Raw genomic sequence first — 72,089 nt, forward strand, 5'->3', positions numbered from 1 at the left:
CTAAATTTCTTCTAATAACAATTTTCTAGGTATCTTAGTGGATCATTACTAATTTTTAGCTGAAATGTGTGTGTTGTCATGAGTGAAAGATTAAACGACTGAGGAAACAAAGGTTCAATCTTCCAAGCATAATGATTTATTAAACAATGCATGCTAATTGCCCAACAAACCAGGACCAGACTTTCTCAAGTTTAGGCTTGGACCTCAAGCAGGGAGACAGATTTTTATACATTAAAAACAATCACAGGGGCAGCTAGGTGACTCAATGGATAGAGAGTCAAGCCTAAAGATGAGGGGTCTTGGGTTCAAATTTGACCTCAGACACATCCTAGCTGTGATCCTGGGCAATCCACTTACCTTTAACTGCCTAGCTTTTACCACTCTTCTGCCTTATATTTAGTATTGATTCTAAGATAGAAGGTAAAGGGTTTTTAAACCTATTAATCAAATAAGGCAAGTTGATTAAAAGGAAATAATTTTAGCTCATCTGATTTCTTATTGGATGAAAGATTAGGGACTATCCAAGTTGGTAGGGTGGGGAGTGAACAAGTACAATTCCCTGAATTCAGATAAAGTAGTATCCCACTCCTCCCAAGTGCCTATAAACAGCCAAAGGAACATGAAAACAATAACTGATTGATCAACGTGGGGCCAGTTTTCAGATAGGGCTGCTTGAGATGTACAATTGTGAGAAAATTACTTGCATTAGTCTTCAGATCGACGGTGTTTCTGGTCAGCACAACCTAGGTCAAGGGTCCCTAAACAAAGGTACAGGTGGCTCGGTTTCCCAGCCACGCAGGACTAGGTTCAAACAATGCAATAAGGTTTTCTCCCAGTACCTACAACTGAATAAACTTTTCTCAAGAGACAGAATTTGGACTAGATCCATAATTAATGGAAAAGGAACTAATCTAGCTCCAAAACTGGATTGCAAAATGGAATCAGTGTGGCTCACTTATATCCCACAATTAACCTCTTGCTGTCCTAATCCACTCAGTTCCCTCAGAGTGTGTGTATGCAGGTGTAGTTTGGTATATTTTGTACATCTAAAAATGTGAAATCATTGATTTCTGTCAGGTGAAGTCCAGTCAAGTCAAGCATTTATTCAATGCCTACCATGTGTCAGATATTGAACTAAGTTTGACGGGATGCAAAGAAAAGCAAAATTAGTCCCTGTCCTCAAGAAGCTCACATTCTAATGGGGGAGGAGAGAGAGAGAGAGAGAGAGAGAGAGAGAGAGAGAGAGAGAGAGAGAGAGAGAGAAGAGAAATTGGGCATCATCTCAGAAGGAAGCTATTAGCAGTTGGAGATGGGGTGAAGTAAAGGAATTAGAAATGCTTTTGCAAACATTTGGATTTGAGCTAAATCTCAAAGGAAGGCAAGGAAGAAACAAGGGAAGGAGAATGTTTCTGAAATGAGGACAGCCAATAGAGGCAGGGAGTTGGGAAATGGGGTGCCATGTTCAACATACATGAGTAAGTCTGGTAACTCTAGAGGATGTGGAAGGCAGTAAAGTATAAAAAAGACTGAAAGGGGCCAGTCTGGGAAGTCATTTATTTATAAAAGCCATACAGATGAAAGGGAAGCCACTAGAGTTTATTGAGTAGTGAGGAAGAGTGGAATATGGAAGATTATTTTGACAACTGAGTGGAAGATGAATTAGAATTAGACTTTTGAGGTAAGGAGATCAACCAGAAGTCTGTTCGGCTCATTCAGTTATGAAGTGATGATGTACCTTTTAGAAGCTATTGTCAGAGGAAAAAAGGGGATGCATAGGAGAGATACTTCAGAGGTAGAAATGACAGAACTTGGCAACAGATTGAAATGTTAGCTATTTATAAATTATATGTGAAAGAAAAACTACATAATTTGTGTGTAAGAAATTGGCATTTTAAACAGAAAAAAATATTTGTATCTTAGAATCTGACAAGATCACTTATTTTTATAATTTATACAATATTGAAATTAATTGTTCTTTGAATATTTGATAGAATTCACTAGTAAAACTATCTGATCCTGAGGTTATATTCTTCTGGAGTTCATTCATGACGTTTCAATTATTTTTTCTGAACTGAATTCCATATTTCTTGTCCTGCTAATCTGGCCATTTTGTGTTTTTACAAATATTCATACATTTCATTTATCAGGGCTGTTGGCATATAATTGAGGAAGATAGTTTCTAATAATTTCCTTCATTTGCTGTGAATTGGCCTTTTAGATCTCTGAGAGTAGCAAGTTAGTTTTTCTCTGCTGTGTTTTAAAACAGGACCTGTTTTTTGTTCCATTTTTGTTCATCTCTTTTTTAATGTTCATAGTTTCCATTTTGTTTAGTTTGGGTTTTTTGACTTGTCTCTTTTCTATTTTTAAGTTGCAATGTCCAATTCATCTATTTGTTCTTCCTCTTTTTTGTTGATAAATGCATTTAAAAATCTGAATTTTCTTTTAAGGATTGCTTTGGCTGCATCTCAAGAGTTTTGGTATCTTATCTCAGTGTTGTCATTTTCTTGCTGAAATTATCAGTGTTTGAATATGTAAAAATTCTAGCAAGACTTAGACTTAGAAGGGGCTAATTTTATATAGACGCTCAGAGTTGTATTTCTTCCTGTCCTCTTCCCATCTGTCTCCTGTGATATGGGAGAGACAAATACTAACAGAGCAGGCAACTACTTGGGAATAGTCTAGGACCTTAAAGTAAGGAGAAGCCTGCGTTTGAATCCTGTCTCAGACACTTACTCCCTCTGTGACCCTAGAGAAGTCATAGAGGTTAAATAATTTCTATATACCTCAGTTTCCCCATCCATAAAATAGGGATAATAAGAGCAACTACCACTCAGTGTTATTGTGAGGATTAAATGAATATATGTAAAGTGCTTTGTAAACCTTCGAGTACATTATAAATGCTACTATAGTATTATAAAATATAATTATTTTTGAAAACACAGGTTCTCTATCAGGTGGTCTGAACACTAAGGAAAAATATAAACACAGAAGAACTAGAGGTACTCACCAACTTTCCCTATCTTACTTCAAATGGGTAAGACTAACACCTGTTTTCTGAGTGCTTTTATTCTGTTAAAGACTGCATCTGACTGTACTAAATATTTCTCGTTAGCACCTGTGATTGCCCTTGTGTCCCCCCCCCTTTTTTTTTCCACAGCATGAAGGCCTGGGCAAGTTCTGAGAGCCACATAAGAAAATGACCTTTCCCAATCCCCAGTCCATTGTTAAGAGTTTTGTCTAACTGGGTATAAAATTATGAGCTCTTCACATGCTTCATCACTACATTTCCAAGGGCAGAATTACTAATCTTGGGCCTTTAAGTCTGTCTCATCAGATCATGATCCTAATCCAGTTGATCCCCAGATCTACATATGATTTGTACTTTGACCCATCATTTCTTTGAATTTCTTCAAAGGTCCTTTATTGATTATACATATTATTTTGTGGTCAGCACAGGGTATATTTATTATCTCTGCTTTTTTGCGTTTGCATATGTCCTAAGTCATGGTCAATTTTTGTAAAGGTTTCATTCATACCCAAGAAGTATGTATATTCATGTCTATTTCCATTCAGCAATCACCAATGATCTCTCATATTTAACTTTCACAAATTCTATTCAAGTGATTAATTTCTTTCTTGTTTATGGTTTGGTTAGATTTATCTATGAAAGGAGAACATCAAAATCTCCAACTAGTTTGGTTTTGCTGTTATAATTTGATTAACTTTTCCCTTATTTAGATGCTGGGTTTGGTACATATATATTAATATTAAATACTGATATAAATTATCTATGGTGCTTTTAAACAAAATATAACTTTTCTGTATATCTCCTTTATCCAAATCTATTTTTGCTATTTCCATGTCTGAAATCATGAATGTTACCCTTCCTTTTTTTTTAGTTCCCTTGAAACATAATAAATTTTGCTCCAGATCCTCATCTTTTTTTTTTTTTAAACCCTTACCTTCTGTCTTGGACTATGTATTGACTCCAAGGCAGAAGAGTGGTAAAGGCTAGGCAATGGGGGTGAAGTGACTTGCCCAAGGTCACACAGCTGAGAAGTATCTGAGGCCAGATTTGAACCTAGGACCTCCCATCTCTAAGCCTGACTCTCAATCCACTGAGATATCCAGCTGTCCCCTGCAGACCCTCATCTTAATTCTCTATGAATCGTTCTATTTCAAGTGTGTTTTTTTTAAACAACCTATTACTGGATTCTCCTTTTTAATGCAATCTGTTATCCCCCAATGTGTAACTGAGTTTATCTCATTCTCATTACAACAAAGATTGTATGTTATGTATTTCCCCCTCTTATACTTTTTCTGCTCTTTTCTTTGCAAAAAGGATTGGGAGAGAAGGAATCTGATCAGCATTTGTAATCTGTAATTTAATTGGTCACGTCTTATTTCTTTCTTTACCCTGCCCAGACACTGATCTTTGGATGTTACCCTTTTCCTCTTTTAAATGTCCCCTTTATGCTTAACACTTGAAAAAGACATTTATTTTATTAGTGACTATTATTTCCCCAACTGTATCCTCCCTTTTAATCTCCACTTTTTTTTTAACCCCTTCCCTTTATTTTATGGTGTTTTTTTTTAATGTATTTCAAAACCAAACTCATGGTCTTCTCTGGGTGTCTCTCTCCTCCTTTGCCTCATTCACATGAGTGAAGTTTTAAAACATAGAAGTAATTCTCCATAGACAAAGGATATGAATAGTCTGTTCTCAAAAGAAGGAAGGCAAATTATCATTATGAAAAATGGCTTCTAATCACTAATAAGACATTCAAATTAAAACAACTCCAAGGACCTACCTTATCCCAGTCAGTGGCAAAGATAGTGGGGGGAGGGGGCAAGGAAGATGACAATTGTTGGAGGGATTGTGAAAGGACAGACATGTTGATGCACTCTTGGTAAAGCTATGAAGTGGTCCAAAAATTCTGGAAAGCCAATCATTTGGAATGATACCCTTAAAGTCATTAATCTGTGAAAACTAATGGTGTCAAACTCAAATAGAAATGAGAAGCCACTAAACTTCATATGAGGAACTACATACTGACTTAGTTTTAAAATATATTATGTTTTATTATATTTTTATTAATTTTGTTAAATATTTCCTAAATACATTTTAATCTGGTTTGGGACATATTAAAACACAGAGTGTTATAGATCACATGCAGCTTGCTGGCCACCTGTTTGATACCTTTGATGTACAGCATTTTCATTTAGCAATTATCACATCTAGACTTGTATACCAAAAAGATTACAGAAAGTTAGGGAAGGACTCACATATTTAAGAATGAGAAAGAACTGGAACTAGTGAGTATATATATCATTTGGAGAGTGGTTGAGCAAGCCATGGTATGGAAATATAGTAGAATATTATTTTACCCTAAGAAATTACTAAATGAATGGATACAGAGAAACCGGGAAAGACATATATGAATTGGTGCAAAACAAGATAAACAATTTATACAATGACTATAGTATTATGAAGAAAAACAATTTAATTATGAGTTCTGATCAATGCAGTGACCAACCAAGTCTCCATAGGACTGATAATAAGGGATGTTAACCACTCCCTAACAGAGAGATGATAAATTAGTTATAGAATAAGATAGAGATTTTCAGATATGATCAATGTGTGAATTTGTCTTGCTAAACTCTGCTTATTTATAACAAGAAGTGAGTTTTAAAAAGTTAGGGAAAAAGGGGGCAACTGGGTAGCTGAGAATTTAATTCACTGCTGGTTTTTTTTTTTTAAGCACTAACACTAGCTTCCCTTTCCTCTCAAATCTCTTCCCTAACTTCTTTTTTTTTAACCCTTACCTTCCGTCTTGGAATCAATACTGTGTATTGGTTCCAAGGCAGAAGAGTGGTAAGGGCTAGGCAATGGGGGTTAAGTGACTTGCCCAGGGTCACACAGCTGGGAAATATCTGAGGCCAGCTTTGAACCTAGGACCTCCCATCTCTAGGCCTGGCTCTCAATCCACTGAGCTACCCAGCTGCCCCCAAGAATTTAATTTTTAACAGACACAGGAGACCACAAAATCTTGCATACCCTTTGACCTAGCAATATCACTACTTGGTCTGTACCCCAAAGAGAGATTGAAGATAAGGGAAAAGGACCTAACTATACCAAAATATTTTTAGCAGTTCTGTAATATCAAAGAATTGGAAACTGAGGAGTTGCCCTTTACTTGGGGAACGGCTAAACAAGTTGTGGTAGATGGTTGTAATGGAATACTATTGTGCCATAAAGGAACGATGAACAGGGTGAGATTAGAAAAATCTGGAAAGACATATGAACCGATGCAAAGTGAGCAGAACAAGCACAACATATACAGCAATAGAAATATTATATGATGATCAACTGTGAAGCATTACTAGCAAAGTAAGTTTCCGAGATAGCCACAAGGGACTCATAATGAAAATGATATCCATAGCCAAAGGAAGAGCTGTTGGGAGTCTGAGTGCAGATCAAAACATGCCATCTTCTACTTTATTTCCTTCATGAGATTTTTATTGTATGTGTGATATGTCCCTTCTCTTACAACAATATGGAAATATGTATTGCATGAAAATATGAGTATAACCTATATCAGGCTACTTACTACTTGGGTGGGAAGGGAGGGTAGGAAAGGAGAAAATCTGAATTCTGAAATGCCAGAAAGTTCTGAGGGAAAGAAGTAAGGCAGTTTCCAAAGTAACATGTTAATGAAATACTTTTAGAAAATAGCATGATAGTTCTGATTTTATATATGTTTAACTCCATTTCCACCCAAATCTATTCTAGGGGATAGCCCTGTGATGCTACATTTAAAAAGGGATGATTTTGTTAATGTTAAATATGCTATCAGGACTATAAGGCAGGTAACAAAGAAAGAGTTTGAGATAGATATGGCTCAGACTTTCAGTTTATAGACAGATGATGTGTTATAAGCCCCTGGGGAAGCACCTCCCCTTTCCATTCCTTCCACCCAGACACATCTCTTGACTTCCACTGCCTCCATAACAGACTGCTAAGAGCAGACATCCTGGTGCAATAATTCTCTTTAACTGAGCTTTTTCTCTCTTCCTAAATGAAGATTTCATTTATGTGAAAAAAAATTTTGGTAGGGAGAGTTTTTTCCTAATTTTATGTCTTCTCTGATTACTATTTACTGCTTATTTTGAGAAAGAGATTTGCTGGTCTTGAGTGTAACTAACATTTGGTGAGGAGCTAAGATGATGATAGTAAGGTGTTATCCTCCTTTTCAAAGTGATTAAGCAAAGTGCATTTTATTCTGGGTTTAATGCAGTCCTAGTCTACAGATAGTTGATGTGTGGTAGATACAGGTTGTTCCAAAAATCTTTGTTAAGTTTTAAGTTTTAGTAGCTTAAAATGGCTTAAAACTGTACCTAGACTTTTGGGACACTATAAAATTCTAGCCTGATACTCCCTTTGGAGAGATGAAGACTTGCTTTCCCTGCTAGTGGGTTTGTCAAAATGCTGTTTCCATTCTCTGCAAAAGAAGCTGTATGTTTATTTGGTTACATGTTTTGGAGTTTTGGTTTATAAGATTATTCACTCATCAAAATGAACAATATGGAAATGTTTTGCATGATAATACATGTACAACCCAGACTGGATTGCTTGCCAGATCCAGGAAGGGGGTTAGGGGGTGGGGAGAAGGAAAGGAGACAATTTGGATCACATTATTTTAAAAAACTTATGTGGAAATTTATTATTACATGTAATTGGTAAAAAAAAAAGTTGCAGCCATTTTTGGAGATGCAGTGGGCTATCATATCCTATATCCCGTATCTTTATATACCACATTTGGGCCAGATATATATTATGTAACTACCACATTCATTTTACATATATAATCCTCTTATTTAAAAAAGTATTTCTTTGCATAACCTTGAGATAACTGGTTGGCTGAGGCAAGAGGCTAAGGCAATTTGCCCTCTTTTCAATATTGGCCATTGCCATTTATGGACTAGCTTCATTTCTAGGGAAGTCTTTTTCTAATTAGGGAATTTGGCTCTTCCTTCTTGTACTCATTTTCACTTATGGCTCACAAGCCTTGGACTTTCCACAAAAGAGGAAAAATGAAAGGGGTGCTCTGTATAATATGAATCAAATATGGAACAGGCATTTTATTTCTACACACAAAGAGGAATGTTAAACATAAAGAACCTGTGTGCCTTAACAGAATTTATAGGATTCAGTTACAGTTTATAACTATGGTTACAATGGGATGTGAGATTTAACATTTAAGTCTTATCACAACATAAAGTAGTCTTGCAAACTTCTCAATAATTTAACCCAGTTATTGTCAATAATGAATCCCATGGTCTCATTAACTAAATCTATACCATATATAATTATATGTAAAATATATTAATTGGTTCCAGACCCATGGAAACATGCAATGAAAATATTTTCTAAATTACTTTTTGATCTATTTGTTAATTAATGTAAAAGCAAAGGATAAGAAAAACATTTATAATTCCAGCTTATTACCAAGTAATAGTTATGGAAAGCAACATTTAAAACATGAAAAAATAAAAATATTACCGAATATCATACCTAAATATAAGCCTATATTGACAATATGATGAAAACATTATTAAAAGATTTACTGTTGTTTAAAATATTTGAGCAGTGTAGATCAAACTGTCCTCTATCTTTAAATCTTCACCTATACATAGGAAGATGCAGTGATCTTTATCCACATTTTGGCAAATTTGTATGCTCACCTTCTCACACATACAACAAACTAGGTATAATTGGACAACTGTGAACAGTATCTAAAATCAGTAATGCTTTAAATATGAAATTCCTGAACCTATAGTATCTTTCAACAGATGGGCTAAAATAACCTGCAAACTAGTCTTTGAAAGCAGCTTTGGTCACTCAGGCTTTCTTATTTGACAGCCAGAGAACTGGAAGCATTCACTGGCTGTAGTTTCTCAAAGCATGAAGATTTTGAGACTCATAATTAAGCATTGGTTATAATTTAAATTCTCCTTCTGCAACATATCCCAATAAAAATATTGGGTGATCCATTGGTATTTCAAATCCAGGTTTTTCTTTGTTAGAAATCTAAGTTCTAGAAGGCAAATTTTCACAAAATAAGTGTTTTATCCACATTAAAAATTTGTTAATTGGTATATCGCCATTGATCAAAATATTTAGCTTGCACATCTTAATCTGTACTGGCCACTTCTCCAGTAATTTTAATGCATGCAACTGAACTCATTTTAAAGCAGTCAAACCAACCAGTGCTTGCAGCAAGAGGTTTCTCACTATACATTTCATTTCCAGTTCCTTTCGCTGCCTTAAATAAACTTGAAGCTTTTATTTGAATGGATGCTTTTTGCTTGTGGTCTTCAATCTCTACAGCTAAAAGATACTCCATTTCTATTGATGTAAAAGTTCTGTTCCTTGTAGCTGTTTGCAAACCACAAAAAGCTGATGCAGCTTTGCCTTTTTCTTTTCTTTTTTCCTTTTTCTTTTCTTTTCTTTTTTTTTTTTTGCTGCCTGTTGTGTTTTACAATGTTCCCCACCATAGATTCAGGCATCCAGATATCTTGCCCTATTTTAAAGTTACTATGACCATGTTCATGTTCAATTACATCAAAATTTTGTTCTAATGTAATAGCGAGCCTTTTCCTTTTTGGGCTGGTGTTGTTTCCATCTGAAACATTCTTCCTTTTGTCCTTTTTCTCAAGGTATTTTAAAAAATTAACACAACTGTTGGTAATATGGTACACAGTAGCACATAACATCTATACGCAATGATAGGAAAGTGCAAACTAGCTCACACTTGTCATAGTAATTGAATTTTGGTTTTCATTAAATGAGACCTGGTACTATTTTAGCATTTGCATTAATCATGGATCTAGATATTTACATTCACCTCAGCTTGGGCTTGTGGGTAGTGGCCTTCCCCAGTGCAGAAGCTTTCCCTATGGAGGTGGGGGTGGGGAGGTCAATGCTACAGCTAACTCCCAGACCTGTAGAACTTTCAAATTTGCAAAGTCCTCAGGATGCATCTGTCCCATTTATCTTTGGATGCTCAACATTAGGAAGAAAAAAACATCAAAGAGGCAATGGCAGCCAGAGATGGGGGGATTGCTTGCAGTAAAAGGTTCTTCATTATCCACTTCATTTCTAGTTTCTTTCACTGCCTTAAATAAACTTGAAGCTTTTGTCTGAATGGCTGCTCTTTGCTTGTGGTCTTTAATCTCTCCATCTCAAGGAAACCAAACTCTTTACTATGAGTTTCATACAGAATAAACAGCAACCAGACAGCCAAGAAGGAATTGAGGAAATGAAGATACTTTACAAAGGGGATATTTTCTTCAAAGATGTAATAAGAACAAATGTAAAAACATTTCTCCAAACATCTTGGGTCATAATCTCCACTACATTTCAGTGGAGTGGGAACGGGCAAGAAAAGAAATGGAAATTAGGCTCAAAACTGAGCTCAGTCCCTACATAGCATTGATCTCACCAAGTTCCCATTCAAAGGAGGCAGCATTGCAAGATGAGTACTTTTGCTGGGCTGAAATCATGGAAGTTGCTCCTTGTTTGTACGGGCATTGCTGCTGACCTGGCTGCAAAAGTCAGCCTGGATTCTTACTCACAGACTCCCTGTGGCTTGCTCTCCTGGAGTTTGAAGCTCTTGAGGTTGTAGATTTCATTTCCTGAAACTAGAATGGAAAAAAAATGAATGAAAAGTTTGATAAGGCCCCATTTTGGGAGGGCCATGTGGTCTGAGAGAGGGAAGGAGGCCTTAAGGCCTTCCTTCTTAGTATATAGTCTCACTGGATGCCAAGTGAAGGAAACACATCATTCTCCAGATTCAATTGTAACCAAAAGACATCTGTATCTGATCAAGGTTCATTTTAAGATGCTAACAATTCTGGCTATGCAGTCAATAGAAAAAGGCCACTCTTAACCACATGGCAGGCCAACCAGAACCAATTACAGAAGGTTCATACAACCTCCAGTCAATCCAAGGCATTTCTCTCAGATGTCATCACAGTGTTCCCAGAAACTTCTCTCTGTGTCCTTCATTCCAGGACATCTTAGCAGGCTGATGAGGTCTATATATGTACTGTATCACATTAAAAAAATTATTTTAAAAAGAGATCATCACCGACTCTGAATAGAACTTTTTTCTTTCCATGGATTTTACCATCATCTTTGTACACATGATTCATGAAATAGCTATGGGATGCAGTATAATGAGTTCTGTACTTAGAATCAGGAAGACTTGAGTCTTCACATTGTCTCTTCCTTGAGTTTCAGTCTGCATCACCAATTGCCTGTTGGACATTTCAAACTGTATGTCCCCGATATAGCTTAAACACAGTATGTCCAAAACTCAGTTCATTATCAATCCTCAAAACTTCCCCTCTTCAAATATGCCATGTTCATATCCTCAATTTTATCTTTTCACTCTTCCTTACCCCACATATAGTTAATATCTAAATTGTGCCATTCCTTTTGCTATTACATCTCTTCTATCCAGCCTATATTCTCTACTCACATAACTACCAACTTACTAAGAGGCAGCTAAAGTGGTGCTATAAATAGAGGACTGGACTTTGAATTAGGGAGATGTGAATAATTATTCCTCAGATACTTAGCTTTATGATCCTGGGTAAGCCTGAGCATCTATTTACCCATCTGTAATTTTAGAGGGTTGTGATAAAATTTGGAAAGTGTTTTGCAACCCTTAAAAACACTATATAAATGCTATCTGTTATTCAGGTCCTCATCACTTTTATCTAGGTTACAAGGTCCTAATTGTCTGTCCTCAAGTCTCTCCCTACTTCCTGTCAGATCATATATATACTGTTATGTTTTGTTTTCTTTAAACCCATACCTTCTGTCTTAGTATCAATTCTAAGATAGAAGTGATAGGCAACCGGGATTAAATGACTTGTCCAGAGTTGCACAGCTAGGAAGTATCTGAGATTAAATCTGAACCCAGGTCCTTCAGACTCCAGGCCTGGTTCTCTAACCACCAAGCCACCTAGTTGCCCTACTGCCAAAATGATTTCAAGAGGATTTGACCTCACTGCTACCTCACTCAGTCCACCTGGGTAAGCTTCCTATTGCCTGTAGGTTAAACTATGAACTCTCTTGTTTAGCTTTTAAAGCCCTACTAATCCCAATTCATCTTTCCAGCTCAACTGGATATTAATCCCCAGTGTGATCTACTCAAGCTCCTCACACATGAAACTCTCCCATCTTCAGGTCTTTACACTAAGTAGCTGCCACCCATGCCTTGAATTTATTCCCTCAACTTCACTCCAGTCCCATTCTTCCTTGCAGCTATTAGAACAACCTGTGCATTAAACCTTTCCCCGATTCCCCCAAACTTGTAGTGCTATCTTTCTACCTTGTATTTAACTACTTGTTTATAGTTTTATTCACTTTATATTTATACTGCATATAACTATATATACTCACATATAGAAGCACATATGTATGTGCATATATGCATGTTGTGCACATCTGTGCAAATATATGCACATATATGTGCTTGTTGTCTTCCTTGTTAGAATGTCCGCTCTCGAGTAGGTATCATTTTTTCATTCCTCATTCTTCTATTATCAGCACCCATCTTAGTGCCTGGCATATAGTGGGCAATTTTAAAAAACGCTCGTTGGTGTCGGTTGATGGACTGGATGATAAGGTCATTAGTCTAACTGTGTGGGGCTTATTAAAGGAAAAAAAGAGGGAGTTGAGACACCAACGTAGGAGGCTTTTTAGAGGAATTGTTCCCTGAAAAGGTGGATTCAAGGAAAGTTTGTTGGCAGGGATATTAATACTCTCCGAAGGGAGAGGGGAGAAATTTTTGTTGAAAAGAGAGTTCTTCGTATTAAAAATAAATAAATAAAAAGGCTGGGTCTCATTTTGTAGAAAAGTAAACTGAGGCCCGGGGAAACGGGAGAGCAGTGACCAAAACAGAAAGGCCTCACATTTCTCTCAGTTTTCTTTCTCCCGGCAACCTCCGCGACTTAAATAGTGCCCCACCTCTTGCTGGGCCGTTGTCTTAGTAACCCAATCCGGGTGCCGGCGCCTCTCCCGGAAGTTGCCACCATTCATTCTCATTATTGGACATGGGGCTTTGGGGGCGGGATTTGAGGGGCAGGCTCGGTAGAGGGTGCCGCGGCCATGGCCATGGCGGCGCCGCTCACACTGCACCTGCTGCTGGCTCTGCTCTTGGGGTCGAGCGGCCCGAGCAGAGCAGAGCCGGAGAGGGACAGCCTGCGGGAGGAATTGGTCCTTACTCCGCTCCCCTCCGGAGACGTGTCGGCTACCTTCCAGTTTCGCACACGTTGGGACTCGGAGCTGCAGCATGAAGGAGGTGAGGGAGAGGGCCGTCGAGTGCGACTGGCCTCTTCGCTTCTGGTTTACAGTAGGGGCGGGGCTTGTGGGGGCTCGGTCATCGTTGGGATGGCGTGGGGGCGGGGCCTCGGAGCTTTTGGGGCCCGGGCCTCTGACTGTTTCTGGGAGAACTGGGGATCTTAGCCCCAGAAGGTGTAGGAGTTTGGGGACTAGAGTAAGGGGAACACTTGGTGTAGGATACGTGGCCTCATCTTGATGGGGAAGAAGAGAAGGAAGATGTAGGGAGTCGGTAAAGAGTCTTCTCAGGATGGAAAGTGGGGGTGGGAACCAGGTGAGATTTGGGGGGCAATATTTGAAACAATAGGAAGGATTCTTCTTGGGGTGGGTTTTGAATAAGATCTGAGCTCTGGGCCGGCTTTTGTTTGAGGTTATGAGGTTGGTGTATGTTCACAGATCACCAGTCATAAATGGGGAGTGAGGGTCAGAAGGAAGAGAGTATGTACTTGACCTACCTTTTCCCCTAAATGACAGTCCTCTCTTATGGGCCCATGTCTTCTTTTTGAAGATTGACTTGGGAGCATAGGAGAGAAGGCTGAGTCAGTCCTATCTTCCTCCACGGCCTCACCACTCATCTCTCCCTCCCAGTTTCTCATTACAGGCTTTTCCCCAAGTCTTTGGGGCAGCTGATCTCCAAGTACTCTGTGCAGGAGCTACACCTGTCACTCACACAGGGCTTCTGGAGGACTCGTTTCTGGGGCCAGCCCTTTCTGCAGGCCCCAGCTGGGGCTGAGCTCTGGGTTTGGTTCCAAGATTCAGTTGTGGAGTAAGTGCCTGTCTTTTACCAGCTACTAGGTATGAAGGAAGGGAGACAGTGCAGGATTCCTGGAAGTACCTTCACTCTGCTTTGTAAGGAATTGTGTCTGGTGCTTATGGGGGCTAGCAGAGATAGGTAAGGCTGTCCAGCCCAGCTGGCAGGTATGCAATGTTAGAAGATGAGCCTCAGACTCATATGGCCTCAGATTGAGATCAGTCTTTTCCAGTTTTATTTTCTCAAAATATTCCATGGAGAGTTGGGACTCCTCTGGGAAGGGTCTGGAGTAGCATTCTGTCAGCTATCAGAAAGATTACTGTTTTGGGATTAATTAATCTTCATTGTCATACTCTAGAGAATGATTGTACTTATCTTTTAAGATAGAGGTGTTAAAATGGGCCCAAGCAATTCATAAAGCTTGTAAATGCCCTGGAACTAGATTCAAATGTAATTGGAAAATATTTAACAAAATAAATCAAAATATAATACAAGTTAGATAATGTTAATATGTGGTTTTCTAAGTCCTTTTCTATTTGAGTCTAATACCACTGCTTCAAGAGTTTAGGGATAGATGGTAGATAGATAACAGATGGTAAAACTCTGAAGCCCAAAGCATGTGAACAGAAAGCTTGAACCTCTAATTTTAAACTTCAAAATCTACTGAATCTTGCTTTCCCTGGCTGTCTTTCTCTCCCAACTTCTAACTCTTATTATTTTCTCTCTCCAGGTTTCTTTTTTTCTACTCTTTTCTGCCTTTTGCCTTAAACCCTTAACTAGCCTTTCTAAATTATCTCCATTCTCTGCTATAGTTTCTTCATCTGTAAAGTACAAGGGATAGATGAGATGCTCTCTAAGGTCCCTTTCAGCTCTAGATCCTGGGATCCTAAATCATTTAGGCTCTGGGATTCTTAATTTCTTCCTCTATAAAATAAAGATATACTTGTAGCATGTATCTCACAGAGTTATTGTGAAGAAAATCCTTTATAAACTAAAAAAAATGCCATTTAAATTTGAGTTGTTATTCTTGGTAATAATAATGTATGACTTCCTGATGTTCAAGAGAGAATGTAAAGAGCCTGACCTAAGTGGGGGGAGGCTTTTGAGAATGGGTGGGAATTATAGGGGAAGTGGGAAGAATAGAGAGATTGGGTTGTGGGACATTGTTCTCTTTTTGCCTTGGTGACAAGCCTTATTTTTTGGGAGGGATTGGTTTTTTATTTTGCCACATTCTTCCCTAATTTCACTCTGGGAGTCAGGTCTGTGTGTAAGACATACAGAAGCAATCCCAGGACTAAATTAGAGTATTTCCTCCTTTTTTTCTGTCCAGTGTTGATAAATCCTGGAAGGAACTCAGTAACATCCTCTCGGGAATCTTCTGCGCCTCTCTCAACTTCATTGACTCCACCAATACTGTCATTCCTACTGCTTCCTTTAAACCCTTGGGGCTGGCCAATGGTGAGATAGTCCCAGATTCCCTGATTGTGATATTGTAGAAAGCAGTAGATTTGGAGTCAGAGGATGTGACTTCACATCTAATTCAGTTATTTGACTTCCTTTGTCCTTGGACAAGTTACTGTTTCAAGACCACAGTTGCCTCATCTGTGAAATGTGAGCATCATACTAGGTGACTTTATGAAGCCTCTTTCAAATCCAAATTTTGAAGCTAGAAGGAACCTTAAAGAGTATTTATTTAGTTCGGGGGCAGCTGGGTAGCTCAGTGGACTGAGAGCCAGGCCCAGAGATGGGAGGTCCTGGGTTTAAATCTGGATGCAGATACTTCCTAGCTATGTGACCCTGAGCAAATTACTTATTCCCCCTCCCCCCATTACTTATCCCTTACCACTCTTCTGCCTTAGAACTAATACACAGTATTGATTCTAAGATGGAAGGTCAGGGTTTAAAAACAAAACAAAAAGAGATAGTTCAACTTAACTGTCCAGTGATCATCATCGCAGTTAAGTGACAAAGTCAAGACTCTCAGGAGTGGATTGGAAAGAGTACTAGATTTTGTCCTTGGAGATCTGGGCTCATATTTGGTCTCATGCTTACTGTGTGAATATGGGCAAGTCATTTAGCCTCTTTTGCCTTCAGTTTGCTCATCTGTAAAAATGAGGATTAATACCTGTAGTACTTACTTTTAGGATTATTGTGACAATTAGATATGATAATGTGTGTAAAGTGCTTATCTACACACATACACATCTATTAAAGCACACATACACACATATAGGCATACACAAATATATATTTATCCCTCATGGAAGGGACAAAATAGCAGTTCAGAGAGTGAATAACAAAGGTTTCTGGTTCCACTGTTAGTTTGAACCCCAGAAGATGGAGGAGAGAGAATATATTCTTCCCTTCTAGAGCCAGAATGATTTTCTGGTTTCTAGTATTCCTAGTATTACCTAGCAAGGACTGTAAGAGGAAGAGTTAAGTCACCATTGTCTTCCTCCTGTGACTTGAAATGGGGCCTAATGAAAATTTTATAGTGCTAAGACTTCACATAACTCTTTATTTTGTACCTTTCAAATACATTTATTTTATAACGCGATGTATTATAATTAGTTGTGTTGATGACTTATCCCACTGCAGAACTTTAAACTCCCTTGAAGGAAAGGGCTATATCTTATCTAAAACTTTATTTTTTCCCTAGTGCTGAGTATAATGCTGTGCACACAGTAGGCAATTAATATTTGAGATGATGAAAAGCAGTGGGAGCAGTACATGGGTGGAGGGGTAAGCCCCATTATCTAGGGTTTGACTTGGTTTGGGGGTAAGTAGAGACTGGCCGACCCTGGGCTCTGATTCTCCCTCTTGCAGGTACCAACCATCATTTCCTTCGCTATGCTGTCCTTCCTCGAGAGGTGGTGTGCACTGAGAACCTCACTCCGTGGAAGAAGCTCTTGCCTTGTAGTTCCAAGGTGAGATTTGCAATTTGGAGTCAACTATTCGGTTTCATTCTCCAACTCTCACCCTTACCAAGAGTCTGGGGAAAGTGGGGAGCACTGCTTCATTCTGGGATGGTAGCAAACTTGTGGAGAGACTTTCCAAATCACCAGGTTGCACCAGAAGGTGTTTTCCTTGTGAATGCTAAGCCTTCTCTTTTTTTGCTCCCCAGGCAGGTCTCTCTGTGCTTCTAAAGGCTGAACGCTTGTTCCATACCAGCTATCACTCCCAGGCAGTGCATATCCGCCCTGTGTGCCGGGTAAGACACCAGTGGTGGAATGAGCCCTGCTGTGCACTGGTAACGTGAGACAGTTTAGGTACTGGTCACTTCTCTTAAAGGGAGAAGCCCTGACCAACCAGACCTGAGCCAGAAAGGTAGAGAGATTAGAATGTTGGATTTGGAATGAGAACTTTAGATTCAAATCCTGCTTCAGACTCTTTGACCATGCACAGATCAATCTCTGGGCTACAATGTCCATATCTATAAAATGAGGGGATTGGATTTGAGGACCTCAAAGATCCCTTCCAGCTCTAAAACTATAATCTTGTGATTTGACAGAGGCCTAGAAACAGATTGGGTGGGGATAGGAAATGCTAATCACTGCTGCCAGTCTCACATCTGGCCCTGCTGCTAGGTTCGTTGTGGCTCTAATATTCTGTGATTTTAGGATTCCCACTGTACCAGTATCTCCTGGGAGCTGAGGCAGACCCTCACAGTTGTGTTCGATGCCTATACCACAGGCCAGGGGAAGAAAGGTAATCTGCCTTGACTTCCACCCCATCCCCCTTGCATGGCCCCATCCATATACTTAGCCAGCCTTTCTTTACTTGTTTCTACAGACTGGTCTCTGTTCCGGATGTTTTCCCGAACCATCACTGAGGCCTGTCCTTTGGCTTCACAAAGTCATGTCTATGTTGATATCTCCAAAAATAGTCAGGTAATAGCTCAAGCTCACATCTCTGTAATACTTTAAGCATATTTTCCTTATAGCAATCCTTTGAAATAGGGAGTAGGTTTGGAGTTACTGTTGGTTTGCCTACCTTTATTCTTTGACCCTAGGACAATGTGACTCTTGAGGTGAGCCCACCACCAACATCCACATACCAGGCAGTTGTGCTGGGAGACCGGAGGACCTATGCTGTCTATGACCTGCTTAACCCTGCCACATTCAGTGGCTCCCGAAGCCTCAACTTGCAGCTCAGGTGGAAGCAGCAACAAGATAGTGGTGAGGGGCGTGGTGACTCCTACTCATGGGAATCTGGGAAAGATATAGAGACCTCTGAAGCTGGTAGGAAGGGATGATAATAACTCATATTTCTATAACTGAGACTTAAGCCACATCATCCTAATAGACTTTGTAAGTAGTTCACATCTCTTAATGAAGCCTGGAAGCTTAAGTGACTAAGAGTAAGAGCTGACATTTCAACCCTTCTCTTGACATTGCTCATCAGGCCTCCTTTTTATGTCATTTTATTTTGTTTTTATGTATCATCTCATCGAGAAGTCTTATTTTTGTGTCTATTATGTCAGCTTCTTTCTAGGACCAAGACCTCCTTATGGGGTAGGCAGGGCATGGGTTATTGTTCCTCTTTGTAGGTCCTCAGAAAGGTTAAGTAACCATCCAAGCAGGAGATGGGGCCAAGGCTAAAATCTAAAACCTCATGGCACTAATCCCAAGGCTTTTTGAATGTACTCTTGGGCTTTGGAACCCCAAGCTGGATTGGTTGGAAGATACCTCAGAAATCATCCACTCCAACTGCCTCATTTTAAAAAAATCCTTAATCTTCTATCTTAAAATCTATACTAAGTATTAATTCTGATGTAGAAGAGCTGTTATAGCTAGGCATTTGGGGTTAAGTGACTTACCCAGTGTCACACAGCTAGGAAATGTCAGAGGCTATCTGTTTCTATCTGCTGATCCACCTAGCTGCCGCTCAACTTCCTTATATTGCAGATGAAGAAACTGTACCTCAGACCAGGGAAATGATTTGCCTATGGTCATACAGCAAGTTAGTTACAGAGCTAGGATTAGAACCCAGATCTTGTGATCCTGAATTTTGAATTCATTGCACTGCAATCATCCTTTGGTGAATGTTGAGTTAGAAAATGTGAGAAGTGAGGCATCTAGGTGGCTTAGTGGATAGAAAGCCAGACTCAGAGACAGGAGGTCCTGTGTTCAAATTTGGCCTCAGATACTTCAGAGCTGTATGGCACTGGGCAAGTCACTTAGCCCCGCTTATCTAGCCCTTACTGTTCTTTTGCCTGGGAACCAATACACAGATTGTAAGATGGAAGATAAGGTTTAAAAAAAAAGAAAGAAAATATGAGAAGCAGTGATTTTCCCCATTTTGACCTAGGCCTTGCTTGATCAGTTGTTCACTATGACCCCATTGCTTCTCCATTCTTCCCACAGGGGGTCATCTGGTTCCATTTCTGCATGCCCAGCGATATGTGAGTGGGTATGGGCTGCAGACAGGGGAACTGAGCACCATACTTCATAATACACACCCATACCGAGCTTTTCCTGTTTTGCTGCTGGAGATTGTACCCTGGTACTTACGACTCTACATTCATACTCTGACCATCACCACGAAGGGCAAGGAGAACAAGCCAAGTAAGGACCCTGGCTAGCCCCGACTGCCCTTCTTGTCTAACAGTAACTCTGCCACTCCTGGCTCCTGACAACCCTCTCTTTTCAGCAGTCCTTTCATGGAACCTCAAAGCTTTGAGGGTCTTTAGCTAGTTTAACTTCTCTCCCATGGGAGAGTCATTTTGGTGGTGGCCCTAAGAAGAATCCACCTTTTGCTGGAATGCTTCCAGGGATAGAGAATTTACTATTTCAGGAAGCAACCCTTTCTAATCTTGGAAAGTTTTAATTCCACAGAAATAACCTTCCTGATCTCTGAAAATATTGTTCTATCTGCCCAAACTGCTTCAGTCTCTGGCCCTACCACCTAAAAACATGACCTTAAGACAAGAGATGAGGATGACCACTACAGAGGTTGGTATAAGCCCCCAGTTCAGGGTGAGGGAAGTTGATGATTCTCTCTTGCTCCAGGTTATATTCACTACCAGCCTGCACAGGACCGATTACGCCCCCATCTGTTGGAGATGCTTATTCAGCTGCCAGCCAATTCTGTTACCAAGGTCTCCATCCAGTTTGAACGTGCTTTGCTCAAGTGGACTGAGTATACACCTGACCCAAATCATGGTTTCTATGTTAGGTATGTTGGGAAACTTCTTGTTTTCTGTCCATGTCTTCTTTCTTGAGCTTTACTCCAGACCCCGTCTCTTTGAAGTTTGCCCCACAAGGTAATAATAGGTCAGCCATGTTTTGTTTGTATGCAGCCCATCTGTCCTGAGTGCCCTGGTGCCCAACTTGGTGGGAACCAAACCAACCAACTGGGAAGAGAGCCCACTTTTCAGCACAATGTGAGTGTCAAAACTTTATACCCTGGGGGGGGGAGGCAGCTCTGTCCTAACTCCCTCCCTTAGTACTTTTCTGCTTCCCAAGAATGTGATATCTAGACAACTTGAGCCCATATTTGAGATTACTTTTCTGCTCAGCATGTGTACATATAGCTCCCTTGGCCCTTAACTGGAATCCTTTGGAGGCACAAACCTTGGTGTAACCTCATATAATTCTGCTGTTGGGGCAGATGGAATAAGTAGCAACAGCAGGGATTTGGAGTGCTGTTGGGAAGGAGCCTGGGTAAGATACTGAACCACAACCACAACAGACCCAAAGTAGAGCTGCTGAAATCTTGATTAGACCCATATGGTATCTTGTGGATTTAGAATCAGAAGCCCTAGTTCAGGTGTTGGTCCTGCCTTTTACAGATCATCTGACCAGGGGCAAGTCACAACCCAAGCAAATCATTTCTAAAATGGGAAGGATTTTGTTTGGACTATTTCCCTGATGGATTGTTGTAAGGGACAAAGAGACATAGAATCAGAGCTGGAAAGAACCTTAGAAGTCATCTAGATTACAATCTCATTAGATCAGATGATATTTATATCTACAGTACTTTGTAACTCATTAATTGTTATAAATATTTCAGTTTTTTAAAATTATCATTAAAGACTCATAGGATATCGGAGCCTGAAGAGAACTTAGAGAAGAGAACATATGATGTTAGGCCTGTATGAGACTTCCAGAACATAGGCTATCTAGCGTCTAGTTTGTTAAATTGAATTACATTGAATGTTGGAGCTGAAAGGGTCCCTTGGCTCATGGCATTTGAGAGTTTGGAGAAGCCTGAAAGACTTCCTAGTCCAGACTTCTCTTTTTTTTACAGCTTAGGAAACTGGGGCCCAGAAAAACTATTAATTGACAAAGCTGATATTCTACACTGAGCTTGGAGATTTGGGCTAGAGCTCTTGGCACTGCCCCATGTAGTTTTGCCATTTGTCTCATGTCATGTTTACAGTATGTCGAATTCCTCAAGGTTAGCACCTGCCTCAAGACCAAAGCACAGACTCCAATTATGGCATTTTCCATAGGTGCTTGCAAGTGCTTTTTGGTTTATGACTTCTTGGAAATCATGAGGTTGTTGGTTAGAGTGGTCCACATAATAATAAAAGCATTTGGGGATCATTAAAGTGATGGTTTTCAGGGCAACTAGTTGACTCAGGATAGAGAGCCAGTTTTGGAGACAGGAGGAAGTCCTGGGTTCAGATTTGGCCTCAGATAACTTCCTAGCTGTGTGACACAGGGAAAGTCACTTAACCCCCCCTTGCCTAGCCCTTACCACCCTTCTGCCTTAGAACCAATACAAATATTGGTTCTAAGAAGCTAACAGTTGTTTTTTTTTTTAATCATGTTTTTTCCAAATAGTTTTTCACTGACCAAAGTCATTTTGTCAGGCTTTGGATGGCAATGAGTAGGTAGCCTGGTGCAGAGATCCCTGACTTTGAGATCAGGAGAGCTGTATTCATGCCTCTGCTTTGGCCCTTCCCTTGCTGAGTGAGCATGTTTCCTGATCTGTAAAGTGAGGATTGTGGTACTTGGTGGTAAGATGAAGTTGTGAGCAAAGCATTTTCCAAATTGAAAGTTTCACAGAGCATGCTCTTATTAGTGTGAAGCTGAGGAAAGGAGTGAAGACTAGTATTCTGAGCTCTCATGCTAACTAGACTCCTTCCTCTTTGTTTCCTTCCCTGGCAGGTTTCCCATCTCTGATAGCTCCAGTCATTTTGTGCGATTATACACTGAGCCGCTGCTGGTGAACCTGCCTACACCAGACTTTAGCATGCCCTACAACGTCATCTGCCTCACCTGCACCGTCGTGGCTGTTTGTTATGGCTCCTTTTACAATCTTCTGACCCGCACTTTCCACCTGGAGGAGCCCAAGCGGAGTAGGCTTGTCAGGTGGTTGGCCAACATTATCCGCAGAATCAGAGGTGTTCCTCCTCTGTGACTGGTCCTGCCCTTCTTGCTTGGTCAAGATGTTACCCTCTTCCATAGATCAGCGCCTGCTTGATCTCTCAGACCCTCATGTGGTGATCTCTGACTCTCCATCACCTGCCTAACCCACTAGGAGTCTAGAGTCACAGGAAGGTCCAGGTGTCCCCAGGATTGGTCAAAGGAATAGTGGGTGGAGCAGGACTGAGCTTTCCTGATCACATGAGATGGGTGGAGCCTGTTTGCTGCTGAGCAGCTGATGTGGAATAAAGTGTGGCTGCCAATCTAGTTCAGTGTGATCTTGTTTCTGGGGCCACGGGTGCCTTTGTGGGAGGCATGGCTTTTTGTTAGGCATGGCTGTAGTTGGACCTTAGATGAGTCATTTCCCTTCTCTGGGTTTCAACTCCGTGAAAAGGGGGTTGGACTAGGTGGTCTCTGAGGTCCCTTCTCAGTTCTTAAGTGCCAGGTCATTAGAATTGGGGGTTGGAATTTCACTTAAAATACGGTAGAGCCCCATGCAGGGTTAACAATAACTGAAGAGGCTATAAAGTCACTGTCATTTTCTTTTCTTAGATTTGAACAAAGGATTAACAATCATAAATCATAGAATTTTAGGGCTTTAAGTAATACTAGAAAGTCTCTAGTCTCTCATTTTATAGAGGAGGAATTGACTAATTAAGGACTTGGGGTGAGGTCCTAGAGAGTGTTGGTGACTTATCAGGGACTAGAATTCTAGCTTCCTGCCTTCAACTAGGCTTCTTTCCCTTATTGCATACTTCTTGTCTCTGGGCTTCTCCTCCAGGAGATAGTTTTACTGTCTTCAGAGGGGAAGAAGTAGGAGAAGACAGCACTGTCTGTGGCCTGACTCCTTGGAGAATGAGGTTCCAAGTATAATAGCTTCATTGTTGAAGTTGCTAGAAGTACTTTATTATTGCCAGTTTGGGGAGGTGGGACCCTCCATGGTGGTGTCAGGGCTGTGACATCTCTGCTTCCTACTGTGCCAGGCTTGCTCCCTGGTTTATATTTTTGCCTTGGTCTCTGCAATGGAATAATCATCAGGTTGTACACTGCAGCTCAGGTTGAAAATATCACTGGGCCCCTTCCTGAGTGCCCTGACACTCACTGCTGGGGCTGGGGAGAGGGGACTGCTAATCAGCCCCTCAGTTAGTACATCTCATAATCCTACCCTTTAATGGGATAGGGAAATAAATCCTACTTGTCCTTCCATGGGGCTAGCTATTACCCAGAGTATCTTAAGTCCCCATTGGTTCAGTGATGGATCAGGAGTGTTAGACTAAGCAGTCTACAAGTGTCTTGCTGTGTTTCTGCTAGCCTTTTCACCATCACCATCCTCACTCACCAGCACCATCACTTTCATCATTATCTCCATCACTAACTGCTGGTGCTACAGTATTTGCATGCCCTCAAGCAAGAGATTTTCTTTTCAAAGTTGCTTTTGTTGCCTTTACAGCCACCATAAATAAAAGGTATGCAGTTGTTCAATCTTGAGTCGTAAAAATATCTGATGGATCTTAGCTTTGCAGGGTCTTCTTTCAGGGTATAGTCCCCACAAATCAGAGGTTCCTGAGGAGAAGGGAGGAATTGAAGTGAGAGGAAAGATCTTCACTCAGTTGATAAGCATTTATTAAACTCCTACTGTGTGCCAGGCACTACGCTAAGTTCTGGGAATACAAAGAGGCAAAAGACAGTTCCTGTCCTTGTAGAAAGCTAACGGGGAGACAACAAGCAATTTCTGGATGCCTTTAGAATTCTTTTCTGGATAAATAGGAAATAACAGGGAAGGCACTAGAATTATGAAGGATTATGAAGGAAGGCTTCTTGGAGGGGGGACTTGAAGCTGGGTCTTAAAGGAAGCCAGAAGATGGAGTTGAGTAGGTTAAGTGTTCCTCACATACAGGACAGCAAGAGAGAATGCCAGAAGTTGAGGGATGGAGTAGCATCACTGGATTGAATAGTACATGGAAGGTTGTAAGGTGTAAGAACACTGAGGACGTGAATGGAGTGGGCAGAGGGAGGGAAGGGAAGGGACTAGGTTATGAAGGGCTTTGAACAATAAATAGGATTCTGTATTTGATCATGGAGGTAATAGGGAGCCATTGATGGCAGGATATAAATATAGGGGTGAGGTAATCAAGCCTGTGCTTTTAGGAAAATCACTTTGGAGGCCAAATGAAGATTGCACTGGAATTAGGAGACTTGAGGCAGGCTACTGCAGTAACTAGGTGTGAGGTGATGAGAGCTTGCACCAGAGTGGCAATAGTGTCAGAAGAGAGAGGTGATGGAGAGATGATGCAAAGGTGAAACTGGCAGACCTTGGCAGTGGCTTTGGGAAATGAGGCAGCTGGGTGGGGGGTGGGAGGGACAGTGAAGTGTCCAGGATGGCAGCTAGGTTGTGAGCCTGAGGGTTTGGGAAGATGGTGATGTCCCTCAAAGTAACCAGGGACATGTATAAAAGGTGCACTCTAGGGCTGTGGCTTGGAGAGGGGGTTGTTTGTTTTGGGAGTGGGACTTCATTGACTCAGCCTGGAAAGCTTTCCCCAGGGCTTCCTCTCCCAAGGCATGAGAATTTCTCTCCTCCTTTGACCCTTTTTGGGGGATCAAAAGAAAACTGATGGATCAACATTGTGAGCAGGGCCTAGAATTATAGAGCTAGAAGAGGTCTTGGCCATTATTGAGTCTAATTTTATAGGAAAAGTGACACATTCAAGGTAGGACAATCAATTAGTGATAAACTAATCATACCTAGGGCTTTGTTTGGATTCTGAATCCAGGATTATTTCTTCTACTCTGGGAATTGGCTATACACCTTACTCCTGCTTTCTGGCAGACTGCAGGAACTCTGAGCTGGAAGGGTGTTGGAGGAAACCCAGTAAGGGACTTTTAAGTGATCAATCAACTGACATTTCTCATGCTGTCTCCCCCCAGGAGACTCTGACCTCCTCCAGAGCATAGTAGGTGTTAATAAATGCTAGGAAGTGTCCACCTAGCTTTCTCCAATAATATAGTTTTATGAGTAAGTCTCAGTCAAGTTGTTGAGGATTCTTTTACCCAATATAGGATTTCCCCTTTTTTAGAATATAAGCTCCTTGGGGGCAGCTAAGTAGCTCAGTGGATTACAGCCAGGCCTAGAGACAGGAGGTTCTGAGGCCTTCTAACTGGATGTAACCTCACCCTTACTGTTCCTCTGTCTTGGAACCCATACTTAAGTATCAATTTTAAGACAGAAGATAAGAGTTAAAAAAATAGAATATAAGCTCCTTGAAGACAGGGATTGTCTCACTTTTGTATCTGTATACACAGAACCTAGTAAGTGCTAAATAAATTCTTTTTCATTTATTCTCTCTTTTTTTAAACCCCTGCCTTGGAATCTTGGAATCAATATTCAATATTGCTTCTAAGGCAGAAGAGTGGTAAGGGATAGATAATGGGGATTAAGTGACTTGCTCAGGGTCACTCAGCTAAGAAATGTCTGAGGCCCGATTTGAACCCAGGACCTCCCATCTTAATGTTTGGCTCTCAATCCACTGACCACCAAGCTGCCCACTATTTATTCGTTCTTAATTAACATCTCATTTCTAGAATACTTTAAGGTTTATAAAACATTTTCAGAAAAATTCTAATATGTATAGTATAAAGATTATGATTTTCATTTTATAAATGAGGAAACAGTGTAAAAGAAGTGATAGTACTCCTTCATCTTGTCATTATCACTCCCTGAGCAACTGAGGCAACCTGGCATAGTAGAGAGGGCACGGTCCTAGAAATCAGGAGACCTAGGATTTGCCACTTTCACTTGCTGTGCAACTTTGGACAAGTCATATTTTTTTCCAGATCCCACTCTCCTTTTTCTGAAAAAAAAAATGTGTGCCCCTCACCTGTGATCCCAAGGCATTCTCATTCTCTTTGTGAATGGTGTGTATATTTGTGAGGGGAGTGTGTCCCATATTTATTTGGGAGAATGTTATATTGGGATTTTTCTTAGGTCATTTCATTAAATCCCTTTTCTAGTCATTCTCTGGCTGGCTAGAGAGAAAAATAAACACATTGGTAGAGACTCAAGAGCTATTTTTAAAAAATTGAGATGGCTCGGGGTTCTTTCAGCTTTACAAAATGCCCTAGAGAAGGGTTGGAAGTGGGAAAGAAGAGATAGATTCCCTAATTTTGATTTGGGCTGGGGAGAAATGGTGATGGGAATCAGGGAGAGGAGTATGGGTATGAGGAGCTATTAGAAGAGCAAATTGCTCCAATTCCCTGAGCCCATTTGACCCACTAGGGCATCCCTAAGTCCTGAGCAGCTGTGAAATCCAGGCCTAGGCCCAAACATTTGCAGACTCACTTGATTCTTTGCAGTTGTCCTGACACATTTTCCGTGTGAGAAAGTTGTTTCTGTTGCCTCTGCAGCCTTTGTAATCAAAAGGCTCACAAGACCTTGCAGTTGAGTTGTAGAAGAATTGGATTTTAGCCTCTTGGTAATTGCCATTGCATGAATCTATATTCAAAGGCAAGTTGCAGTAGCTGGGGATACCTTGGAGGGAAGGGGAACAATAATGATCATTACAACTCACCCTACATTTTCATGACCAAACACACAGCACAACATCATTTAGGTTTTGCTACATGATCAAAGATCTCCGCCCAGGCACAGAGTTGGAGAAGGTTTTGTTGTAGCTTGGGAGTACTTTGCTTGGCTCATATTACCTCAAGGTGGTGGCTATGATTAAAAAGCTATGAGACTCTCCTCGTTATATTGATCCAGTACTTAGCACAGTGCCTGGCACCTAGTAGGCATTTAACAATGTTTATTGATTGATATTAGGGAAAGGTTCTTGGCCCTGAAGAGTCCAGAAGCTGGTAGCAGGAATCTGAGACAGTGTGCCCAGGATTTACTAGCAGACCAACATGCTCAGTTGAGATGCCACATCCTGTAGGGACATCAGTGGCAGCCATATAATGACATTGGCAGAAGACTCTGATGGCTCTACAATGTCAGAGATATGATTTACCCCCTTCGCTCCTGGCCACATGTGTTTCATGAATGTGTGCTCCTCACTTGTTGATCCTTAGGCATTCTCATTTTCTTTACTAATGGTGTGTATATTTATTGGGGGGGGGCATGACCCGTGGTCTTTTTACTTGGGAAAATGTTATATTGAGATTTTTCTTATGTTATTACATTAAATTCATTTGTTAGACTCTCTGGATGACTAGAGGAAAAAGAAAACACATTGGTTGGGGGCTCATGAGCTATTTATTTTTAATTATTATTTTTATTAACATTTTTATTATTTATATTTTTATAATTGATTTTAATAAATTAGTAATTATTTAAATTTTTTTATCTTAATAAAAATGTCCACATAAATTTTTTATGAGCTACTTAAAAAATAGATGAGTACTCACAGAGCACTTTGAGCTATTCTGGGCTCACCATGTGTGAGAGGGGAGTGCCTCAGGTACTACCTTCACAACACATCTACTTGGGGCATATAAATGTTATAATTCTCATTTTACCAATGAGGAACTATGGCAGAGGACAAGATGTTATCTGGGGCTGACAGCTTAGTAGATGCATTGTGGTAGTGAGATGAGACTTTAGATTCACACTGGTCCTGTTTGAGTCAAGAGGGGCTTTTCTATACTTAAGGAGTAAGGAGACCAGATCTTCAGCTGGAGCCTCCAGCATAGGGGTGGTAGCTTTGTGCAGAGTGAAGACCACTGGGCTGGAATCAGGAGGTTCAGGTTCTAATACAAGCTCCACCAGGCAAATCACTTTCACCAGAATTTCAATAGCTTCCAAGGCTATTTCCCCTGTTTTGAAGTCATCTAGTTCAAGCATTGTATGTATACTCTAATAATCTTAGTACTTTGGTATCTTATTCATTTATTATTATTTATTAATTTCTATCTTATTCTTATTTGTCCAGTCCCCTCTTGCTCTTTTCACTCTCCAAGGTTAGATAAGGTAGAAAGTAACTGTACCATCAGATAATGGCATAGGGAAAAGAAGGTATCTCCTATCAAACTGTATGTACCATCTGATTCAGCAATGCAACAATTTGGTCTATATCCCAAAGAGATTAAAAAGGAAAGAAAGAAAAAAGAGAGAGAGACAAAGAAAGGAAGGAAGGAAGGAAGGAAGGAAGGAAGGAAGGAAGGAAGGAAGGAAGGAAGGAAGGAAGAAAAAGAACCAATATGTACAAAAAATATTCATTGAACCTCTTTTTATGGTGGCAAAGAAATGGAAATTGAGGGAATGCCCATCAGTTGGAGATTGACATGGTGGTCACAAGACCATCAGGCCTGATTTTATAATGCTCTCACTTCAAAAAGGAGATTGGGTGCTTAGTATGTTTCTAGCTTCCCCCTGCCACATTTTCTGATTTACCTTTTAGAGCCAAGCAGGGGCCACTGAGCACAAAGAATGAGAGAAGGCTGATGAGCTTCATGGTGCTTTGGGCAGAAACTGAATGTAATAGAACACAGGGTGGGTATCTTTACCCCTCTCTTCTCCACCAATACTATACCACTTCTGGGGCTCTAATATGAGGACAAGAAGAGAATGTGACTGGTAGGGGCAGGACCAAGAGTCCCTAGCACTCTGTGTCCATGACTCCAGGTTCCTGTCCCATAAGAAAGTGCTACTGGGACTGTATATGGGTTCCATGTCCAGGAAGCTCTAAAGATCCCACACACAAGCTGCCATAGGCTTGGAGACTGTCTGAATTCCTTCCCTGGGGCTAAAACCTTGGTCATGGATGATTCAGCAGCCACTTACGACCCTTTTGCATTTTTGGTCATAAATGTTGACCGTATTTTCAAGACCAGGGAAGGATGGCACCAGGAGAATGAGTAGAGAAGGGCAATAGAGTGTTGGAATGGAAGAGCTGGAAGAGGGCTTAGGGCATTGATGGTCAGAGCCAAAAGAAACTTCACAAAAGAAAAATATAGACTGATGATGATAGCTTAGTTCAACTCTATTATTTTACAGTTGGGGAAACAATCTTGGAGAAAAGAAGTGACTTGATTCTCTGATAAATGCCTCATCTCTCAAACATAGAGAGAACTGGGTCAAATTTATAAGAATACAAACCATTCCTCAATTCATAGATGGTCAAAAGATATGAACAGGCAGTTTCCAAATAAAGTAACATAGTAATAAAGTAATCAGAGCTATCTATAGTCATATAAAAATAATTAAAACTACTCTGGTGAACTGATCCAACCAGTCCCCTGGAGAGGAATTTGGAACTATACCAAATGACCCAGCAATACAACTACTAGGTTTTATCCCAAAGAGATTAAAAAAAAGAAAAGAAAAACTAGAAGTTCAAAAATAATTATAGCAGCTCTTTTTGTATTGGCAAAGAACTGGAAATTGAGGAGATGGCCATCAACTGGGGAGTAACATGGTGGTCTCAAAACCATCAAGCCTAATCTTATAATACTCTAGGCAAGTCACTTGAAAAAAAAATCTATTTGCCTCAGTTTCCTCAACTGTAAAATGGGGATAATAATAGTCTCTACCTCAAAGTATTGTGTCGAGGATCAAATGAGATAATTGTAAAAAGAACTTGACACATAGCAGGAACTACCTAAATACTTGTTCTCTCTCTGCTGCTCCTTCCCTGACTCACTAACCTCCAGAGTTCTAGAAGAAGGAGGAGTCATTGCCCTTTGGGGACCCAACTTGTCAGTGTTAGTTTGAGTTGGCAAAGTGGTGACAAAGGTAGTGCTATAATATAGTGTTTCCCTGACAGAATGTAAGTTCCTTGGAAGAAGAAATTTGTTCCTTTTGGTTTTTGTCTCTCCAATGCTTAGCACTTAGAAGATGCTAATAAATGTTAGTTGATTTTTTTTTTGGGAACATTCCTTTCATTTTTTCTGCCTCTGGCTTTCACATCCATTCAACCCTTTTCATCAAACTTTACCCAGTCTTTAGTGCCCAGGTCAACAATAATAGATCATAGGATTTAGAGCATGAAGTTAATTTAGAATAACAATACTTCCCATTTCTAAATCAATTTGTATTTGCAAAATGTTTTCTTCCCAGAAACTCAGGGAGGTTGGTAGTGCAAATATTATTATCCCCATTTTATAGATGAGGGAATTGAGTGAACATCCAAGAGGTGAAGTAAATTCCTAGGCTTATAGGGAGATCGATGAGGTCTAAGAGGCCTTACAGACCATGTAGACCATTCCCCTAATTTGATTGATGAGGAAACAGAGGTCCAGAGAAGTGAAATAATTTGTTCAAGGTCACACATGAGGGGCAGAACTAGGATTTTTTTTCCTAAGTCCAAATCTAGTAGTGCTCTGTCCAGGGTATCAGATTTTCACTCAATTTTAAGTTGTTCTATCCTCCAGGAAACCTTCCTTGACCATCACAGTCTCCATTCGAGTATATTCTCCTTGAGGGCAGGGACTGTCTTTTGTCTCTTTTTGTATCTTCAGCACTTAGCACAGTGCCCAACACATAGCAGGTGTTTAATAAATGTTTATTGATTGATTACATTTCACTTAAATCTGTCTGTCTGTCTCTCTCTCCAGTGAAAAGACCAGTAAATTTGACTCCTGCCTCAACCTCCGACTCCCAGTGTGATCTTGGATATCACTCCCGCTGCCTGACCTTCTATTTCCTCACTTATAAACTGATCTCTTCTATCCTTCCTTGTTTTACATCTTTATTTGAATCTTCTATTACTACTTACCTTTTCCTGTTTCGTGTGCCCCCCATGGTGGAATTCAGACCCTAGAAGGCATTCAGTATGCAAAGCTGGGAGGCGAGGGGGCAGGCCACAAGTCTGGACGGTGGGAGGGGGAGGGCTTGGAGTCAAGAGACTTTCCCCTGAAGAAGAAAGATAAGAACCCCACTGACCTAGATTCACCGAACTCTGAGGGACCTGGAGGGCTAAAGGGACACGGAAGCCAGGATGCTAGGTTGAAGTGGTCAGGATTAGATTCGTCTCCTCTCTGGGCCCAGACTCTTCACCTCTAAAGGCACGCATAAATCTTGAGAATATTTTAGGGGTACCCAAAAAAGGACTCTTGCGTGCGTGCCATTGGCTCATTTAACAGCCCCTTGGATATATGTCAGATGAGTGATTCCTCTAAGCTCGAGTTAAGTTAACACCTTAACCTAGTCACATTCCTAACCCTCCTCTGAGGTGACGCTGGGGAAGACTGACCAGCTGTCTTAGTCTCCTTATTTTGCCAAGAACAATCAATCAACATCTGTAGCCCACAAGCTTAGATGCCTTGGGCCACATGAACTCCTGATCTGGACGTTAGCTGTACCTTTTGTCGTAGGATCCTGTGCTTGTATCTTGTGATGTATTGCCTCCTAATGTTAATCTGCCAGACCGCGGTTGGATTATCATTCCCCCTTCCCCCATTACTGTTGTTACCCCAATAAAAACACCAGTATGTCAGGCTAAGTTAGTGAAGCTCTGTTCCTCCAGAGCTAACTCTGTCTGACTACTTCCTGTCAGAACTTTCTTTGTCTTTGTGTCTTTCTTCTCGCCTTTCGCTCTCCTTCCCTCAGACTTTAATCCATCACCCATTTTTCTCTCAGTCCCTGGCCCCCCTTTCTGAGTGTTCTACCCACTAGGAACTTTTGTGAAGTTGGTGGATGGCTTCAGACTAGCTTATCTTTATTTAAAATTTATTTTTATTTATTGAATTGCAAAACTTTATTTAATGAATTAATTTAGAATATTTCCCGTGGTTAAATGATTCATGTTCTTTCCTTCTATCACCCCCCCACTTCTCCCCCACCCCCATAGCCAACATGCAGTTCCACTAGATCAAGACCTATTTCCATATTATTGATAATTGCACTAGAGTGATCCTTTAGAGACTAGCTTATCTTTAAAGCCTTTTATAGTTCCAAATCCTTTGTTCTAAGGTTCCTTTTAGCTCTCAATTCTGTTCTGAGATTTTTTCCAACTCTGCATTCTCAGCTCTAAGAACCTTTAGAATCACATTCTCGAAAATCATTTTTCCTTTATGAGCCATAGCTTCTTTTCTTAAAGCAAAATAATTCCTCTCTTACTTCTCTGTCTAATTGGGCAAGACTCAAATAAAATAAAAGATTGCATAAAATTGTAGATGATGCATGCACCAAATTTGCAGATGGCAGAGTTGGAAGAAATAATAAACACACAGGCTGACTTCAGAGAGGGATACATGTAAAGTCTTATGCTTGGCTACAGAATAATCAATTTCCTAGGAGATGCAGGAGTTAAGGATAAATGGCACTTATTCTGAAAAAGATCTAGGCAAACTTGCTGTGAGTCAGCAATAAGATGCGATGGTCCAAAAAGCCAGTGAGGTCATGGACCTCATTAAGAGGTCCTGAAATAGGGAGGTGATGGTCCCATTGTGTGCTACTGCCTTCATGAGGCTTCACCTGGAGATTGTTTCGTTCTGAGCACCATAGTTTATTTTATTTTTAGAAAAATATTTTTCCATGGTTACATGATCCATGTTCTCTCCCTCCCCTCTGCCCTTCCTCCTCCCAGAGCTGACAAGCAATTCCACTGGGTTATACATGTGTTATACTCAATACCTATTTCCATATTATTTATATTTGTAATGAAGTAATTTTTTAAAGTCAAAACTCCAAATCACGTACCCATATAAACAAGTGATAGATCACGTGTTTTTCTTGTGCGTTTCTATTCCCACAGTTCTTTCTCCAGAGGTGGACAACATTCTTTCTCATAAGTCCCTCAATTGTCCTGGATCATTGCATTGCTATTAGTAGCAAAGTCGATTACATATGCTCACCTCACAATTTCAGTTTCAGTCTCTTCACATTTGTTCCTGGAGGTCTTTCCAGTTCTTATAGAGATCAGGCAATTCATCATTTCTTATAACACAATAGTATTCCATCATCATCAGATACCCTAATTTGTTCAGTCATTTCCCAGTCGAGGGACAACCCCTCGTTTTCCAAAAATAATTTTTTTTGCTACCACTAAGAAGTAAGAGTAAGGCTATAAATATTTTTGTACACTTTATCTCTTTTATCACAAACCTAGTAGTGGTATTGCTGGATTAAAGGGCTTGTAGTCTTTTAAAGCCCTTTGGGCATAATTTCAAATTGCCTTCCAGAATGGTTAGATCAATTCACAACTCCACCAGCAATGCATTAGTGTCCCAATTTTGTAACATCCCTTCCAACATTTATTATTTTCCTTTACTGTCATATTGGCTAATACACAAGGTGTGAGGTGGTACCTCAGAGTTCTTTTGATTTGCATTTCTCTAATGAGGAGGAATTTAGAACACTTTCATGTAATTGATAGTTTTGATTTCTTCATCTGAAAACTGCCTACCCATATCCCTTGATCATTTGTCAGTTGGAGAATGACTTGACTTTTGTGAATTTGACTTAGTTTCTCATATATTTGGGAAATTAAATCTTTGTCAGAGGATTTTGTTATAAAATTCTTTCCCAGTTTGTTGATTCTCTTTGTATTATTATTATTCTAAATTGCAAAGTTTAAATTCTTTTTGAGAGTAATTTTAGGATAAGAAACACACTACCTCTCCGAATCCAGAGAGTGAACTGTTTGGAGAAGGCGCCATGAAGATGCCTGCAAAGACCACATGCTGCACCAGAAGATCCAGAGTGAACTTTGGGATGTGCTGATTTGAACTGTGTGGGGTTGAACATTTGTTTTGTATGTATACTCTTATGCTGAAGGGGGCTGCCCCCAACTGGCTTTTTGTCAATGCACCTAGCAATCATGGGTTTGTTCTTTTCCCTTTGATACCCAAATTACTGTGATTTAAAAGTTTATTATTTTAAATGATCAAATTGGGGAGAGGGAATGTATAATTGAAAATATGTTACCCTAAAAAAGAACTACATTTCCCCAGAGCCCACTGACTTCCTGTTGTTATGTTTTTCTCGTAGATGGGGGATATCAGGCAGGGATGTGGAGGGTCCCAGCTCTTTTTTGGCTTGATGACAGTGAGCATGGTGGTGGTAAGCAAGGGTTTGAACTGGCTGATTAGCCATGGGCATGTGGTTTTTATTTTGTTAACTTTTTATTCATTTTTTTCTAATGGTCATTAATAAATCTCCTAAAATACAATATTTTTATTATCTAGATTTAATTTTAATTTTTACACCTTCTAATTTTGATTGCATTGGTTTTGTTTGTATAAAAACTTTTTTATTTAATATAATCAGAATTATTCATTTTATATCTTATAATGTTCTCTGTCTCTTACTAGGTCTTAAATTCTTCTCTTTCCCATAGATCTGACAGGTACACCATTCTGTGTTCCCCTAATTTACTTATAATTTTCCTCTTTATGTTTAAGTCATTTCCCATTTTGAATTTATCTTGGTATAGGGTGTCTGATGTTTATCTAAACCTAATTTTTCCCATTCTGTTTTCCAATTTTCCCAGTAGTTTTTGTCAAATAGTGGGTTCTTGTCCCAAAAGCTGGGATCTTTGGGTTTATTGAACACTAGCTTGCTGAGGTCACTTACCCCACCCTTCTATCTCTTAGCCAATACCATATTGTTTTGATGATCACTGCTTTATAGTACAGTTTAAGACCTGGTACTGCTAGGCCACCTTCCTTCACATTTTTTAAAATTAGTTCCCTTGAGATTCTTAATCTTTTATTCTTCCAGGTGAACCTTGTTATATTTTTTTCTAATTCTATAAAAAAGTTTTTTGGTAGTTTGATAGGTATGCACTGAATAAGTAAATTAATTTAAGTAGGACTGTCATTTTTATTATATTAGCTCATCCTACACATGAGCAATTAATGTTTTTCCAATTGTTTAGTTCTAGTTTTATTTGTGTGAAAAGTGTTTTGTAGTTGTGTTCATATAATTCCTGAGTTTGTCTTGGCAAATAGATTCCCAAATATTTTATATTGTTTAAAGTGATTTTAAATGGACTTTCTAACTCTTGCTGCTGAGTTTTGTTGGAAATATATAGAAATGCTGATGATTTATGTGAGTTTATTTTGTATCCTGCAATTTTGCTATAGTTATTAATTATTTTCACTAGCTTTTTAGTTGATTCTCTAGGATTCTTTAAGTAGACCATCATATCATCTGCAAAGAGTGATAGTTTAGTTTCTTCATTGCCTACTGTAATCCCTTCAGTTTCTTTTTCTTCTCTAATTGCTACTGCTAGCATTTATAGTACAATATTAAATAATAGAGGTGAAAATGGATATCCTTGCTTCACTCCTGATCTTATTGGGAAGGCTTCTAATTTATCCCCATTGTAGATAATGCTTGCTGATGATTTTAAATAAATATGCTTATTATTTTGAAGAAAGGCCCTTTTATTCCTGTACTTTCTAGTGTTTTCAATAGGATGGCTGTTGTATTTTTGTCAAATGATTTTCTGCATCTGTTGAGATAATCATGTGATTTCTGTTAGTTTGCTTGTTGATATGGTCAATTATGTGGATAGTTTTCCTAATAGTGAACCATCCCTGCATTCCTGGTATAAATCCCACCTGATCATAATGAATAATCCTCATGATCACTTGCTGGAGTCTTTTTGCTAGTATTCTATTTAAGATTTTTGCATCTATGATCATTAAGAAGATTGGTCTATAGTTTTCTTTCTCTGTTTTTGGTCTTCCTGGTTTGGGAATCAGTACCATATTTGTGCCATAATAAGAATTTCCTAAGACTTCTTTGCCTATTTTGTTAAATATTTTGTGTAGTTTTGGGATTAGCTGTTCTTTAAATGTTTGATAGAATTCACTTGTGAATCCATCTGGCCCTGGGGATTTTTTCCTAGAGAGTTCCTTAATGGCTTATTCCATTTCTTTTTTGTGATATGAGATTATTTAAGTATTTTATTTCCTCTTTTGTTAATCTAGGCAATTTATTTTTTATAAATATTTGTCAATTTCACCTAGATTGTTATATTTATTGTCATATAATTGGGCAAAATAGCTCTTAATAATTGCCTTAATTTCTTCTTCATTAGAGGTGAGGTCGCCCTTTTCATTTTTGATATTATTAAGTTTATTCTCTTCTTTCTTTTTTAAAATTAGATTAACCAATACTTTATCTGTTTTATTTGTTTTTTTTTTTTCAAAGAACTCTGAGCACCATGGTTTAAAAAGGACATTGATAAACTCAAGTGTCAAGAGATGGCAACTAGGATGGTAAGGGATCTTTAGTCTATGAGGATGTTTAGTCTGGAAAAGCTATTGGGGAATGGGAGATGGACATGATAGTTATCTCCAAGTATGTGAGATGCTATCATAGAGAGAAGAGATTAGATTTTTTTCTGTTTGGATCCAGAGGGCAAAACAAGGAGTAATGGGTGAAAGTTACAAAGAGAGCAATTTAGACTTGGTGTCAGGAAAAATCTTCCTAACAATTAGAGTTGTGTAAAATGGAATGGGCTACCTTCTTAGAGGTCTTCAAGCCCTGGCAGGATTGAACACTTGCTGAGACTGTTCTAGTGGAAATTTCTTTGGTAAATAGGTTGAACTAGATGGCTGCCGAGGTGTCTTCTAGGTCTCAATTCTGTGAGATCTAATGATTGTATAAAAATGTTTTAAAAGGCTGTGTGAATGTAGAGATTATTTAGGTTCCCATTTGGTGAAATGGGGAAGTTTGGCTAGATAATCTTGAAGATCCCCTTTCACTCTGACACTCTAGAATCTGAAGAAAATTCCATAAGATTCTAATTGCTTTCTTCCCTGGATCCCCTTGTGGTGGCCCTACCCTTGGTTAACTATGAGGTTCCTTAGCTTCTCTCCTTCCACCAGCCCAGCTACCCTGCTGTATTCCTCTGAAGGATCCTAGGCAGGATGGATCTGTCCCTGCTGTTGGGACAGAGGAAGAAGCTGGAGCCATTCTAGTTGCTGCTGCTGTTCCTTGCTCCAGGTTTGTACCTCACAGGTAGATATGGACCAGGAGGAGCATACACGATTTCTTCTTACTTTCTTTTCACCTTGGAGGTGAAAATGGGTTTGGCAAGGCCATCCTGGGTGTAAGTCACCTGGACCAAGGAGGGGACAGATTTTCTGGGGGCATTTCCAGTAAATTATTCTTCTTCAGGGGTTTTGAGGTAGGAGTGAGCAGCAAAGCCCACATTGATCTTCCTCCAGCTGTGAAGGATGGAAACATAGAGCCCTGAGTACTGTTAATGCTTTATTGTACCAGAAGAGGGAGTGATAGAGGGAGAGAGAAACAGGACAGCATCACCAGGGTCTAGAGGGCAGGAAGGCTGGTCAAGGAAGTGATGTGGCAGTCTAGCTGCTCCCAGAATGGTCAGTATTGTCCTCAATTATTATTTTTCCTGTTTCCTGTAATGGAAGTCACAGTGAGTCATCCCACCAGGGCTGAGCTAAAACCAAAAGCCAGACTTCTATTCCAACCCCCTCAGACAGCTGCTATCATAGTTGCTTCCATGACCAACAACATTTCCATCATCTTCAACAAGAGAATCACCATCACCTTCACCATCATAGTTACTGCCATCATGCTCATCATTATGGCCACTATTATTATCATCTTAATCATCTCACCATCATTGTCATTATTATCAACATTATTCTTCTCACTATTACCCTTAACAGCAATATCACCTTTCCTTCCTTCCTTCCTTCCTTCCTTCCTTCCTTCCTTCCTTCCTTCCTTCCTTCCTTCCTTCCTTCCTTCCTTCCTTCCTTCCTTCCTTCCTTCCTTCCTTCCTTCCTTCCTCCCTCCCTCCCTCCCTCCCTCCCTTCCTTCCTCCTTTCCTTCCTTCCTTCCTTCCTTCCTTCCTTCCTTCCTTCCTTCCTTCCTTCCTTCCTTCCTTCCTTCCTTCCTTCCTTCCTTCCTTCCTTCCTTCCTTCCTTCCTTCCTTCCTTCCTTCCTTCCTTCTTTCCTTCCTTCCTTCCAAGAACTTATCAATTACTAGGCAGAAGAGCCATAAGGGCTAGGCAATGAGGGTTGTGACTTGCTCAGGGTCACAAAACTAAGAAATGTCTGAGGTCAGATTTGAACCCAGGACTTCCCATCTCCAGGTCTGGCTCTCTTTCCACTGAGCCATCTAGCTGCCTAGCATCACCTTTTCTATTTTTATTCCATTCTTATTCCACTGTCAAGGAGGTATTGAGGATGGATGTGAGGGTCACTTACAGTTGGGTCTGCAGGTCTTCAAGCAGCATTCTACTGTGTCAAAATTGTTTCCATTGCCATTACAGCCACTGTAGATGAAAGCCTCGCAGAGGCGAGAGGTTGAGTTGTAGAAGTATCGAAGATTAAGAGAATCGCAGTTGCCCCTCTCAGGTGGGAGCAGGCATAAAGGCAGAACCAATGGGACAGGGTTTTCCTGGGTGTTCAGTGGATTTTGTTCTGTGGAGGTGATGAAGGAGGAAGGTTGAGGGTAAGTGCATATATCAGTCAGCCAGTGTCCCATGGTGGTTAATGAACTCCTTTTCACTGGGGGCTACCAAGTAGAGGCTGTCTGACCATTTGTTGGGGACATTACAGATGTGATTCAATGTCAGATTAGATGATTTTAGGGATCAGATCTGTGGGTGGATATTATAATGTATATCGATAGCTGGTGAATGTCTATCTAAATAATTGGCTAATTCTCTTAAGGGATAGAGATAGTACTGGGGCTTGGATTTCGCCAATTTTGAGAACTTGAGAGAAGGAAAGTCCCTCTACCAATACAGGGTAGCACTTTCTCTGAAGGGCGGCACAACAGATAGAACACTGGACTTGTAGTCAGGAAGACTTGAGCTTGAATCGAGCTTCAGACACTTCCTAGCTGTGTGACTCAGGGCAAGTCACCTAATCCTGTTTGCCTCAGTTTCTTCATTTATAAAACGAGTTTGAAAATGAATGACACTCCAATATCTCTGCCAAAAAATCCCCAAATGGAATCATGAAGAGTCAGACACAACTGAAATGACTAAACAACTGAAACTTATAGTCTCTTAAAGTTTCTTTGGGCCATTGAGAGGTTAAGAGTTTTACCCAAGTACAGCCAGTATGAAGGACTTGAACCCAGGCCATGCTGGCTCTGAGACCAGATCTTAAGTCTCTATATCATGCAAACTTTATAATATCTTTAAAACAACTGCTAATGTCAACAACTGCTAATAGTCAACAAGAAAATTTTGATATTTCTATTCTAAGTTTAATAATTTACTAAGATTAAAAGGCAATGTGGACTAATGGCTTTCAGACTCCAACTCAGGAAGATATGAACTATGAGTTCAAATCCTACCTCTAGCACAGTGATTTTGAACAAGTTGTTTAACCTATCAGTTCCCCCTGGAAACTATAAATATAAGTTATAGAATAGTTGATGAACTGTCTTGGTAGAGTTTCCAAAGTGAGAGTTCCTTTTTGCAATGAAACCACAGGTTGAGAAACAAATAGACTTTTTTTTATGAATCAAAACAGTGATATCTATATATACCTATACATATATAGGATAGATAGAAGGAGGGATGGATGGATAAATAAATGGAAGGATGGATGGAGGGAGAAATAGATAGGTAGATATAGATAGGCAGACAGAAAGACAGACAGATAGATAGATAGATGGATAGATGGATGGATGGATAGATAGATGCATAAGTATCCCAAGCAACTCTAAAACGCTAAGGCATAGAATAAATGTCATCCAACATTAGTAGTAGAGTTTTCCCCACTAGGGATTCCCTCTACCATGGACTCACATATGGTGAGTGGTACACAGATGGATGACAATTTGACTAGGGAACGAAAGATGGTAATTTATGATCCTGTCAGACCTCACATATATCATTTGAATGTGTTAATGCATATTCATGACTACTCTTCATGATCTAAAACCCCCTCCTGCTTGGTCAATGTTCTATATCTCAAGGGGCTGGGAGAGACATTAACATTGTATGATTCTATGATATCATCATGACTTGAAGACCCCAATGCCTTGAAAAATCTTCCCTAAGCAGATCTAAGTTTCCTCATCTGTGAAATGGCTTTGGACTAGGTGATTTCTAAGGTTTTCTCCTGCTTTAAACCTTTAATCCTCTGACCCCCAAACTCTTTTATTCTAGTTATAGAGACAAGGAGTTGGAAGATAATGTTTTTAGGACAGGCAAAAAACACACTTAGTAGACCTCAGATAACTTCCAAAGACCAGAATCTATTCTTCTAGCCCTGGTTTGATTTCTGCAAATGGCACCAACAAACTTTCTTTAAGAGTTATAATCTAACAGATCTGAGAAAGATCTTAGAATATAGTATGTCAGAGTTGGAATATACCTAAGAGGCCATCTAGACCAATTCCCTCCCTTCATGAAGGCAAAAGTGGAGGGTTAGAGAGAAGATGCCCAAATATTGACTTAGATGAACTCTAAGATCCCTTTCAGCCCTGAATCTATGAACTCATGGCCCATTAAGTCAGATGAGAACCCAGTTCTCGCTTGTTTTCAGCCTAGTGTTCTTCACATGGAACTGTTTAACACTGACTCTCAAATAATATTAAGTTAAAGGGTAAGAGCAGGATTTTAGTGCCCCTAGCTGCCGCCATGATTCCTTCTCTTGGAGAAGAGTTGCTACTTACCTAAAACTTCTTCTGAGCTGGTTATTCCAGCCAGTCCAAGAGCAAAGCAGAGGGCAACAATGGTGAATTTCATGATGGCACTGAGAGAAAACCTTGGATCAGGGTTTTTGAAGCCCTGGAGTTGGTTTTATATCCTCAACTAAAGTAGGGGAAAGAGTGGGGGGATAAGGAACTATATCCTGGGGCAAGATAAGTGGGAGATTGGTCATACCTATCATATGATTTGGAGGAGGAAATGTTCCCCACCTCCCACCTCCAGGCAAGGAATTTTTGGCAAGAGGGACCCAGCTTCTACCCTTGGGGTAGCTGGCAAGCCCCTGGCCCAGGTAGCCTGGAGGGTCTGGGCATAGATTGGGCAAACCTCACTAGCCGGAGAGCCAGATTATCTTCTGAGCTGCCCAGATATCAGCCTTATCTACAAGCTGGCATCATTTCTAGAGCTCCTAGAGTCTGGGGTATGGAAGGCACTCTTTATGGCATTTGGATGGCCTTGGTTTGGGACATGAGGTGTATTCTTTGGTAGGGGCATACACAGGTAAAAATACATCTAGCCATGATGACCACTGATCAGATCAACCACTGTCCTCCTCAGTATCTTGGTTTTTTCATTTGTTAAAAGGAGTAATAAGGAGCAGCTGGGTGGCTCAGTGGATTAAGAGCCAGGTCCTAGGTTCAAATGTGACCTCAGACACTTCCTAGCTGTGTGACCCTGGGCAAGCCACTTAACCCCATTGCCTAGCCTTTACCTCTCTTCGGCCTTGAGACCAATACACAGTATTGATTCTAAGACAGAAGGTAAGGGTTTAAAAATGTTATTTTTAATTAACTTTTTAATATCTTAGTATCTTAATGTTAAAAGTGATCTACAAATATTAAAGTTTAAATCCCACCTCTGCCATATATTATGATGGGAAAGTCCTTTTAACTCTGTGCTTTAACTCTGTCAAGAGACAACTCTTGAAGACTTTAAGATGCAGAAGGGTGCCAACCTGCACTGGTAGAGGCTATGCCCAATGCCAATAAAATCACAGGCCCTTTCCCTCTCCTACAGATATTAGAGATTAGGGGCAACCAGGTGGCTCAGGTGGAGCCAGGTCTAGAGACAGGAGGTCCTAGGTTCAAATCTGCCCTCAGATGTTCCCTAGCTATGACCTTGGGCAAGTCACAACCCCCATTGCCTAGCCCTTATTGCTCTTCTGTCTTTAAACTGATATTTAGCATTGTTTCTAGGTTGGAAGGTAAAGGTTATAAAAAATTCTTTTTTTTTAAACCAAATATTGGAGATTGTTGTTAAGCTAACCTCTCTAGGGTCCTTAATTTACCCATCTGTAAAGTGGTTAGACCACTTTGTTTCTAAGATTCCTTCCAGCCTTAACAATCAATTTCACTGGTGCCTTTCAGATATACAGATATCCTTTTAATTTAAGGAAACATGAAACATCATGAGCACATCCTCACTCAGCACTTCTTTCAGCAGTGGACTGAAGTTGTTTGGATCAGTGGTGTCAAACTCAAATGAAAATGGGGGCCACTAAAGTATAGCTAAGGATGTCTGAAGGATACATTGACTTAGAAAACCACATATTAACATTATTTATGTTTTATGGCATTTTTGTTTATTTTGTTAAATGACATTTTAAACTGGTTCTACCTGTACTTGGTGTATTGTGGGCTGAGGGTTGCATATTTGACCCTGTGGCTTAGATGAGTCACATTTCAGAGGGAAACATAACCGAGGGAGATCCTATAATATAAATAATTATTTGGAGACCAGAGCGAGAAAGATTGAAAATTTCAGACTGATTGTGGAGAATATAAATGCTTCTGAAGGTCAGGAAGCAGCATGATATGATGGAAAGACACTTCATCTGGTCCCAGAGGACCTGGCTTCATATCTTCCACTTGTTATTTCCTGCCTGTGTGACCTTCAACAAGTCACTTTAAAACAAACACACAATTCATTTCATCTCTCTGGGTCTATTTCCTCACTTGTAAAATAAGGGACTTCAGGAGCATAGCTTGAAAGCTAGAAGGGACCCAAGGGTCCATTATTTTATAGTTGAGGAAACTGAACAGAAGTGTGCTAGTAAATATTTACTAATCGGCTCTCTATGATAACCTGTACTTCCTAGTCTTTGCCAATAAATAACTGGATGAGTCGTTTCATTTCTCTGAGTCTCAGTGTCCTCACCTATAAAACAGATAACAATCTCTGCCCCTTTCCCTCTCAAGATAGCTGTGAAGAATAAATCAATGGTGGGGAGGCACTTGGAAAAGGTTCCATTTCTCTAGATGCGTGTGGAGTGATGCCCAAGTGAGGCTGGTCCCTGTGTCCTCTGAGCCAGAAGCTTTTCCTGGAACGTGGCCCACTGAAAGGGACGTTGGAGAAGGGTATGGTGAAAGAAGGGATGGGAGGAGGGGACATGTAGGTGTAGGTTAGGCTAGGACAGCAGAGAAGAGGCAGAGCGCCCTTAGAGGTCATCAAGTACTCATTTAGAGGATGAGGAAGCTGATTAAGCCATAGAGTTGGCTATGAATTTAGATCTTTTGACTGCATTTCCAATATTCTTTCCAAGACACCCTGATGCTTAGGTGCCCAGCAGTTCCCAGAACTGGCAACAGGCCCTGAGAAGCTCTGGATGGGGAGAAGCTATTTCAGGCTGGCATTGAACACTTTCTTTTTGGGGTTTTCAGTAGGAAGACCCAGTAGAGAATGTGTTTCTGGGGTTCTTGGGCTTAGGACACTGGGCCATAGTTGAGGTGATGGCAGTAGTTTGACCCTTGGCAATGCTGGTTTTTAATAGAGCCTGTCTCAGGCTCATACTATATAAACAACCACCTAAACAGAAGGAGGATGTAGGTACGTTTGACCTTCCCTGGCACCGACTGTTTTTCTGTTAGTGCACTTTGCTGCCAGTTGGTGAGAGTTATTTATGTTCCATATATATGTTCCACGAGTGTTATTATTTGTGCTGGGTTGTTGATTCTATTCTCCATAGCGATTGCTCCCTGAATATTAGCTTTAGGGCTTGGGCTGGAAAAAGGACTGGTGGTCTGGAAGGTTCTGCTATTATTCCTAGGGCTCATGCACCCTCTCCTCCAAGAATATTTGGACTTTAATAGGCAACTCTGGAAACCAAAAGGATTTTAAACTTCAAAAGAAACAAATGATAACAGATGGGGAGAGGAGACAGTTTTGGACAGATGCTGTCACTCACTGCCTTCCAGGTCATGCTATGTATGTCTATTTTCCCTACAAATAAGACCAGGTCTAGAATCAGGAGATAGCGCTTGAGAATCGGAGCACTCCCGTCCCTTTCCTCCCAAGACCGCCACCCGGTCAGCTACCCAGCTGGATAGAAGAGATAGTAAAGTCACCGAAGGGCCAGGATAGTCTGATAGAAATTACATGGAACCAGGAGTCCTGGGTTCCAGTCCCAGCTCTGACACTTACTAGCTATGTGACCTTGATGCTCTGGGTCAAGTCAGACTCAGGTCAGTCTAGACTGGAAAGAAATTAATCCGCAATAGACCAACTAATATTTCACAAAAGGAGTTCACTTAACAATATATGGAATGATCATGTATTTAACTAGTAGGTATGTATGTAAACTTTATATTTATGCTGAACATAGACATTTGTATTGTCTCCCTCTGTTAGATTTAAACTTTTTGTGAGTAGAGATCATTTAATTCTTTGCTCTTGCATCTGTGTCATATAGTATAGTGCCTGGCATATAGGAGTGTCCTAATAAATGTGTATTTAATCAATTGATTGGTTAAATAATATTTTTTTTCTATTTTACTTTATTTTTTAAACCCTTACCTTCCATCTTAGAATTAATACTGTGTAATGGTTCCAAGACAGAAGAGTGGTAAAGGTTAGGCAATGGGGGTTAAGTGACTTGCCCAGGGTCACATAGCTAGGAAGTGTCTGGGATCAGTTTTGAATCCAAGACTTTCCATCTCTGGGCCTGGCTCTCTATCCACTGAGCTACCTACCTGCCCCCAATAATTTATTTGAAAAGAAATGATCATTTAATTGATTAAATTACTATTGATAAAACTACAGTCCCTTCAATAAATTAAAGTTCCTCTGCCTTAAAAAACAACAATATATGAAATGATATCCAGCAAGAATTGAGCAGTGGTTGAATTGAGCACAGTGGCCCTACCTCTGTATTGACCATGGTTGTATGCCTGGTCTGGTGGGACAAACAGCATGCTGGGCTATTGTCCCTGAGGCTGAGGATATCAGGTATCGAGACCTTAGTCCTCTGGTCCGGTGAAGTCTCCAGGATGGTTTGCCAATGTCAAGCCTACAACCCTGGAGAAGTCACAACTTTTCTGAACCTCAGTTTCTTTAAAAACTGTTCACAATGGGGCAGCTAAGTGGCTCAAAGGATTGAGAGCCTTGGAAACCATAATTGGTACAGGTTCCAAGACAAGGTAAGGGCTTAAGAGAAAAGGTTAACTGTGAAAAAGTACAAAGAGATGAGCACACAAGATACCTCTGGAGATGGCCCTCCCTCCTCCTCTCCCTCCCCTAGCCTGGTGGCTGTTTTCTAGGGAAACTGGCCACAAGAATTACTAGCAAAAAGAACAAGCACAAAGGCCTGAGGATCTGTCTCCCAGAAATTATTCAGAAATTTGTGGTAACTTGCATACTGTACAATGTTTGTTTTTCCTCTCTGGTCAAAAAGTTGTTATCTATGTTCAAAGAATAGCCTTATTTATCTCCTAGAAGAGAAGGCAAAAGGCTTAAAGAAAGGCTTTATGGATGAGAAAGAAGTATTCTATTAAAAAACAGAAGAAGGCCTTCGATATAAAAGTATAGAAGAATCTGAAGAAAGGAGAATATTTTTAAAAATTGTTTTGGGGGGTAGCTAGGTGACTCAGTGGATTGAGAAACAGGTCTAGAGACAAGTCTGGCTTCAGACACTTCCTAGCTGACCCTGAGCAAGTCACTTAGCCCCATTGCCTAGCCCTTACCACTCTCCTCCCTTGGAACCAACACACAGTCTTGATTCTAAGATAGAAGGTAAAGGTTTACCAAAAACACACCCCAAACCCACCATTTTGCAGAAAAGACAAGAACCAAAAAAGGTTGAGACTCAGCATAGATGGGACAATGGTAAAAGATGATGAGGGGAACTTTGTTCAACTTTGATTTTCTTGGGATGACAAGCTAAGACCTGCTCTCCTGATTGGCTGGGATCACCTTTTCTTATGGGGTCCTCGCCATGTTCACTTCATTTCCAGCCCTATCTAGCTGTCTTTGATGAGTTCAGGTCATAAAACCACAGAATCTTTCAGTTGAAAGTGACTTCAGAGGCAGTCCTGGCCAGCCAACAGATGATAAAGAATCCAGTCTGGCAAGTGAGCCTCCAAACCTCCTTTTGGAGAAGTCCCATGAAGAAGAGCTCTCTGCCTATGAAGGCAGCCCATTCTATTTTTGGATGGACCAGACTGATGGGAAGCTCTTTGCATTAAAACCAAGTGACCTTCCTGTCATGCTACCCCTTGTTTCTGGTTTCAATTTTTAAGTGGAACTGAATCCTCCTAGAGTACCAGAGTATTCCTACCTAGAAAACCTGAACAAGGACCAAGATATAACATCAAACTGGCAAAGCCCTTCTCAGCCAGGAGAGAGAATACCAGATTAATTGTTACTGGCCTAACCCCAAAGGAGACAGAGAAGGTCCATTTTTAGATGACAAGCATTAGAATTTCAGACTCAGAGTTAGAACTAGCAGTTCTGAGTGGAGGAAAGTAGTTTTAAATATGTCCTTAAATTCACTTAAAAAAATAAATTCAGCTAAGACCAGCCCTTTTGGGAAAGAGTACACTATTTTCCTGTGGAATTTAGGGAAACAGAGACCACTAGACATTGGTTTTTTTTGGATAGAGATGCTAGGACACTGGCTACTAGGGGAGAGGTCGAATGAAGGGTAAAGTACTTTACCAGAATTCTGTTGGCTTCCTATTATTCTAATAATCCTTGAGAACCAGATAATATGATCATTTGTTTCTATGTAGCGGAAGAAACCTTAGGGCTATCAACTCAACTTTTTTTCCCCTGGAAGTGAAGTGACTTGGGTCATTCCATTCTATAATGGTTCTTCTTGGATCCCTTCCTTAGGATCTTATGTCTAGATCAGCAGAAAACTTGTGCCTCTATAAACTGCATGCTAGTCAAATGGTTCACTTTTCTTGCCTAGACAGTGATAAAAATAACCCATTTTTTAAAAAAAGAGACAAAACCACCATGATTTCTAAAACTTCATTTCCTAAAGAGTTGTGAGTGTTAGCAAAGATGATTGCAGTGAGCATTTCCAAACTATATCATTATGTAAAGTCTTCCTTTTCATAAATGTAGATATTTGCAAGTCAAATGAAAAATTCTAGTTTTATCCAAGCACTGGGGGATATTGTTACACCACTTTATAGTTCCAGTGGAAGGCCCAGGTGGGGAGAGTGAGTCATAGAAGGTTCTCTGAGGGCCTTTTTAAAGAGAATCACAAAGAATGGTTCTGGAAGAACCGGGAAAAGCTTAGAAACTCAAACACCAACTTTCTCCCTGAATGGTCCCCTCCCCTTCCCTATTTCGGTTTGGGTATAAGACAAAATGTTCTTTCTTGGCCTTTTCTATGGTCGGAACTGGTGATTATATCAGTAGGGAATTTCTGGTGGAAAGGTAGCTGCACCAATGCATTTTCCAAAATTTCCTTCCTCTGAAAATACCTCAGGGCCAAATAAGAATTTAATTAAACATTCATTTACTAACCACCTACTCTGTGCATGAGAATATAATGTCCTGAGATATTATACTGAGTGTTGGCAAAATTCAGTAAAAGTGGGCCAGTGAAATTGGTGCTGACTTATAATGAGTTATGAGATAGATGTAACAAATGGGCTCTAAAGAATAAAGATATTTCATCATCTCTCAAGCAGTAAAAGCAAAGAGTAACGATCAATATTTAATACATGATTATAGCATTACCCCAAGAGATCCTTCTTCTTCTTTTTTAAATCCTTACTTTCTGTCTTTGTATCATTTCTAAGATACAAGAGCAACAAGGACTAGGCAGTTAGGATTAGGTGACTTGCCCAAGGTCACATAGCTCATATGTGTGTAAATTAATTAATTTAGGAGATTTTTCCATGGTTCCATGATTCATGTTCTTTCCCCTCCCCCCGTAGCCAATGAGCAATTCCTCTGGGTTTTACATGTATCATTGATCAAGACCTATTTCCATATTATTAATACTTGCAGTAGAGTGACCATTTAGAGTCTACATCCCCAATCATATCCCCATTGAACTATGTGGTCAAGAAAATGCTTTCCTTCTGTGTTTCTGCTCCCACAGTTCTTCCTCTGGATGTGGATAGCTTCTTTCTCATAAGTCTCTCAGAATTGTCCTGGTTCACTGCATTGCTGCTAGCAGAGAAGTCCAGTACATTCAATTGTACCACAGTGTATCAGTCTCTGTGTACAATGTTTTCCTGGTTCTGCTCCTTTCGCTCTGCATCACTTCCTGGAGGTTGTTCCAGTCTCCATGGAACTCCTCCACTTTATTATTCCTTTGAGCGCAATAGTATTCCATCACCAACATATACCACAATTTGTTCAGCCATTCCCCAATGGAGGGCATCCCCTCATTTTCCAATTTTTTGCCACCACAAAGAGCGCAGCTATGAATATTTTTGTATACATATTTCCCCTATTATCCAAGAGCTTCTTTAAAAAAAGGGAGGCAGCTCCTTATATATAATAAATAGAATGCTGAACTTACAAAATGCTTGGGAGATCTGGATTCAAATCATGTGCCAAACAATTACTGTCATCATGGGGAAGTTTCTAGGAAGTTTCTAGGTTCAATTTTGTCATCTGTAAAATGGAGATATTATTAGGAAGAAATTAGGAGGAATTCGTACTATTAGGAAGAAATATTAGGAAGAAAATACTATTTAGGCAAACTTTAGTGAGTTATTTTTATTATTTTTTAGTATTCAGCACTGTTATCAAGCCTAGGAGATCCAAGGGACACAGAAGGAAAGGTAAATCTTAGACTCAAGTGGTGATTCCGCCTTTTCTTGAGCACACCCAATGGGGAGAGAGTTTTCCCCCTACCCCCAGCCACTCTCTTATGCACAGCTCTAACCAGGAGAATGTTTTCCTTACATTGAAGTCTAAATCTCCCTCTTTGTGAAAACATCCACCAAGTTGCTCCTGCTTCAACCCTTTGTAGCCAAAGCAGAACAAGTCCAATCCTTCTTCAATGTGATATGCCCTCAAATAAATGTTTGATGAAAACTCTCATGTCTTCCTTTCTCTTCACCAGATCAGCAATGCATCATCTTTTCTTTCAAATGAACCTCATATGGCATGAACTCAAGACTCTTCCTACTATAGAAAGATCAGAGGACCTGGGTTCAAATCTAGGCTCTCCTATTTACTATTTATGTGACCTTGGAATACCAGGGTTCTAGGTTTGGCTTTTTTGCTGATTTGTTGTATGACCTTAGGTAAGTCACTTAATTATTCTAAGCTTTAGTTTTAATATCTATAAAATGAGGAAATTTGATTAGATGACCTCTAAGGGTCCTTGTAGCCCTAAAAATAATCTTTGAGGCAGTCTGTTATGAGCTTCTTCACTCATGAGCTTCTTCCACTCCACACATCAAAATCCCTTTGTCATCATTCATTCTCTTCTTTGCTCCATTCTTTCATGAATGGCTTCTTCTTGCCAAGCCTAGCTCCCTACTTGTGCTCTTATTACCATTACCTCCTTTCTCCTCCAGGAATTTGTGTCTTTTTGGTAATTCCATTTCTTTTCTCAATTTTAATCTCTTTTTATCTACTGACTCTTTCTCTATTGCCTATCTGACCAGGTTCCCTCCATACTTAAAAAGCCTTTACTTGACTCATTTATCCCCTCAAGTTATTACCCCATATTGCCTTTCTTTTATAGCCAACTGTAAAGAAATTCCCTGATATAAAAAAAAAACTGCTGGAAAAACTGGAAAGCAGTCTGATGGAAATTAAGCTTATTATAGTAACACCTTACACCATATTCCATAATATATTCCAAATTGATATGCAACCTTAATATTAATGCTCATAATATTAAAAAAATAAGAAAAATGGACTATGTATCTCTTTTAGCTATGGGTAGGAAATATATTCTTAACCAAGCAAGAGATAGAGGTAAATTAATTGAGATAAAATAGATAACTTTTATTAATTGAAAATGAAAATTTTCTGTAGACAAAATTAATGTACCCTAAGATAGGAAGTGGCCAAATGGGAGGAAAAAATCTTTATATCAAATTTCTTTGATAAGGATTTAGTATTTATATATAATAGTTGTTCTCCAATAGTTAAGTGGTCAAAAGATATGAACAAATAGTTCTCAAAAGAAGAATTGCAAAGTATTCACAACCACATGAAAGAAAGCTAAAATTCACATAATCAGAGAAATTAAAATCAAAACAACACTGGTGTTTCACTTCAAACTCTAAAAATTAGCAAAAAAATGTTTAAAAGGCAATTTGAGAGGTTTTTAGATATAGATACACTAATACATTGTTGGTAGACCTGCAAAATTTTTATTGCAATTTTTATTTGCAATTATTTGCAACAGTTATGCAAATAAAGGGACTAAAATGTCTATACCCTTTGAACTAGAGATCTATTACTGGGCTTATATCTCAAGGAAGTTATCAATAAGTAGTAAATCCCCATATACTCCAAAATATTTACAGCAGGACTTTCTGTGACAGTTAAGAATTGAAAACAAAGTAGATGCTCATCAGTTAAGGAAAGACCAAACAAATTATGGAACATTAATATAATGGAATATTGTTGTGCTTTAAGAATATCAATTTATATGAACTGATGCAGAATGAAGTAAGCAGATCTAAGAAAACAACATACATAGTAACTACAACAATGCAAATAGAAAGAACATTACACACTAAAAATTGATAGTAAATATAGCAAAATTATGAAGATCAAGCAGGACTTAAATGAAGAGATATAAGAAAACTCCCCCAAACTATCCCCTTCTTGGAGATGGAAGGTCCAAAGATATTACATATTTTCTAACTTTTTATTGATCAATTGTGCTAAATTTCCCCCCTCTCTAAAAAATGCTATTTATTATATGGGATGGCTCTTTTAGAAGGAAGGGTAAAGACAACTGGGATAACTAGGATGATGTAAGAAATGGACGATAACAATGAAAACTTATTTTTAGAATAATCTCAGTTCTGCTATAAGTTACTTTCTCTGTGTGGGCCACATTTCCCCCAAATCTAAGGTTCTTTCCTGTTTCTTCAGCCTCAGGCAATAGTTCTCCCAGAGCAGTTTGGCTTCTTCTGGAGGAAGGAGGAAGCCTTGGGGGCTACAACTTGGGGAGATTGTGCAATAGACTCAGCTGTCCTCAAGACTTTGGCCCTCTACCCCTCATTCCCTATTCTGGGCTGTTTCTGTCCCTACCCATATAAGGGCCTTCTAGACTCCTCTAAAACCCTCCTGGAGAGTGCTGTCACTAGCCCTATTCAAGCAGCTTCTATCACCCCTCACTTTCTTCCTCCTTGCCCTCAGGACCCCAGCAGCCAGCCCTGAGCAGCTAAGTACCTGCTCCTATAAACAGGAGTTGCCAGGGTCTAGGCAGTGGTGGGATGGTGAGATGATGATAATAGTGAGGAGAGAGGATGCTCAGGTATCCCTCTTGTCCAGGTTGGGAAAGCTCTTCCCTCTTCCAGCTTCCCACCTCCCCTTCTGCCCTATTGGACCAGCATAGGAACCTGACCGTGTGCTTCAGTAGAGTAGATGGTCACCTACATAGTAAGATTGAAGGGATCTGGCCTCTGCCCTAAAAATATTTCACTTCTGGCCTACTTCATGGCATGAAACTCCCATAGAGATAATCCCTTGATAATTAATACTATTAACAGCTCCTGTTTCTATAGCGAGTTCTTCATAACAGCCTGGAAGATTGGCATTGCCTCCTAAAAGTTCATGTTTAAATGTACCTGAAGGTATGTGTGGCTACTTAGAAATAGTCAAGATGTAGGTTTAGGTCCTGATTGACTCTTATCGGTTTCCTGGAGAAGGTAAGTTTCTGCTGAGGACTAAGAGATGGTAAAAGAGAGCTGGTAAAATTGGTAAAAAAAAATGTGGGTAGCTAAAGGGAAAGGAGGTTGGAATTCCCCTTGGAGATACTTTAACACAACATGGAGATGTCTCTTCTGATTCCTAAAGCCCTCATCCCCTTCAGCAGAACCCTTCGGGAGGACCATCTTTCTTTAGTGAATAAGGTTGGAGCCAACAACTATTCTCAAGAACAGGATATCATGGCGCCAATGTCTGTGTCCACCTTTGCCTTTATCAATTGACACTTCTATTTTTTATACCTAGACAGCATTTTACAGTACTCAGAGTACTTTTATACCCATTAGCCCATTTGATGTTCTCTGGCCAACGGTGAGGAAGGTATTTCCACTTCTATTTTTTGGAAGGGGTCCAAGGGCTGACCCAAGATCACACGGCAAGCCAGAACAGAACTCTGGACTCCCAATTCCCAAGCCCATACTTATTCCAGACAGTAAGAGTGACCTGGGGTCATAGATCCTATCTCCAGCACCAGAGGACAGATGCCTTCCAGCTTTCTTGCCACTCACTGATCCCTGAGCTTAGATGGTTTTGGAAACCTGAACATGGGAGTCTCCATAGAGAAGACTGGGAGGAGTTTCTAGCATGGGGTCTTATTTGCATACATGGCCACACTTCCTTCCATAGAAGTAACAGGCAGGAAGTGAAATAGCTGTCTTTCCGCCTTTTGCCTGTTGCCTGGACACCCCTTAGGTGAGTGGGGTGGATGGGAGTGGGGGCCTCTGGGATGGGCAATGTTTAGGCAATATCTTGCAAAGTCATAATGGGACTGAGGACTGGTAGGGCCCTCTAGATTACTTGGGCAAATTCTCTCATATTATAGTTGAGGAAGGTGAGCCACCAAGTGACTCCCGTATGGACATACTTAGAAGAGGGAGGATTTGGACTTGGATTCTCAGACTCCAAATTCTGTGCTCTTACCATTGCAATAGCTGTCTCACTTCCAGCTTCAGGGATTGCTCTTCCATTCTACTTGGACAACCCTCCCCATGCCCTACTGCTCCCCAAGTTCTCCATATCCATAAAAACCTTTGAGTATTTGTTTTGCTCTTTGATTATTTTTCCCCAGTTATTTCTTGACTAGACTCAATGTCCTAAGGCAGATAAATGGGTGACAGTTTTGTGAGACCAAACTTATGTGGGTTTCTCACCTTTTATCACCCAAGATTGGGTAATGGGACCAGGCCACTGTTTTAATTCTCAATGACCTATAAACAGGAAGAAAACCAAATCTAGGGAAGGAAGTACAAAAATAAGAAATCTTGAAGATTTGAGTTTCAATTGTGGCTCTAGTGTTTGTTAGTTGTGTGTGTGTGTGTGTGTGTGTGTGTGTGTGTGTGTATGTGTGCATTTAAACCCTTACCTTCTGTCTTAAAATGGTATTGGTTCTAAAGCAGGAAAGTAGTAAGAGCCAGGCAATGGAGGTTAAGTGACTTGTCCAGGATCACACAGGTAGGAAGTGTCTGAGGCCAGATTTGAACCCAGGACCTCCCAGCTCCATATCTGACTCCACTGAGCCACCTACCTGCCTTTATTTGGGTGATTTTGAGTATGTCATTTCCTCTTCTTTGAGGTTCAATTTTCCTTCTCTATAAAATCAAGGTAATATTTATAAAAAGTAACTCATGGGGTTACTGTGGGGGGAGGTCCTTGGTAAACATTAAAATACCACAGAAATGTGAGGTCTTATTATGATTGAGGGGGATTATGACATCCCCCTCAAATGTGAACCTCCTAAAAAGTCTCAAGGCACATTTTAAGTCAGGATCCATATAAAACTACAGCTCACGAGCATCTATTGATTATTCCCTAGACTAATTAATTCTAAAAAAAATGCATTCATTAAATAGCATAGTTCACTAAATTTCCTGTACGACTGTGGGAAGAGAGAACACATGTGGCCAAGGAATATGTGTGGAGGAGGTGCATACATGGGACACACACATAGCTGGGCAACTCATGCTCCCAGGGCTGTCACAACTAGAATCCCTCTCTGCCACCGACATTGCCAATTGCTATTACCCCGAGGAGACATTGATGGTATCTGTTGGTTTCTACTGCTAAGCACAATCTGGCAACTCTCCATTTCCATCTTCTGGAGTCCTACTGAATTCTACTTGCCATCTAGCTTTTTCCAGATAAGGGCCACAGATCTTTTTAACCCCCAAACTCAGGGACTACGTCAGCTCTTTTTGGATCAGACTCATAACTATCAGTCTTAAGCCAAGCTTAATCTTGTTTTTTGAACTCCTTTGCTTTCTGGCTAAGCTGCTACTCCCCGAGTATCATTTGAGTTAGGGTAACATCCTCTTTTCTGCTCCCAGCATGCCTGGGTTACTAGCCTAGGTCCATCCAAATCAAATCACTCTGAGAATTTCATTGAGTAAACGAAAGGGAGAGTAGAGCTGTGGATCTCCTCTGCCTTCCTACAGGTACCAAACTCACTGCTCGACACTATTTATTAGTATTACTTATATGCTTATGCCATATGCATCTCAAGATATGTGTGGGGTGTTTAGGGAGGGCTAGCACCTCTGGAGTAAGGGTTTGCCGAGGCCTTTTCATCTCCTTTTGGTGTCCACCTTTCACCCAACTCTCACCTGTGCTTCCAAGAAGCTGTAGCATGTACAGCAGCCATACCCTGGTAAAACCATCTTGGCAGGATAGATCTCAAAGCCTTTTGTGAGTAAAGGGGACATCTACCCCAAGAATACAGACTTTCCCTGGAAGAATGGACTGATGAAAACAATTTTTTTTCCCATAAGTTATGAAAGTGGCTAAAACAGGCACTGAGGAGCACCTAGAGCTCGGTCAGAACTTGAAGATGCCACGGTGATCCACTACATCCCAGGCATTACCACCTTGTCCTGCCACTGGACTGGGATGACTCTGGTAGAAGGAGTGAGGCTAATGTCTTTGTATAACTGCCTCATTTCAATCCAATTCGTGTATGTGTGTGTGTGTGAAGATATCATCCCATGATGTCATCAGCCCTCTGGGAAAGGACAAACAACTTATCTCAAGAAAATCCTATGATGTCATAGGATGTCTTTAGTTGAGCATTAAAATAAAACTTAGCTAAAAATATTTTAATGTTTAATTAGTAAAAGACTATTACATTTATAATATAGGATGTAACAAAATACTTATAATTAATAAAATTAAGCAAATTAATTTTAATAAAATACATTAAAATACAAATTATACACAAAACCCTTTAAGTGTGCAAAATGATAAATTTCTTTATTTTATTAAAAAATCTCCCCAGCCCATTGCCCATCATTTCTTTTGGGTATATTTCCCATCTCTAGGTGCCCTTCCTTCCCTTGCACTTATGAAAACATCAGATCCAAAAGTGTTCTTTGATCAAATTTGTCCAGAAAAACTGATCTAATTCAACTCCCTCATTTGACAGATGAGGAAACTGAGACCCCAAGAGGGCCAGTCATTTCCCCAGAGTCAAAGAGCAATAAAGTCAAGACAAGAACTCTTATTTTTCCCTATATTTTTTGGGGGTTTTTAAATCCTTTCCTTCCATCTTAGAATTTCTAAGGCAGAAGAGTTGTAAAGTTTAGGTAATGGGGGTTAAGTGACTTGTCCATGATTCCATGGCTAAGAAGTATCTGAGGCTAGATTTGAACCCAGGACCTGGGTTCTCTCGAGGCCTGGCTCTCAATCCACTGAGTCATCTGGCTGCCCCCTCAGATCCCTAGACTGGTCTCTTCTCTTGGCCTCCGAGCTTTTCTCTCCCAGCCCTGCTTACCCCACGTCATTAAATCTTACTGTCTTCATGTCTGCTGGCTAAGGCTGTACTCTGACTTGGGGCTTGCCTGACCCCTAGTGGAGTAAGGGAAATATATGCAGCTCAGCTGTGGAATTTGTTGGGCTTCAGCTCCTCATCCGCTCTCAATGAAAAACAGTAGCAAACACAATGGGGAACGTCCAAGTTGGAAGGGATCTTATGACACAAAATTTCAGAACCTAAAGGGGCTTTTTTACATCCTTAGAACTGGAAAGAACTTTAGAACAGAGAATGTCAGAGCTGGGAGGGACTTTATTTAACTGGAAGGTTAGAATTTAAAAGGACCTTGAAATATAGGATGTCAGAGCTGGAAAGAGTCTTAGAACACTGGGCATCACAGGGCTCAAAAGAGCCTTAGAACACTGGGCATCAGAGCTCAAAAGAGCCTTAGAACACTGGGCATCAGAGCTCAAAAGAGCCTTAGAACACTGGGCATCAGAGCTCAAAAGAGCCTTAGAACACTAGGCATCACAGGGCTCAAAAGAGCCTTAGAACACTGGGCATCAGAGCTCAAAAGAGCCTTAGAACACTAGGCATCACAGGGCTCAAAAGAGCCTTAGAACACTGGGCATCAGAGCTGGAAAGAGCCTTAGAACACTGGTCATCAGGGCTCAAAAGAGCCTTAGAACACTGGGCATCACAGGGCTCAAAAGAGCCTTAGAACACTGGGCATCAGAGCTCAAAAGAGCCTTAGAACACTGGGCATCACAGGGCTCAAAAGAGCCTTAGAACACTGGGCATCAGGGCTCAAAAGAGCCTTAGAACACTGGGCATCACAGGGCTCAAAAGAGCCTTAGAACACTGGGCATCAGAGCTCAAAAGATCCTTAGAACACTAGGCATCAGGGCTCAAAAGAGCCTTAGAACACTGGGCATCACAGGGCTCAAAAGAGCCTTAGAACACTGGGCATCAGGGCTCAAAAGAGCCTTAGAACACTAGGCATCACAGGGCTCAAAAGAGCCTTAGAACACTGGGCATCAGAGCTCAAAAGAGCCTTAGAACACTAGGCATCACAGGGCTCAAAAGAGCCTTAGAACACTGGGCATCAGAGCTGGAAAGAGCCTTAGAACACTGGTCATCAGGGCTCAAAAGAGCCTTAGAACACTGGGCATCACAGGGCTCAAAAGAGCCTTAGAACACTGGGCATCAGAGCTCAAAAGAGCCTTAGAACACTAGGCATCACAGGGCTCAAAAGAGCCTTAGAACACTGGGCATCAGGGCTCAAAAGAGCCTTAGAACACTGGGCATCACAGGGCTCAAAAGAGCCTTAGAACACTGGGCATCAGAGCTGGAAAGAGCCTTAGAACACTGGGCATCAGGGCTCAAAAGAGCCTTAGAACACTGGGCATCAGAGCTCAAAAGAGCCTTAGAACACTGGGCATCAGAGCTCAAAAGAGCCTTAGAACACTGGGCATCAGAGCTCAAAAGAGCCTTAGAACACTGGGCATCACAGGGCTCAAAAGAGCCTTAGAACACTGGGCATCAGAACTCAAGGGCTCAAAAGAGCCTTAGAACACTGGGCATCACAGGGCTCAAAAGAGCCTTAGAACACTGGGCATCAGGGCTCAAAAGAGCCTTAGAACACTGGGCATCACAGGGCTCAAAAGAGCCTTAGAACACTGGGCATCAGAGCTGGAAAGAGCCTTAGAACACTGGGCATCAGAGCTGGAAAGAGCCTTAGAACACTGGGCATCAGAGCTGGAAAGAGCCTTAGAACACTGGGCATCAGAGCTGGAAAGAGCCTTAGAACACTGGGCATCAGAGCTGGAAAGAACCTTAGAAGAGAGGACATCAGAGCTGGAAGAAGCCTTAGAATATTAGATTTTGGAGCTGAAAGGAACCTTAAAGATTATATAATCAGGCCACCTCCCTTACTTTATGAGGAGGAAGCCAGTCCATACAGGTAGGGCCAGTGACTTGCTTAAGAACACACAGAAAGTCAGTGTTGGAGGTGGGAAAAGAACCAGAGCCTGCTGTCTCCCTAGAGTCTAGTTCTCTTTCTGTAGAATGAGGGACTCCTTTTTGCTTCCTCAGACCCCAAATTATCAAGAGAGCAGAACTCACAGAACCAGGGCTATGGGCTAAACTGGATTAGTGATCTCACAGATGTCACTTTTTTCTGGCAGTATATTCCATTCATGCCTTCTTACTTGTTAGGGCTAACTTTTAAATCCTCCAAGGAAGTCAACACACCTTGGACTTTGCTCTCTCTCTTTTTTCTCTTTAGCGACAGAGAGGGTGTTAATAGCAACGGAGAGCCCCAGCCCGAAGCACTTCACTGGAGCTGAATATAGTTACGTGTAATAAGTGGGGAATGTTATTGCCCCACTCAGTTGCTATAGTCCTAGGGTTTATTTACAGATGATGAGGATTTAACAGGGTAACAAGATATCAAACTAACTATAAAACTGACATGAGGTAGAAATAAGTTACTTGGGTGAATGGAAAGGAATAGAAAACTGGACAGCTCTGAGGGTCAGTAAAAGCCCGAGTTGCTGGCCCAATAGGCAGTTCCAAGCTGGGGGTCAGAGGTAGGGGAGCCACCAGGTCCCTGAGAAGGAATCACTCCTCTTTTTACCAAACCCACCCACATTAGCCACATCACTTTAGAATGGAGTTACTGGACCAGTAAGAGATAATGCAGCCGTCAGGATGAACATAAGCTGTATACAAAGAGACTTGAAGAAACAAGTTGGAGGAACAAGACCTTTGCCAATAGAAAAGAGCTGGTGATGGATAGGAACCCAAATGAGCCTGGCAGAGATGATGTACTTCAGGGGAACTGTGAGAGGACTTTATGAAGCTAGAACGGGGTTCCAAGCAGCAAAGAACCAGTTGCCTTTGCTACGTATATATCCTATACATAAATGAATCTCTCCACCAATTTACTTGAAGTTAGAGCCCATTCTTCCTGAGAAATCTATGTATTCTTATGGGACAGAGTTCCTCAGGTTTATGGGCAATTAGGTACACAGTGAATTAGGTGCACAGTGGGCCTGGAGACAGGAAGACCTGTGTTCAAATCCAGACTCAAACACTTGTTAATTATATGACCCTTGGCAAGTCACTTCACCTTTCTTTACTTCAGTTTCCTCTCTGTAAAATGAAGATATAATTATAGCATCTTCTTCCCAGGTAGTTGTGAAATCAAATGAGTTAATAACTATAAAGTTTTTATCACCATACTTGGTACATAGCAGGCACTATATAAGTATTAACTATTTGTTATTATTATTACTGGAAATGTTTTGTAGTTATTATTATTCATACTTTTCCCTCTTAGTATATGGCTTTCCCAGGAGCTAATTATGTCTTCTGGATCACTAAGGGTTTTAAAATTTAAAAATTACTTATTGACATCTTATTTTTATATCACTTCCATATCCCCATCTTTACCTCTCAGAAACCACTTCTTATAACAAAGAATTTTTTTGAAGGGAAAAATTCAGCAAAACTGATCAACACATCAAAAAGACTAAACATGGTATGGGACTTAGTATTAGAAGACAGAAGGTAAGGATTTAAAAAAAAATCTGTACTAATTGTCCTTTCCAAGGTAGAAGAGCAGCAAAGGCCAAGCACTTGGGATTAAGTGACTTGTCCAAGGTCACACATCTGAGATGTGTCTAAGTCCCAAAGAAAATTTAGTCCTAGAATAAGGGAAGGAGGAAGCTAGAAGTGATTTAGGAGTAATGGCCAGTCTTGGGTGGGATCTTCCAAATGCTTCTGGCCCAGCTTTCTTCCTAGTTTCTACTTCTGAAAAATGGTCCATCACATAGAATGTTACATGAATCATAACTCGGGAAAACTTATCTGTAAATTTGTTATTAAAATAAAATGAAGATAAAAAAGAACATAGAATGCCAAGTTGCAACTCAGGACCTTTAGTTTCAAATCTAAACAGGCCCTGCCACAAACTTAATGTGTTATCTTGGGCAAGTCATTTCCCTCAATCCTCAATTCCCTCAATTCTTTCCAATGTAAAATTAAGGCCTTGGACTAGATGAGTACAAGGCTTATGTCATGTGTAAAGATAGGAAATCAAAAGTCCCTGCTCTCAAGGAACATCCTACTAGGGTGTATAAAAAGAGCTCAAGTGTAAGACATAGACAAAATCAATCCAGAGTGATTAGGTGGGAACATGTAAATGGGGGAATCAGGAAAAAACAGTAATCAGTAGCTCTGGCTCTTCCATTGCACTCGCAGAGAGTATGCCTTGTATAGGCCTGCCCAGGATTTGGGAAATATTTGGGAACTGCAGCCTTGCAGTTAGGAAGTCTCCTCTTCCCGAGTTCAAATCCCGTCTCAGATACTCAGATAGCTGGGTGACCCTGAGCAAGTCATTTCACTTTGTTTATTCAGTTTCCTTGTCTGGAAAATGGAGTAGGAAATGGCAAACCACTCCATGTATCTTTGACAAGAAAACCCCAAATAGAATCAGGAAGACTTTGGAATACCTGAAAAACAAGTGAAGAACAAAACCCTAAGGAAGGAGACAATGGCCTTGAGCTGGTTAAGTCTGTAAACTTCCTTCCCTCACAGTTCTAGTATCATTTAATCCCCCTAGAACCATTTGTTAAATAGTCAGAGAGTAGCTGTTCTGGTGTGCCAGTATGCCTGAGGGCTGAAAAAGTGTTTAAGTGGAGGACTTTGCAATGTAAACTAGTAAAGGTAGAGAACACCTGAGCCCTGTACAAATAAAGGAAAACTATAACTGGAATTGCACAAAAGGGAAAGTCAAGGAGAGCCTGGGAGTTGTATCTAAGGAGGGAGAACATAGAACAACAAAATTTCAATTATACCAATGGACCAAGATCTGAACCTGTGTTCAGAGTCTCTCTTCCTAAGGGCAGCCAGGTAGCTCAGTGGATAGAGTCAGGGAGATCCTGGGTTCAAATCTGGCCCCAAACACTTCCTAGCTGTGTGACCTTGAGCAAGTCACTTAACCCTCCCCCTCCCCCCCCCCCCCCCCCCATTGCCTGGCCCTTACTGCTCTTCTATCCTAGAACCAATACTTAGTATTGATTCTAAGACAGAAAGTAAGGGTTAAAAAAAAAAAACTCTCTCCCTTTCTCCCTCTCCATTCTCATTGCCAACATCCACGTACTCCTTCTCTTTCTCTTGGATTGTTGCAGTCATATTTAAACCAGCATCCAGTCTTTAGTCTCTCCCCTCTAAACTTCACCATGTGCAAGCAAACTGATTGAGCTTCTGATAATGTCACGTCCTCTTTCAAGTCTGAACTTCTTTGCCCGACATTCAAAGTCCTTCACAACCTATGTCTAAACTTACTTTCTAGTCTAACCTCCCAGCTTTTGTCGGTGAACACAATGGATTGGAGTGAGAGAGAATGGAGATAGAGAAGTTAATTTAGAGAAAATGTCAATAATACAGGTTAAGGTGATAGGAAGTTGTTCATTAATGCCCATAAGGTAAAAACATCAAGAGTTGTGGATACCATGTTTAATAAGACAGGAATTTCCCATGGTGAGATAAATGAAAAAGAGAAATCTGGGCAAAGGACTGTGAGAAATCGGATACTATTTTCATTTGGGACACTGCATGTATGTGTGTGCTTATAGACACACAAAGCCGCATCTATACACACATACACACATGAAGTTTTGACTAGAAATGATGACTCTTTCTGAAATGCTTTAGGGAAAAGTAGATTTTATGTAGGGCAAAGGATGACATGAGCTGATAAATTTACCTGCTTTGAGGTCCTATAGAGGAAAGGGGAAAGGATTAAGCATTTATAGGATGTCTATCATGTGTCACTCTTGTGCTAAAGCACTTCACCAATATCTCATTTGATTCTTACAACAGTCCTGGAAAGTAGGTGCTGTTATTATTCACCACTATAGGAAAACCTGGAATAGAACTGCCTAAAATGGAAAGACAAGGAAAGCCTGGGATTGTAGAATGTAATATCTCATTTTATAATTGAGGAAAGTGAGGCAAACATAGGCAAAGTGAATTGTCTAGGTTCACATAGTAAGTGTCTGGAGTTGGACTTTCTGACTCCAGGCCCAGTTCTCTATCTGCTGTGCTACCCAACTGCCAAATAGATTCATCAACTAATTCACTATATCATAAATGTTTATATAGTTTTACCTGTGCAGAGGACTCCATCTGCCACAGGTTGATAACTCCGGGTCCATCTAAGATAAAGATCTGAGAGCCCTCGTCAGGGGTTGAATTCTCACAGTCTGAGAATGCCCTCGTCTCCTTTTAGTTTCCTATAACAAAATTGCTGATCATTCCATGAACCCTGGATGATTTCTGAAACTGTTATCTTGCCCCAACCATAGCCTACCAGCTGTAATATCTATATTCTTGCTATACTTTCCCACTTGCTACACTTTCTCACAGGCAATTGTTTGTAATTCCTGTGGTTTTTACCTTTAAAAGATCTGCCAGTTTGCAATAAACTTGAACCCATTGCCATCAGCATGGGTCCTTTCTGACACCACACTGTGACTGTGTCTGTGATTCTTATCTTTTCCCTTGCACTTATCTTCAGGTGAGGCCCTTCTTATTTCTTTCTACCTTTGTATTTCCTCTTATTATTTTCCCCATCCTTATCTGCAGAACTCTGGTCCCAGTCCTGTCCCCCCTCTCCCATGGGGTATTATCATTTTGGCCCCCAAACAGGGACCTCAGTCACCAGGTCAACTAGTGGGGAGCATGTGCATCAAGGAATCACAGGTAAGGAACTCCCCCTCATCAGGGGCATCCAAAGTAAAATTTGGGACAATCTGTTTCTCATGACCAGTGGCTCTTTGTCGAGGTCATTAACACTCATTGAAGCCACAGTTTCTTTTTCATGACCAACAGCTCTTTGCCAAGGTCATTACTAACATGTTAAGTGCTCATGGAGCTAAGGTTTCTCAGCTTCACATACAGAGATTTTTATTCACTGTGTGCCCCTGGTTTCCCCATAAGGGTTCTTTAGAGGGACCTTCCCCAGTCAGGTTACAATTCCCTGTCCAGACCAAAATGCTGGGGAATCTCCTCCCTCACAGCCTGAAGTCATCCCATCTAATTCTTAGGCTAGTTAGAAAAATAAGCAGCCAGGAATCACTCACATCTAAGAGCCAGACTAAATGTTATCATCCCCTTCCTCTGAACCCTTGGACTAATCTTCCTCCTCCACCTTTACACTCCCAACTCCTCAAGTCTAGTAGAGAGGAGCCCCTCTTTCAATCCCTTGTCACCCACCTCTTCAAATGCTTCTTTTTGACTTGAAAATGGCTTTTTGCCAAAGTCATTTCTGATATGCTTCAGGCTCCTGGAGCTAAAGTTTCTCTTCACTTCTCACAGTTTTAAAGAGACAGGACTTTGGAAAAAGCAAGATGGATTTTTTCATTTCTTCTTTTTCTCTTCAAGATCTTGAGTAATCATCTTAGGTTTTAAAAGCATGCTTCCCTGAATTTGTTTAATGGTTGTTTTATGTGTCTTATGTGTGTCCACGTTTTCAGGTCTTATCTGTTTTCCTAATTGGGCATTCATAAAATATGCTTCAGAGTTCTCCACAGAGGGAGGTAATTAATTCTGGCCTCTAAACATGACAGAGTGTTCCATAAATCTTCTTTTTCTTATCTGGGTCATGCCCTCTAAGAGAAGAAAAAAGATTAATTTGGACCACACAAAGGGAAATTTTGTCTCATAATTTGACTATTCACTTGCATTTAATATTTAAGATTGATATATTTAACTTTGGAAAATTGCTAATGAGTCTGATAATGTACTATGATACAGTGTAATTTTATGGTGTTTCTTTTGCAAAGGCACAAAATTGTTCTGGATGCTTATTAAACATAACATATTTTAATAAATAAATAATAAAAAAATTAATAAATAAATAAAGTTTAATAAAGTGCTAAATTCTGTTAGGCAAAGGTTATACTGTGTTGTGGAGAACTTTTCTAAGATTTAAATTTTGGATTTTAAAATTAGATGGTTTTTAATTTCATGTACTGTTAAAAATAACACCAAGTGATTACATGCTAGCATTGGGATTTTAGGAGTTTAAACTTGGTAATCTGTTTATTTGTAGTTACACAGGTATTTAGAATTTTAATGTATTCAAATATAATTTGTTATAATGTCATATTAAGTGTATGAACTTGTACTGTGAAGAAAATTAATTTTTATGCAAATTGTGTATAATTAATTGGCCATGGAAATTTGACCAGTCTAGAAATCAAATAGAACTCAGTATTACATTATTATATATAGATAAGAGTAGTCATCTCTCCTCTATTTATAGTAAAGCGAAGCAAGATGAGATGAGAGAAATAGTAAGTGTTAAAGGTATAAAGAATGGTAGTTCAGAATATGAAAGAAATATTTAATCAATTATGTAGAATTGTCTTAAGGTATAAAGTGGCAAGACTAGAGGTTTTATTCTGCTTTGAGCAGAGATCTGGAAGGAAAATTGGAATATTTAAGAAATATTGTTATGGAACTAATCAAATTAAATTTGGAAGTTTTTAATTATTATCCACTTGAAATAATTTATTATTAAAGTTTTAAATTCACGCAAATTTTATAGTATTCTGACTTAAGTGTTTAATTGGATGGAAAGAGATATTTTTGTTTTTTCATGCTTCCTTTTTACTCATAATAATTGATATGTTAAGGTTAGTTAACCTAAATTAGTAATGATATGATTAACTGTTTTGGATGCTAATGTGGATATATCAGAAATGAAAGATTTATGGTTCAGATGGTTAGGATAAACTTTTTGGGAAAATACCTAGATTGCCTTTTTTATACGTCAACATATCAGTCTTTCCTGCAAACGCTTCTGTGTCAATCATAATATATTCTTGATATAAATTTTGGATTACCTTTTGAAAAGTTAAGTCTATTAACCCCTCCAAGGAAATTGTTTGTTAAGTAAGAAATGACAGAAAGCAAACTTCATGACTCACTCACAGCCCCTGCTCCCCCTCCCTTCCTCTCACAGCAGGAGTTAAGTAAACAAACTAGCTGAAAAGCAGAAGCAAGTATTTTCAATACAAATCATTTCATTGGTTATTGGAAAAAGGATTCCATTACACACACACACACACACACACACACACACACACACCCCAAAATCCCTATGATTTTAAAATACTACTATTGAAGATTTTATTTTTTTTTAAGTAAACCTGTCTCCTCACACCCTTCCCTTCTCCCTCTGCAGCAAGGATTCTTAGAGAGCACTAAAAAATACCATCAGAGTAGGATCATTCTAACTTTAAATAGACTTTCAGATAGGATAGGATAGTTTTTCTTCACTATAGTGCTGTGCACATAATTAACGCTTCTACACAGCAAAGTTAGTAGAGAAGCTTACATTTATAGAAGGTAAATATTTTAGCAATTGCTAAGTTATGTGAACATGCAAGCAACTTGTCTATATTAGTGATTGGAATTGGAGTATTATTGATTGTGTGTAGAACTGTTTGTCCTTTAAGAGGAAAGTAACCACATCTATTATGCTTTGCTTTTATTGATATTTGCTGCTTAGTCTGTGCATGTAGATTTTTTAACAAGATCTTTTCCCCTGCATTTCTGAGATTTGATTGGCCTACAATTAAAAATCACAAGTATAATCTAACTATTTACTATGGAATTATAATTTAAAATTTTAAGTTAAAGGTTAGGACTTCAGGAATTTTTTTTATCTCCTCGAGTAGTAGAATTTATTTTCCAATGTGTTAGCTTAAAAAATTTTTTTTTTACATCATCCACTACCCTTCATTTGGACGTTCCTCCATCATTCACGTATCTGTGGATACTTTTTCTATTCTAGTTTTTGCTTCTATCCATACTAGTGAAACAGTAAAACATGTAATTTCTAATTTACTCTCTGCATTTCAGTTTTTGGGGTTTTCCCCAAACCCTTAAAACAGACAATGGCCCAGCATACACATCCAAAGCTCTTCCTAAATTCACTTCATAATTCAAAACAGTTTTAAAGATGGAAATTCCCCCAGACAAAAGGTCAGAACTGAGTGAAGGCTCTAATAATTCCTACACTCCAGCAGAATGACCTTTTGGGATACCCCCCTGCCAAAATATCATTACTTCTTGTATTTTTTTACCAGTGTACTTATACTCCCCCATGTGACCTTCATGTTCCAAATTGTTCCCCTGAATCCTTTTTTGATTAGAGCCTGCCTGACTCCATAACTAATGTATCCATTCAATATTATAAACCACAAGGATATCTTTTGCCTACCATACGATATAAAAATATTACACACAGATATCTATGGGATTCCCTTATGGCTTTAACAACTCTGACATCATCCTGGCTCAATATTTCCTCTCTTACTTGTCTTTTCTCCCCATACATGGACTTGTTTGGTAATGTAAATATTACTTTCAATGAATTTTTCTTTTATTATGATTGTATTGATTGTATTCTTTCTAATTGACTTTTCCCAAGGCTCCATGCCAGCATAATACTTATAGTTCAACAACCAGCCCATATTCTTATCCCAGTAAATATTTCTACCCCTTGGTATCACTCCTGGGGTGCCTACATGATTCAACAAATCCATGTGTTCCAAAAGAGCCATTAGTCTTATCACAACTATTATTTCCCTTGTTATGATGCTCATATCCAGCACTGCTGCAGCTCTTGCCATCACACAAGAGTTCCAAACTGCTGCTTACATTAATAATCTCACCACTAACATATCCAACACCTGGCATACACAACAGCAATTAGATTTGAACATAGAGTCCAAATTAGGCATCCTAGAAAATAACCTTCTCTGGCTCAGAGATCATATACAATCTATTGCTCTTAGACAACAACTTGTCACACTGATTATACTGCTATCTGTGTTCCCCACCCCAAGCCTAAATGAATTAGCATGGAATTTAATGAAACATTACCTCATCAACCAATGAAGCAAATTCAATGATACTAGCTTTCTAGAACAACCACATATGAATATTTTACACATATCCCAAAGCCATCTGGATAATTTACCTCCATTTCACCCAAATAATTTTATTCAAGCCTTAAAAATGTATTCCTTTAGACCTCTCTCATTTACTCACCATAGGGGCAATAGCCCTTCTGGCTTTTATCCTATGCCTTGCCATTACCTGTATTACTAGACTCTTTATGGCATCTTATGGCCAACCCCAAAGTGCCTCTCATCACCTTAAGTTACAACTTCAACAATTAAGAGAAGGGTAAATTTGATAAAAAATCATTTTAAATGCAATTGTGGATAATATTTTGCCTATTGTAATGCATAACATAGATAATAGCTTGCTTTCGATTGCTTTGTATTTCAAACTGTATATCTGACAATACTCATTTTGATTTTATATACTCGTGTTTTTTATCAGTCATTTGTTAAACTGTATACTTATTATCAATTATTTCTGAAAATTGTTAATCTTTATCATATCCTCTGATATTGTTATATTCCCCATTGTCCATTGGCTTCATTCTATGGTAGGCAGTCTAAAAAAAATTTTTTTAAACAAATAAAGGAGGAGATGTCACAGGTTGATAACTCTGGGTCCAAGATAAAGATCTGAGAGCCCTCATCAGAGGTTGAATTCTCACAGTTTGTCTGAGAACAGCTCTAAGTGCCCTCGCCTCTACATCCTTTTAGTTCCCCATAACAAGATTGCTGACCATTCCATGAACCCTGGATGATTTCTGGAACTGTTATCTTGCCCCAACCATTATCCTACCAGATGTACTATCTACATTCTTGCTGCACTTTCTCATGGACTTTTCTCATGGGCTATTGTTTGTAATTCCTGTGGTTTTTACTTTTAAAAGATCTACCTGTTTGCTACAAACTTGAACCCATTGCCATCAGCATGGGTTCATTCTGACCCCACACTGTGACTATGTCTGTGATTCTTATCTTTTCCCTCACCCTTATCTTCAGATGAGACCCTTCTTACTTCTACCTTTGTATTTCCTCTTATTATTTTCCCCTTACCTTACCTGTAGAACTCTGGTCCCAGTCCTGCCCACCCTGTGGGGTATTATCATCCATCAAGTATCACCATTTTAGTATATGGTGATAAAAATAAAAAGATTGCTTAAATTTTTTTTGCCACTGGGTTTTCAGATAGCAAACCCTGAAAAGAACAGAAAACTAATTTTTTCCTTCATTCCTTCATTTGTTCCTTCCTTCCTTCCTTCTCTTTCTCTTCTCTCTGTCTCTCTCTCTCCCCTCTATCTCTATCTCTGTCTCTAGTTCTCTCTTTCAAAAACCCTTACCTTCCATCTAAGAATCAAAACTATGTATTGTTCCAAGGCAGAAGAGGGATAAGGGTTGGGCAACTGAGGTTAAATGACTTGTCCTGGGAAACATAGCTACAGGGTATCTTGAACTTAAGACCTCCTGTCTCTAGGTCTAGCCCTCTATCCACTGAGCCACCTAACTACCCTTGGAAAACTAATTTCTAACATGCATTTATTGTCTTTTTGTGAATTAAACATGGCAAGATTTTAATTCATAGTCTTTCCTCTGAGTGTCATTTTATGCTGCTTTCCTGTTGCCTTTGCATATATTTTGATTTTCTAAAAATTAAATAAAAAATTTTTTAATAAATGAAAGCCTATGTTCCCTCCTTCCCACTTCTCTCCCCCTACCTCAATTGGAAAAGAAAAAGAAAAACAAAACCCTAGTACTACAAATATGCATAGTTAAGCAAAATGAATTAATGAATCAACCATGTCTAAAAAATGTTTCAATCTACACACTGGGTCTATCACCTCTCCATCAAGAGGTATAGATTGTTTCAGTAGTGGGGCTGGCCATTGTGATGATCAGAATTCTTCCATCTTTCAAAGTTGATATTGTATAAATTATTCTCCTGATTCAGGTTACTTCATAGGTCTTCCAAGGTTGCACTGAAAGTTCCTTAGATCATTTCTTACAGTATTCCATTCCATGAATATGTCATGATTTGTTTGGCCATTCTCCCTGTGCATGTACTTTGGAATGAGATGAGGTATAGTCTCAGTGTTAGGTTTAAGTTTCCCTTCTGGAATATACTAGTTGTGTGGCTCTGGGCAAGTGACAACCTCTTAGGGCTCTAGGCTATTCTCTAGTAGTTTATTTTGAGGGAGCTCCTTCACCAATATTATCAGAGATCTAGGTTGTAAAAGCAAACAGACAACAACAACACAAACAAAACATGGGGAAAGAAAGCTATGCTTCCATTAGGAAGATAACTTTCCTGGGAGGAAGGATTTTGATACCTTACAAAGAGTATCACTTTTTTTTTATTGGTTGTATTGCTTTCTTTTTTTAAACTCCTACCTTCTGTCTTGAACCAATATTGTATATTGATTACAAGGCTTAGAAGAGAATTGAGGGCGAGGAAATGTAGGTTAAGTGATTTGCCCAGGGTCACACAGCTAGGAAGTGTCCCAGGGTCATACAGTTAGAAAGTTTCTGAGGCCAAATTTGAACCCAAGACTTCTCATCTCTAGGCCTGGCTCTCAGTACACTGAGCCACTTAGTTGCCTGTCTAGTCTCCTCTTACTGAGTTAAGGTCCATTACTGGTTTTTTATAAACTCTTCTTTCCTGATGAAATGACCTCCTTTTTCTTCTTCTTTAAAGGCAGTTATGTAGTACAATAGTTAGAGTGCTGGGTCTGGTGTCAGAAAGACCTGAGTTCAAATCCAGCATCAGATACTTACTTGCTGTGTGATCCTGGGCAAGTCACTTACCTTCTGCTTCAGTTTCCTCAACTGTAAAATGGAGATTGGGGTGTATGGGGTACTCAGGGAGGAGTAATATCTCTGGTATGGAGGGCCTGTCATGCCCTCCTAGGGCAGCTCTCCAGCCTCTGACCCTCACCTGACACCCAGCTCTCACTTGTGGCTCCTAGTAGCTGCTAGCATGCGGCAGTGGCCACACCCCGGGCAACAGCTTCAACAGGCCGGCTAAACCTTGTGAGGGTAGCCATCCGGTCGTCGACCCCTGGTGAACCAGGGCTTTGCTCACCCAGCATGTGAAGACTATATAAGGCGGAGGAAACCAACAAGAAGGTTCAACGGCTGAGATGGCGACGCAGCAAAGCACTGTGAAGTGCTCAGGGCGTGTTGGAGCACAAAAGACAACACGGCCATCCAATGCAGCTGAGGAAGTCTCCAGGTGTAACGACTTTTCATGCCAGTGGACCCAGGCTTCCAACGCCGAGAGAGTGGGACTGTCTCTGTGCATCAACTTTTCCACTTAAATCTTCATGCACAGGTGTCTTTGTGCACAAAAACGCACAAAGACAATTGTCATCCTCAGTTACTGAGAGACTACTACTATCTCACACAGTTGTTGTGTAGATCAAATGAGATAATTATTTATAAAGTATTTAGCAAAGTGCAAATAAATATTTGTTTCCTTTTTTCCTCGGGTATTCCAGCCTCATTCCCTTTGCCATTGCTTATCTTTGATATAGTTTCATGTCCCTGCCTCTCCCTCCTCACTTCATCAGCCCCTCCCCATTGCTAAGTGCCCCCTCCACAGAAATGTTGTTATTGTTCAGTCACATCTAGCTCTTCCTGACCTCATCTGGGGTTTTCTTGGCAAAGATGCTGGAGTGCTTTACTATTTCCATCTACAGCTCTTTTTACAGATGAGGAAACTGAGGCACTGAGTTAAGTGACTTGCTCAGGGCTACCCAGCTAGTTAGTATCTGAGACTGGATTCGAACTCAATTTTTCCTGACTCTAGGCCTGGCTCTCTAGCTACTGCCCTCTATCTACCTAGCTGTCTATAGAAATTACTTTGTTTAAATTTGGTATTCATTTTTCTGTTTACATGTTGTTTCTTCCCAATAGAAGGTAAGCTCCTTGAGAGCAGGATCCTTTCTGTCTTTGTCTTTGAATCTCCAGAGCCTCGAAGTGACTGGAACTGTGCTTACAGTATTTGCTGAACTGAATTAACAGAAATGACTTCCTCATCTAGAAAATGAGTCAGGTTTGACTGAAATGATTGGGCAGCTATAGATCTATGATCTTCACTTAGGGAGAGAAAATAATGAATGAAGCTTTAGCTAGGAGCTTTTAGAGCTGGAAGGCTTCTTAGGCCACTTCATCTGTTTTGATAACTCTGACTATGTCTCTTCCCTACACAAGCTGAATTAGTCTGTCATCCTGCTGGTTTGGGGATAAAATATACACTCCTCTGTTTAGCTTTGAAAATCCTTCATATCCTGGCCCCAACTATCATTTCAAGCCTCCTTGGATATTACTACTCTCTTTTCTCTACTCTGTGATCCAACCAAACATGCCTTCAATCTGTTTTTCATTCACCCACCATCTCCTGCCTTTTCACTGGCCACCTCCCATGTCTGGAATGATCTGGTTTCTTTCTCTCTACTTCATAGAGTAACTCTCCTCTTTTAAGATGCCTCTCCGCCATCTTCCTCTGCATTCACTCTCTTCATGGATTCTGCCAACTGCTAAGGCTCTCCTCCTCCTACTTTGTATGTGTGTGTATAGATGTTGTTCAGTCATTTCAGTCATGTCTGACTCTTCGTGACCCTATTTGAGGTTTTCTTGGCAAGGATGCTGGAGCAGCTTGCCATTTTCCATCTCCAGATCATTTTACAGATGAAGAAACTGAAGCAACCAGAGTGAAATGACTTGCCGAGGGTCAGCCCACTCATAAGTGTCTAAGCCTGGATTTGAACTCAGGAAGATGAGTCTTCCTGACTCCATACACATATATGTATATACTTATATGCATATGATATATGTATATGTATTTATTTCTTAACTTTGTTATTTATGTTGTATATTTTTATATACACTTGCAGTTAGAAAGTAAACTCTTAGAGAATAGCAATTGTTTCATTTTTTTGGGGGGTATTTATATCCTTAGTACTGAGCACAGTGCCTGACACATAGTAGACACTTTGATAAATGTTTCCTGTCTTGATGACTTGACTTACTTGATGCTATCTAGTTTATTGGGGGTATTTCCTAAAATGTGCTCAGAACT

The 72,089-nt window shown here is 40.0% G+C and overlaps 1 protein-coding gene and 1 long non-coding RNA gene across 2 annotated transcripts; one reads left to right on the forward strand and one right to left on the reverse strand.

The window, feature by feature from the left end:
* Positions 1-7,698: 7,698 nt before the first annotated feature.
* Positions 7,699-12,988, reverse strand: LOC103105645 (uncharacterized). Its single transcript, XR_458618.2, has 2 exons — positions 12,476-12,988; positions 7,699-10,704 (listed from the first exon to the last, which is right to left on the reverse strand). It is a non-coding gene; the product is annotated as an uncharacterized LOC103105645 (long non-coding RNA).
* Positions 12,989-13,136: 148 nt separating this feature from the next.
* On the forward strand, positions 13,137-22,807 carry PIGT (phosphatidylinositol glycan anchor biosynthesis class T). Its single transcript, XM_003339730.4, has 12 exons — positions 13,137-13,376; positions 14,003-14,180; positions 15,496-15,623; positions 16,992-17,092; positions 17,290-17,376; positions 17,786-17,873; positions 17,958-18,055; positions 18,178-18,343; positions 19,532-19,732; positions 20,177-20,342; positions 20,467-20,550; positions 22,283-22,807. Exons 1-12 carry the CDS (start codon positions 13,184-13,186, stop codon positions 22,533-22,535), a joined length of 1,743 nt encoding a protein of 580 aa, XP_003339778.2. The 5' UTR covers positions 13,137-13,183; the 3' UTR covers positions 22,536-22,807.
* Positions 22,808-72,089: the final 49,282 nt, after the last annotated feature.

This window comes from Monodelphis domestica, chromosome 1 (genome assembly GCF_027887165.1).
Source record: "Monodelphis domestica isolate mMonDom1 chromosome 1, mMonDom1.pri, whole genome shotgun sequence".
NCBI classification, from domain to species: Eukaryota; Metazoa; Chordata; class Mammalia; order Didelphimorphia; family Didelphidae; genus Monodelphis; species Monodelphis domestica.

Excerpts from the sequence above, each read along its gene's own strand:
- PIGT (XM_003339730.4), top strand. The coding sequence starts at position 13,184 with ATGGCCATGGCGGCGCCGCTCACACTGCACCTGCTGCTGGCTCTGCTC. Across the intron at positions 17,377-17,785 it reads ATATCCGCCCTGTGTGCCGG|GATTCCCACTGTACCAGTAT; the intron begins GTAAGACACCAG and ends CTGTGATTTTAG. Across the intron at positions 18,056-18,177 it reads ATATCTCCAAAAATAGTCAG|GACAATGTGACTCTTGAGGT; the intron begins GTAATAGCTCAA and ends CTTTGACCCTAG.